This window comes from Zalophus californianus, chromosome 1 (genome assembly GCF_009762305.2).
Source record: "Zalophus californianus isolate mZalCal1 chromosome 1, mZalCal1.pri.v2, whole genome shotgun sequence".
In the NCBI taxonomy this organism is placed as follows: domain Eukaryota; kingdom Metazoa; phylum Chordata; class Mammalia; order Carnivora; family Otariidae; genus Zalophus; species Zalophus californianus.
Genome location: NC_045595.1, coordinates 3115356 through 3173121, shown reverse-complemented (window position 1 = coordinate 3173121; position 57766 = coordinate 3115356). Strand labels below are relative to the sequence as shown.

The following is a 57766-nucleotide window of genomic DNA, read 5'->3' as shown; positions in this document are numbered from 1 at the left end:
AAAACTATACCTTGCTGATGACCAAAATCAAATATTTATTTAAGATATTATTTATTTATTTGACAGAGAGAGAGACAGCTAGAAAGGGAACACAAGCAGAGAGAGTGGGAGAGGGAGAAGCAGGCTTGCCGCTGAGCGGGGAGCCCGATGTGGGGCTCGATCCCAGGACCCTGGGATCACGACCTGAGCTGAAGGCAGACGCCTAACGACTGAGCCACCCAGGTGCCCAAAATCAAAGATTTAAATAAGTGAAGATATAGACCATGGATAAGACTCAACATAATAGGGACGGGGCAGTGGAGCTCGTGACTCTTGATCTTAGGGTTTTAAGTCCAAGCCCCACATCGGGTGTAGAGATTACTTAAAAATAAAATCTAAAAAAAATAAAAGACAACATGGTAAAAATGTCAGGTGTTCCTCAATTGATATGCAGGTACAATTCCTATCAAAATCCCAGCAAGATTTTTTGGTAGGTCTAGGTAAGGCTGGCCTAAAGTGCAGGCAGCCTAAGGGGCACTCAGACCTTCATGCTATGTTCCTGCCCTGTCCTCTCTTGACACATCCCTTGCCGCCCCAACCCTTCGCTCCTCCCTATCGCACATCCAGACCTTTGCTTAGACAGGTGCCTCCTCCGTGAACCCTCTGCCCAGTCTCTGCCCTGTACTGAAAGCCTCCCAGTGGCCCCCTCCTCCATAACTCCTGCAGGCCTCCCAGACCTCCTGGGGAGACCAGAGAGGCTGGGATTTCCCTAGGACAAGCCGGGTCCAGCACCCGCCCATTGCTGGCAGGGGAGGGAGCTGGGGAGCTGACAGAAGAGGAAATTCCCCTGAAATCTGTTTCTCTGCTTCCTGGCTCAGCTGGCGCGCACCCACTGGAAGGAGAGGCCAGGCCATGGCCTCAGCCCTAAGCCCACCCCGGGTCCCCAAACACAAGGGTGCTCTACCCTCACACTACTATGAGAGCTTTCTGGAGAAGAAGGGACCCGGCGACCAGGTAAGGCGGGGCAGGGAGCTGGCACAGCTGGGCTCCTAGGTGGCTGGCGGCCCTTCTCTGAGCCTAGACCTCTGCATCTGGCCGAGGGGGCGGGGTGGGTACTGGGTACTGGATGGAGCGGGGCGTGTGCTGGGGGCTGGAAAAGGTTCTGTCCCCCGCCGGGCTGATTTATCTCTTTCTCTTTGCCTCTCCCTGCCTGTCTCCATGTGTCTCCCTCTCGGTCTCTCTGTCTCTTGGATACAGGCAGGATCAGGGACTTCCACCAGGAAATGGGAAGACTTCTGACTCCCATACCCCACCCCAGCCCCTAAGTAACCATGAACCTCAGCTGCAGGGGTCAAGGCCAGGACAGGTGGCATATGGGGACAGTGAAAGCTGAGGGGGCCACATATGGCAGGACCAAATACTCCTTCCCAGGAAGGTCCATCTCTCGCTCCCCACTGCTCGTGCTCATTTCCTGCTACAACCCCAAACACCCACCCACTGCTTTCCGGGCCCACCCCCAGAGCCACCAGAAGGAACCCCCAGTTCCCTCCTCCCTGCCTTGTGCCTTCAGGTGCCCACATCCTCCCCAGCCTAGACAGCATTGAGGCCACAGCGGCTAGGAAAGGCCTGGCCCCAGAGTGCAAGACCCAGGTTCACATCCCTGCTCCATGCCTTCCTGACTCCCAGGCCTTGGACAAGTGACTCTGTCTTTGTGCCTCAGTTTTCTCTAGTACAAAGTGGGTACACGAGGGCCTTAGTCATGGTTACAGGAGAGGGGTAGCCCTCAGTGGTCTGTGGACCCGACTCTGCAAGCGCTAGTGCTTTACTGGTATTCACACCCCCAATTCTCACAACATCCTCCGAGGTAGGTACACCTCTATGGCCATTTTATAGGTGGGGAAACTGAGGCACGGAGCGTTTAATTATCTTGTGCAATGGTGTATAGTGTGTCCATAAGGAAGCAGGTCTGACCATGCTGAGTTTAATCACTTATTACTCTGTTCCCAGTGCCTGGCACATAATAGGTCCTCAGCAAATGTTAAATGTGTGTATATATCTACGGACAGATGGTGGGTGGGTGGATATGTAGATGAATAGATGGATGGATAGATGGATAGAGAGGCAGATGGATGGATCTATAGGTGGATTGATGAATGGATGCTAGCTGTCAATATGAGAGCTATCCTCATTATCATTATGGACTAATTAAAGTACCTCCTCCTTCAGGAAGTCTTCCCAGATTCCCACTTGGAGGGCCTTTCTCATCCTCTGTATCTCAAGGTTCAGGGTCTGTCCCTCCCGGGGCCCTAATTTCTCTTCCCTGGAGGATTTTGGTATCTATGCTTTCTCTTTCTTTTTAAGGTTTTATTTATTTGAGCGATAGCATGAGTCGGGGGGGAGGGCAGAGGCAGAGGGAGAGAGAGAATCCTCAAGCAGATGCCCCACTGAGCACAGAGCCCTAAGCAGGGCCCGATCTCTGGACCCTGAGCTCATGACCTGAGCCAAAACCAAGAGTCGGATGCTTCACTCACTGAGCCACCCAGGCACCCCAGATTTTAGTACCTATGCTTTCTATATTCTTCTGGAAGATGATCTATTTCGAAACAGAAGCCAAGTCCCATTTATTTATTTTGCCTGCAACACAGCTGGGTGCAGAGTAGGTGTTCGGGGAATATTTGCTGGAAAAAACCCCAGAATCTTACAGTCTTAGCTCTATCAGCCCCTTAGACCTCCAAGAAAATTAGGACATTTGCAATTCAGAATTCCGGGGAGACATCCTGAATCTACTGTACTTCTAGAGTCCAGAGCCTTGTAAAATTAGGAGATCCCAATAAATATTTATGGGGTGGACATGGAGAAGGGGGATATATGTATGTGTGGATGAGTAAGTAGATGGGTGGGTGTGTGGGTGGATGGTTGGTTCAACTTTCTCCTAGAACTCCTACCTCTGTACACTGGGGGGCTGCTCTGGATCTCCCATCCCTTCAAAATTTCTTTGGTCCTTTCTCAAAGAATAACAGATCCCGAGGGGCTGGGCCATGGATGGGGAGGGCCTCCCAGAGAAGGAACATTTGTTCAAAGACCCAAAGCAGGTGATGAAGGAAACTGTGTGAAGATCTGGGGAAAGAGTGTCCAGGCAGAGAGAACAGCCCGTGCAAAGATCCTGAGACAGGCGTGGGTGTCATGGAGGTAACCAGATTTGCCTTCTCACCTTCTGCTCTCTATCTTTCGTCCTCAGGATTACAAGAAGTTCTGGGCAGGCCTCCAGGGTTGCACTCTTTATTTCTATAATAGCAATCGGGACTCCCAGGTAAGGATGGGAATGAGGGCTCAAGGGCTGGTCTCCCCACCCCAACCCTGACCTCGGGGACCAAGCAGAGAGTGTGGGTGGGTGTGGCCAAGCCGAAGGGCCTGAGGAGCCTGAGGAGCCACAAGCCTGGTGCTCAGACTCCTGCTTCTGGATCCCCAGCACGTGGAGAAGTTAGGCCTAGGAGCATTTGTGAGGCTCACCGATGAGGCGCCCTGGGGAAGCTCAAGAGACCCTGACATCTATTTCAGCCTGGTCCTCTGGAACCAAGAGATCAAGTTCAAGGTAGGCCCGTCCCTCCCTGTCACACGTACCACTAACACACACTAGCATGGAGTCACATGGGGTCTACCACTGGGTTGGTGACCCGGGGCAACTCACTTCACTTTTCTATGCCTTGGTTTCTACAACTGCAAAACGGGATCATACGCGTAGTCATAACAAGATGTGAGCCCCGTGGATGGTCACTGCCCGCACGCAATCTTTCAGGCAACGTTATTGAGCACCTACTGTGTGCCTGACACTCTCCTAGTCGCACAGCCGTGAACAAGACAATTAAAAATCCCCACCCTTGTGGAGTTTAGAGTCTAGTGGGAAGACACACAATAAACAATATAAGTGAGTGAAATATCTGGAGTGTCAGGTGGCGGGAGATGCTAGGGAAAGGACAGAGGGGGGTTGGGGTACAGTGTTACACAGGGTGACCAGGGAAGGCCTTACTGACGACCCGAAGGAGGAAAGGGAACCAGCAACGTGGATAGCTGTGAAATGGCTCTTTAGCAGAGGCCTGGCGTATGGGAGGAGCAGGGAGGAGGCCCATGTGGCTGGAGCAGAGTGAGGTGTGGGGGAGGGAGCGGGGCGGGGAGAGGAGGGGGGCTGTGTGGTGCGGGGGCCCTCTGTGGGCCCTGGGGAGGACTTGAGCTTTTACTCCAAAGGAGGCGGGAGTCCTGGGAGGGTTTAGGGATACATGGAGATACATCATCTGATTTATGTTGTTTTATTTTATTTACTTATTTATTTTTAAGATTTTATTTATTCATTTGAGAGAGAGGGCGTACAAGAGGGGGTGGGGGTTGGGGCAGAGGGAGAGGGAGAAGCAGGGAGCCTGATGGAGCGCTGCATCTCAGGGGATCCTGACCTGAGCCGAAGGACTTTTAAAACAACACAAACCAGGGGCGCCTGGGTGGCTCAGTCGGTTAGGCATCTGCCTTCGGCTCAGGTCATGATCCCAGGGTCCTGGGATGGAACCCTGTGTAGGGCTCCCTGCTCCGCGGGGAGTCTGCTTCTCCCCCTCCCTCTGCCCCTCCCCCTGCTCGTGCTCTCTCGCTCACTCCCTCTCTCAAAATAAGATCTTAAAAAAAAGTTGATGTAGAATAAATAAAAGAGACAAATAAATAAATGTTGATTCAGTGACATTACAGGATAGCATCCCACATTACTAAGGACTTAAGTTCAGACGTCCTAAATGAACACGTCCTTACTCATTTAACCTTGAAAACTACTAGTATTCCTCATCCCCATTTCACAGGTGAATGGGCCGAGGCTCATTGACATGGACTCCTTCTCTTTCCCTCCCCAGGTAGAGAGCCTGGAGTCTCGGGAGATGTGGAAAGGCTTCATCCTGACGGTGGTCGAGGTAAGCGCGGGCACCTGCTCAGAACCCTCTCTCCTCTTTCCACCCTACATCCCTCAAAGCAGCCTCCCCTCACGCGGGCGGCCGCCGGCCGTGAGCCAGGTGGAGCCCACAGACGTAAAATATGTAAAAGTCACCTGCCATTACTTAAAAGCCTGGAGTTTTTGTCAACATTCCTGATTTCTCTTTTAGTCATTTGTCCTCTGCCTGGCCCCTGCAGGCCGCTGGGTTTGAGACCCTACATTTATTCTAGCATCCGATCTGTCCTCCCCATCAGCGAGGTGTCTTCACGTCCCCTCCAAAGCCTCTTTGCCCCTGCCCTGGGTGGCTGCAGAACGCGGGTTCCCATCCTGGCTCGGCCCGCACCCCGGTCTCAGGGTGCCCGTCGGTGACACGGGCACAAGCCGCTCGTGCCCTAACGGCCGAGCGTCCTCGGGCGCCCCATCAACCCTCAGCTGCGTGTCCCGTCGAACCTGACCCTGCTGCCCGGACACCTGTATATGATGGCCGACGCCCTGGCCAAAGAGAAGGCGCGCCGCGCGTTCGAAGTGCCCTCGTGAGTGCCCCGCCTGGCCGAGCGGCCCCGGGACGGCGGCGGACGGAAGCGCGAGGCCGGAGACTGGGGGAAGGGCAGCCGAGCGTACGCGGCCCGGTCCAGGCGCCGGGGGGCGGGGCTTCGCGGGAGGGCGGGGCTGGGATCCAGGGGCGGGGCCTGCCCTGAGTGAGGGACGCGGCCCTCCCCAGCTGCTTCATGAAGGTGAGCCGGCTGGAGGCGCAGCTGCTCCTGGCGCGCTATCCCGATTGCGGAAACCTGCTGCTGAGACCCAGCGGGGACGGCGGGGACGACGTGTCGGTCACCACGCGCCAGACGTTCAATGGGTGCGCCTGCGCGGCGCCGGAGCCGGAGCCGGGGAGGGAGGAGGAGCGAGCGTGGGGGCGGAGTTAGAGCTGGGACGGGGGTAGTCCCTAGGGGCGGGGCCAGAGCTCCCGGGGCAAGAGGTCCCGAGGCTGGCCCCGCCCCGGGATGGGAGGGTAGAGTCACTGCCTGGGGGCGGGGCTAGGGGCCAGGCAGGGCGGTGGATCCCCTTGGGGGAGGAGTTAGATCCTGGAGCCGGGACTGGACTCTATAGGCGAGGTCAGACCTTTGGATTAGGATCGGCTCTTCGGCGCGGAGTCGGAGCTGGGTCTCGGCATCTGGAGCAGGGAAGAAATCAAATCCAGGGGTGGTAACCAGTCCCTTGGGCGGAGTCAGGACCCTGAGGGTGGAGTCATGTCCCGGCCCTCCCTGTTGTCAGGCTTTTGAGACGGAACCACTGATTGAATCAGGCTTTTGAGATGGAACCACTCTGGGAGCGGATCAGAGACTGATATTAAAGCTTCCTTTGGGATAGTCTGGTGAGGGGTCGGGCCAGTTGAAGGTGGAGTCAGAACCCCGGGGGCGGAGCCCAGTAGGGAGGCAGAGCCCAGTAGGGAGGCGGGGCCTCCTGGGTGGAGCCATCGGGGCATGGTCCTCCCTGGGGGCAGTGGCAGGACCAGTGGCATGGTCTTCCTGGAGGGTGCAGTCAGTTGAGGGCCTGGTTCTCCGCATAGAGCCACGCCAGGACTCGGCGTGGTCAGTGTGCAGGAGAGCAAGAAGAGTTCAGGCCCCCCGCGGGGTCGGAGCCAGGACAAGGGGCGGGGTTCTCCCTGGTCTGAGCCGGTCCCCCCACTCACCACGGCCTGCGCAGGAAGTCGGTGGTCCGGCATTACAAGGTGAAGCGTGAGGGCCCCAAGTATGTGATCGACGTGGAGGAGCCGGTGAGCGTTGGTCCGGGGTCCCGGGGTGCGTAGTGGTGGGGTCTGCGCCCCTTCCTCAACAGCTTTACCTGCGACCCCTATCCGTCTCCAGTTCTCTTGTGCCTCACTCGACGCAGTGATCAACTATTTCGTGTCACACACCAATAACGCGCTGGTGCCCTTCCTGCTGGACGAAAACTACGAGAAGGTTCTAGGTGGGTGCGGCCTCAGGGAACTCGGGGGACCCAGTACGTGCCTCTCCGGCTCCTGCCCCCACGGGCCACCCCTGGGTCAATGCCCAGCCGCCGCACCTCCGCTAGGACCGATCTCTGTTGTAGGCCACGTGGAGGCGGATAAAGAGAACGGCGAGAGTGTGTGGGTGGTGTGTTCGACCCCCGCGGCGCCGGGCGCAGGTGATGCCCCCGCCCTGCGGGCACCGCTGGGCCACAGTGGGGAGATACCTGGGACCCACATGGCACCGCCCGTGTCCAGTCTTGTACCCAGAGTTGCAACGACCCGGAAATTACCCAGACCCTGCCCTCCGGGTTGTGGAGCCCGGATACACTCCCAGCCCTGTGCGGTTGAACCTGGGGCTGGAAGCAGCGGTGCCTAGACTTGGGCAGAGAAAGAGGGCAGAATAGGAGAAAGGCTTCCTGGAGGAGGGGGTGTTTGCTTAAGGTCTCAAAGGATTTCAGTAGGTAGAGATGGGCTTCACCTGGAGCAAGAAACTACCCAGAGAGAGTATCCCGGGTGGCTGTTGAGGTGGGAGGCGGTCCCGTTTATGGAGCAGGAAGAAGGGGCTGGAAGGGTCTGTGGGGTAAGCAGTCTGGTCCTCCTGGGGCTGGGCAGATGTGGGGGGACCCTTGTGCACGCTGGGCATGTATGTACACACACACACACACACTGTACACTCACGAACACGGACTGCATCCGTCTGCATAATCAGAAACTCATTTGTAGACACCTACACGGCCGAGGGCTCCACACATGCGTGAGTACAAGTGTCCCAAAGTTCCAGTCCTGTGTCGCACACATACGCACACCTAAGCCACAACCAGGCATGCACACACAAATGCTCACCCACGAGCGCAAATTCAGACATTTTGAGGTACACGGGTATGCACACTGATGGAGACGAACACCTGAGCACATACTTTAGTATCCACGCAGTGTCATGCACGTACACACGTTTAGGTGTGTGTGTACAAACCCTTTACATATATTCAACTATGCAGATTCACTCAGTGTACATGTTTATACTACACAGGGACACGCACATGCACAGGGTCACATGCCTGAATCCTGGCATGAGTACATGCATCCCCATTCGGAGGCAAACAGACCCCCGCGAAGGTGTCCCTGCACCACGTGGGCCCAGACAAGAACTGCCGTTTCCCACCAGGGCCTGCACCTGCCTCAGGTGGCCCCAAGCAGCTGCCGCCCGTGCCCATCACACCTGTGTCAAGCCAGGGCAGGTCACCCCCACTCCTGAACCAGGAGAACTACGTGATCCCCATTGGAGATGCCCCAGCTGCCAACTACACGAACGGGGATGGTAGGTGGGGAGGGAGCCAAGGAGAGATGGGGACAGGGGGAGGGGGCTCAAAGCCGGAGGTAACACACCACACCTTTGTCCATACAGTGCCTTCCCCCAGTCAGCCGGTCCCAAAGCCCAGGAAGTTGGCGAAAGTCCAGGCAAAGGCACTCAAGCCACCCGTTGCCCCCAAGCCAGGTAGGAGTCCCTCCTCCCCAGCCCTTCCCTCATCCAGCCCAGAGCCAGCCTCAGCCTTCACCTCTTCATCTGCCTTCTCCAGAGCCTAAAGGCCTCAGCGGCGACCTGGCCAAGAAGCTAGCAGTCGGCTCAGTGCAGACTCTCTTCCCCACAACAGGTGAGGCGTGTGGGGATCGATGCAGGGTGGGCCTCCCAGGTGGGTGGCCTGTGCAGTCACACGGAACCCCCCACTCCAAAGCTCCCCATGCTCGGTCTAACGCTGAGCCATCTTGAAATTCCTCCAGGCTTTTGAGTACATTTTCACCTTTCACGGGGCCCCACAGATTTTGCAGCACGTTGTGGGTGGGTGTGGGGTTGGGGGCACAGGCACGGACTGCGGATCCCTGGTGCAGCGGAGGCCTCGGTCACACACCGCCCCCCCCCCCCAGGGTTGGCAGATTTGACGGCGGAGCTGGAAGAGAAACTGCAGCGGAGGCGGGCTCTGGAGCACTCCGCTGGACACGCTGGGGATCAGTGACCCGGGCTCGGGCTTCCAAAGTCAGCCGACCACTCCTCCCAGAATAAAAGTTCAAGTGACCCCAGGGCCGATGTGTCTGGCCTGGCTTGGGCCGGGGTGGGGGGCTGTGAGCGTCTGTCAGATGTCCGCCCACAGCAGGCCCCACTTGCTCAGCAAAACCTGCCACCTGACCCTAAAAGAAAGGCCCATTTTACAGCCAGGAAAGCTGAGGTCCAGAGAGGTTTGGGGCACACTCAAGTGCCAGCCAACCCCAAAGAACCATCAGCATGGCCTGGCCAGTGATTGACTTTTATTAGGAGGTGAGGTGGGGACGAGGGCCCGCCCTGGTGCCTGTTCCCCATTGGTGACCCCCCCCCAATCAGGAGTTAAGGCTCCAAGCAGCAAAGTGAGAAGAAGGTGTCGGCTGAAACAACCAAGGCCTGCGAGGGGGCCCCCAAACTCAGCCGGGCTGGGCGGGCGGTCCAGTGGCCTAGGTGAGGCTGGTGTTGGAGCTGCTGGTGGCACTGCCCCGCTTCTGCAGGCAGCGCACAGAGCTGGGGACCTGCAGGCCTGTCGTCACCTGGAAGCTGCCGCACCACACCTGGGGACCAGTGAACGGTGAGGGGGGTGGGCAGGCTCAGGAGCAGAGCCAGCCCCGGCCCCACCCCTCCCCTCCCCGCCGTGGAAGGGTTCTCACTGTGAAAGCAGGCAGCACGGGCTGTGTGAACTTGGCCTTGAAGGTGTGCAGCAGCTGTTTGGTGCGGGCGTTGTAGAAGGACAGGAGGCCTGGGGTGGAGGCAGAGCGACAGGGGCGGGGGGTGGGGAGCGATGAGAGGGGCTTGCGGCAGAGAGCGGGCGGGGAGAGGGGGCTCGCGATGCTGATCGGGGCTCGGGGTCACCTTGGTGGAAGTCGCAGTGCACACCCAGGCAGTCGGGCACGGGGGGTTCCAGCACCTTGGCCTTGTTGGCGTGCTTGGCGGTGAAGCTGACCTGCAGCCAGTTGTTGACATGCAGGCACCAGGACGCGGCCGTCTTGCCCAGCTGCTCAAAGCGGCCCAGGCTGCGGTACGCCACCCCCACGCCGAACGCCTTGCTGTCTGGCTCGTAGCGCACCTCCCAGTAATGTTCCCCACCGTCGATCAGTGTGTCCCCTGCGGGGTAGGCAGCGGGGGCCGGGTGGAATCGGGTCCCAGATGCCCTTCCACAAAGAGGTGGTCACCCCCATACTCCCCAGACCCCAGCTCTTCCCTCCAGATACTCCTCAGTTCCCAGCTATTCCTCCCAGGTAGTCCCCAGGCTGCATCCACTTCCTCTAGATACTCAGAAAGCCCAGATACTCTCCAAGCCTCAACTAATCCTTTCAGATTCTCTGCAGGTTCAAGCTACTCCTTCCAGATGCTTCCAGTCCTTAGAAACTTCCTCCAGATACTCCTCAGTCCTCAGTTCTTCCCAGAGACTACATAATCCCCAAACCCTTGCTCCTGGCCAACTCCACATATGGCACTCTGGGACTCTTTCCTATCGCTTTGTGAATCTAGATTCTACCCAGACTCCCAGCTCCTGGTGGAGGCCAACTTCTGGGCCTCAGCTCTTCCCGGATCTCAGCTAATCCCCGAGTGCACACTCTCCCAGGTCCAGATTCAGATCCTGGCCAGCTCACCTCCTCCCTGATCCAGCGACTCCTGAGCTTCAGCTTTCTCTACGCGCTCCTGCCCCCCACCCCCCAGCTCCGGTCCATCTACTATCTCAGCTCCTCCACAGATACAGGGCTCACCCCCACATACGTTTCTTCTCCAGGCCTGCTCCCCCACCCCCGACCTCAGCTACTCTCCTGACCACAACTAGGTGAGGTCTCAGCCACCCTGCAGACCAGCGCCCCCCACCCCTTCCCCTGCTTCTTCCCCTAACCCCAACTCTAGCCAAGACCGGCAACCATTCTTTCCAGCTACTTCGCAAATCCCAGGCATTCCACAAACCCCAGGAACCCCCCCCTTGGCTGATCTCTAGGCCAGAGCCTCCGTAAGCTCTGCCCCCCACCCCAGGAAGCCCACCCCCCAATCCTCCCACTCCTCCAGCACCACAGCAACACATTAGACCCATTCCCAGAAAGCTTCGTTGGTGGCTGCCTCAGTTTCCCCAGCTGAAGTTCTCTCCGCCCCCACCCCCCATCAGGGCCCCGCCCAGAGTGTCCCCTCTGCCCCCCTGTCTTCGCTCCTCCTTACCCAGCACCGTGTAGGACTCAGCCGTGAAGCGGTCCCGACCCCCACGACCCGAGGGCATCCTCTTGGGGGACGGTACACCTCTGTGAGGGGCGGGGAGGGGCAGGCTCAGTTCGGCCCTCACCGGCCCCAGAGGAGGGTTTCCCTGGCCCACCCAGCCACCATGGTCTTCTCATCAGTCCTCCATAGGACTTGGTTCTTTTTCGTGCGCTGGGCCCCGCATATCAGAACAGGCCCCTGCCCTTCCTAATGTGGAAAACTATTCACCTGTCAAAACCCAGCGAAAAACCTCTTCTCCCTTCATTTCCTCTTTGCACTCCTCCAGCCCCATGTCCCTCCTCCCACCCCAGGCTTGACCACGCAGGACCCTGGGTGTCCCTGTCCAGCTTGATCTCCTCCACCAGACACTCGGGGGGGGGGGGGACAGGCTACCTCGCTGGGGAGTTGACGGGAGACGCGGTCCGCCCCTTGCCATCTTTCTCTCGAGCCTTGATGTCCTGCACCTTCCCGCCCATGGCGTCCCACTCCACGGAGAGGTCATCCACCCGCAGGTTCTGGTGAGATGTGGACGCATCCAGGCGGAACATGAACGCTGGGGCCGGGCAGACGAGGGAGTCACAGAGATGGGGAAACCCGGAGAGACACGGAGAGACACAGAGAGACAGACAGTGACCAAGACACACCGTGACAGGGACAGAGAACAGAAAAAGACAACAGCGACTGAGACAGACAGGGAGAGAGAGACCGACGGACGGACTCAGGGGCAGACAGCTACAGAGAGAACAGGCAGCAAGACACCAAGACAGACGGACGGATGGACGGGGAAGCGCGGAAGGGGCAGAGCGTGTGGCTGGGGCAGTGAAGGCCGAGGGCTTGCTGCCTAAAGGTCCCGTAGGTTGGGAGGCATTTTCCCAAAGCGCTCGCGCTCTGCGCTTCCGCTGCAGGTTAATCGCAGGAAAGGGGCCAGGCTGAAGCACGAGAGTTAAGCTAGGCTGCAGAAGGACTTCCTACCGAGGGCACACAAAGGTGCTGCCGTAGGAGAGTAAGATCGGTCTTCACGACTGATACCCCACCCCCCACTCTAAGAGCCCTTATCTGTTTTGTTTTGTTTTTTAGAGGAGAGAATAAGTGTGTGTGTTTGTGAGAGAGAGAGAGAGAAAGAATATAAAAACCATCCAGGTAAAATGGGGTCAACTGCAAAAGCAAAAAACAATAGCAGGTTTATATTAGACACTTGGGCTGAGGAATCTACTGTGGACTAAGCTCTGAGCTTCCTGGCAGCCCGAGCAAAAAGGGTCCTAGAACCCTGATTAGAAGATTATCATTGCACACCAGTACCTGGGGCCCCAGGGTGAGGGGTTGTGGAGTCACAGGCAGGGTGGGTGGGGCAGTCACCTGGTGTCTCCAGGGTCACTGACTCGGAGAACTCGCCTGCGACCGCCTTATTACAGGCCTTCACACGAAAATTCATGTATTTCATGTCAAACTTGAGACCTAGGAGCAACAGAGGGATCTCAACATTGTGTGCACTTTGAGCAACCGGTTATAGGTCCCTGTGTCCCAGGGCAATCCCACCACTCCTCGTTCTAAGGAGCACCTTGCAAACAACATCTTATCCCTGAGAAACCACCCTGACCCTCATTCACCTGCAGGACTATGTGTAACTTGGCTCCGCCTCCAACCCAGACTAGCCAATCAGGATGCTTTAGGAAGCAATAACAGCAGGTTCAGGAATAGCACATGACCCAAACTGGCCAATAAGAATCTTCCCTGGGACACCAGGCTGGTATTCTAGGGAGCAGAGTCACTGTCTTCTCTGGGCTGGCCAACTAGGAGGAAGCTCCTAGTTTACAAATTTAAAAAAAAATTTTTTTTAAAGATTTTATTTATTTATTTGACAGAGACAGCGAGAGAGGGAACACAAGCAGGGGGAGCGGGAGAGGGAGAAGCAGGCTTCCCGCGGAGCAGGGAGCCCGACGCGGGGCTCGATCCCAGGACCCTGGGACCATGACCTGAGCCGAAGGCAGATGCTTAACGACTGAGCCACCCAGGCGCCCCTCCTCTTGGGAAAATTTATCAGTGCATTTGGCAAGCCTCCTTCTGAATGCAGCCCCCAGATCCAACAAATGCAGGGAACAACAGTGAGCGAGTCACTTGCTGGAACCCCTGGATCTAGCCGTGCCCGGTGAAAAATTTCCCCTACTTCTACGATATGCCTCACGCTCCCTTATGTCCTTTTTTATTAGTTTCTTCGAGTCTTAAAAAATAAAAAGCAACTACCGAGCTGTCTTTAGCTGTGTTTCCCCTCAAGCTAACCCTCTTCAGAGAGCTGTCTACATCCCTCTCCCTCCTCTGGCTTTGTCAGTCCCCACCTTGCAGGACCTCCTGGCTGACCACTCCTTCCCCCCTGGACCATTCTCTTTCCTTGGCAGCCAAGGCACAGTGGTCTCCTGGACACCCCCTCTGTTTGTTCTCCCTAGGTCCTCTTTGCAGGCTCCTCCCTCCTTGACACCCTTAAATGTCGGGGCAACTCAGTCTGGGGCCCTTACTCGCCTCACTCTGCTTGCTCCCTGACACCTTCTTGCCCCTCACATACCATCCATCCACCACAGCACCCACAGCCCAACCTCTAGCCCAAACCACATGTCCAGGTGCCTCCTGAGTGTTCCCCATGGAATGCCCATTCTCCGATCATCCCAAACAGCGCTCAGCACGCCCTGCTCTAAAACCTCCCATAGCTCCCCCTTGCCCTCCAGGTAAAGACCCCATTCCTCTTCTCCCTTCTCCCCACAGATGTGGGTGGCAACTAGTTCCAGACACAAAGGCCCAGCGCTCTGGCCTCCGAGCCCTCGATCAGGTTGTTCCTCCTCTTAGAAGGCTGTTCTCCACCCGCCCCTTCTCTTTCGGGCCTCAGGCTGGCTGCCAACCGCCTCCAAGGGCCCAACACTGGTTCACCCTTCTCCGAGAGTTCAGCACTTTGCTCAGCGACACCGTCTACCGCCCCCAAGCAAAGATTACCAACCAGAAGCCTCAGTTTTAGAAACCTGGAACCCATCTGATTATGGATGGTCTGAACTCACTGCGGGCCTCAGTTTCCTATTCTGCAAACCAGCAATCATATTCCCCATTCTTTTTTTTTTTTAAGAATTTATTTATTTATTTGACAGAGAGAGACACAGCGCGAGACGGAACACAAGCAGGGGGAGTGGGAGAGGGAGAAGCAGGCTTCCCGCCGAGCAGGGAGCCCGATGCGGGGCTCGATCCCAGGACCCTGGGATCACGACCTGAGCCGAAGGCAGACGCTTAACGACTGAGCCACCCAGGCGTCCCCATATTCCCCAACCTAAGCAGGGTTCACATGAGGATGAGATGAGTGGAGGCATGTAAGTTACAAACACTAAACCAAAACCCTCCTGACTGTCCAAGCAATCGAGATGGCAGGTGGGCTCCAAATAAGCACATGGGTTAGTTAGCCAGATGAGTGTCCCCATCTGCATCCTCAGTACCACACACTTTTTCATGGACTCAACTTCCTGCCCTGCGGAATTCACTCGCTAGAAATTCTGTGGAAGGCAGGAGGGCACGGCCAGGGGGTGATGCATCAGGAAGCCTGTGATACAGCAGCCCTCCACCTTGACCGTGGTGGCAGTTATGTGAATTTGCACGTGGGAGAAAACTGCACAGGGGAGAGATCACACACACACACACACACACACACACGGATGAAGTACTGAATCACCAGGGAAATGTGGATCGACACCGCAGAATATGCTCGTGTCGGTTCCTCGGTTTTGACACTGAGCTATTGTTACGTAAGCCGATATTAGTGGCGAAAACCGGGTATGTCCACACACGGGAACGCTATTCAGCCTGAAAAAGGAAGGAAATCCTGATCCGCACGACAACATGGATGACCCCTGGGGACACTGCACTCAGTGAAATAAGCCAGACATGAAAGAGCAAATCCTGTCCGATTCTGCTCACGTTAGGTACTAAAAGTAGTAAAAATCACAGGGGCAGGAAGTAGATGGTGGGAGCCAGGGGCTACAGTCAGTGTTCCATGGGGACAGAGTTTCAGTTTTGCAAGATGGAGAGTGATGAAGATGGTGTGATGATGGCTTTAGAACGTTATGAATGTACTTACTACTACCGAAGTGGACCCTTGAAGATGGTTAAGATGTAAATTTTATGTTACATAATATAATATATAATATATATGTTACATAATATATAATATAATAAAAAATATATATATCGGGGGAAAAGTGGGGTATGTTTATTTTGATTCCGATGCAAAGGACAGGCCCTCTTGGTGGCTGGTAGCTTTTCTTTCCTGCAATTAGCATGCTCATTATTAACCATGTATGCTAATTACAGATAAAGAACAGGCTGATTACAGCCCAAGAGCTGTGGTGATGGTTATCTTGTCAGCAAGACTCGCCCCGCCGCTGAGGATTTCCCTTGGCTCAGGACCGCTTCTGAAACTCATTAGGGACCCCCTGATTTTACCCTTCCTCAGACCCTCCCCTACCGGCTGGGGGATCCCCCGCACGCATTCTGCTCTCTTACACCTGCCAAGGAAATCCCCAAATACTGGGAGGACGCCAGCTCCACGAGGGGAGGGGTTTTCGTCCGTTTTGCTTACTAATGCAAGGGCACAGCCCGGTACACCATAGGCACTCCATACACTGGAATGAACGAATGCTGGATGGTAGCTGGGGAGGGAGAATGCCTTCTCCCCCTGGGCCTCAGTTCCCTCATCTGTAAAATGCTGATGATAAGCCTGTCCATTACATGGGGGTAAAACATTTAGTAAGCCCTCCATGAACAGTGCAGGGGCGATCACCAATATCGTTTTCATTATTATTACTTTCTGTTACTCCTGATCAGCCCAGCCAGGCCCCCCAGGTGAAAGGGGATCCTGGAACTGCCGAGCCACACCGGATTGGGAGGGTGGAAGGGGAGGGGTTTCGGCAGCAGGGCTGAGCTGCCCTTACCAGTCAGGGTGTACTCTGTCTGCCGGATGCCCTCGATGACCATCCAGGGCTGATCCTCCTTGAGACGGGGCGGGCCCTCGAAGTTGGTCCGACGGTACTCCAGCACGTAGTGGTCAATCTTGCTGTCCTCGTCTGGCATGCGCCACACCAAGGTCACACAGTTGTCTGCTACCAGGGACTCGGCCAGGTCAATCACAGGGGTGCTGGGCACTGTCCAGGACAGAGGGGCCACCTTACCGAAACGCCCCCACCGGCACCATAGGCCTTCTTGGGGCCGGGGCCCCTCCGGGTACTGGGGTCCATGGGTGGAGCTTCCCCAGGGTTTCACCAGGGTGGGGTGGCGGGGAAGAGCTTTCTCAGGGTTCAACCAACAAAGGGCTGGACCTTCTCTCGGGACTCCACCATTTAGAGGTAGACTACTTCCAGAATTCTCTGATAAGAGCGTCGCCTTCGTGAGACTCCACCCCTGGTGGGTGGGGCTTTTCAGGGCTCGGCTACTGGGGGCGGGCTTCCTCGTGGCTCAACCCATATGGGAAGGGGAGCCTCGGGGCTCCACCCCCAGGGCCAGCGCCTGTGGGGTTCCAAAGCCAGGCTCCCTCTGGCCTGTCTCAGGGTACCACTGGCCTGAAATCCAGGCCCCGAGAAAGTTCTCCTCTCACCAGGTAGGAACTTGAGTGCCTGTAGCATCCTCCGCTCTTGCGCGAAGTCCACCATGAGGTGACTCATGTTGTCGCTCACCTTGGCCTTCAGTGACAGCCGGAAGGCAGGGGCCATTGTCACACTGCAGGGAAGAAGGTGGAGGCAGCCTGCTGGCAGGCACCTCAAGGGGGCCCAGGCCCGGTTCTCGGAAGTGTGTGGGAGACCCACTCCCCCTTGTTCTGGTCCAGTGCTCTGGGCCCAGAGACCCTCCCCTGGGTGTCCCCACCTTCACACCAGGGGCGGGGCACTGGGGTGGGAACCAGATCCCAGTATCTTACCCATCTTTGATTTGCTTGGCAGCCTAGAAAAAGCGACAGGATAAAAGTCAAAGAGTTTTCTTGATTGAATCGGAAAGCTACCGTACAGACAGGAATACTGAGGCCCAGAGGGGCAGCCACTGGCCAAAGTCCCCGACCACTGGGGCAGAAACGCTTGGCTGTGCCCCAGAGGGATGGGGGCAAAGACAGGCTCCTACCCCCACCCCTATCCCCAGTGCCTGGTGCCCATTACATCCAGCTAGTCAACTTGGCAAATAAAAATACAGGGTGCCCAGTTAAATCTGCATTTCAGATAAACAAAGTGATTTTTTGGTATAAAAATATGTCCCATTCTATATTCAGGACATATACTAAATATTGCATGCGACATATGATACTAAAAACATTTTCGTTGTTAGAGGCGCCTGCGCGGCTCAGTTGGTTGAGCGATCCGACTCCTGGTTTCAGCTCAGGTCATGATCTCGGGATTGTGGGACCCAGCCCCATGTCGGGCTCCGTGCTCAGTGTGGAGTCTGCTGGTCCCTCTCCCCCTGCTCTCTCTCTCTCTCTCTCAAAATAAATAAATAAATAAAATCTTTTAAAAATTTTGTTAAATTTGAATTTCAGATACACAACAAACATTTTAGTATAAATATGTTCCACGCAACATCTGGAAATACTTTTTTTTTTTTTAAGATTTTATTTATTTATTCATGAGAGACAGAGAGAGAGAGAGAGAAGCAGAGGGAGAAACAGGCTCCCAAGGAGCAGGGAGCCCGATGCGGGACTCGATCCCAGGACCCTGGGATCATGACCTGAGCCGAAGGCAGACGCTTAACCATCTGAGCCACTCAGGCGCCCTCTGGAAATACTTTAATACTAAACATTTGCATGGGATCTGCTTACACTAAACAAATTACTCCTTGTTAAATTTAAATTTCAATTTCAGATCAACCACAAATAATTTTTTAACATAAGTATGCTCCTTGGGATCTTTGGGACATACTTATACTAAATGTTGTGCGGGCCACACTTATACTAAAAAAATCACTTGGGGTTGATCTGAAATGCGAATTTAACCGGGTGTCCTGTATTTTATGGCCTAGCCCTACCAGTATGGCTTCTGAGGTACCCACCTGAGGGAAGTCGTTGCTGTCTGTGGCCTGCAGGGTCTGGTTGGCTGTCTCCAGAAGCTCCTCTGAGCTCTCCAGGGCCCGAGTGCAGGCGGCCAGCTGGTTCTGGGAGTGGCACGGCACCGAGGGAAGAGACACCTCACCCCACCGCATCAAACCCTCCGGGGCTCCCCACTGCCTTTGGGATTCAGGGTGCCATGCCTTTCTCCAACTCCAGATGGGGGAGGGAGGGTGGAAGGAAATGGGGCCTCACTCCTGGCAGCACTTCAAAATCACCTGGGGATCCCTTTCTTAAAAACTCCCCTGTCCAGGCCACACCTGAGCCTCAGCGCCCCAAATTCTCCCAGGATTGGGAATCTGGGATGTTAGAAAGTTGTCCAGGAGGCTTTGATGCAGCCCCAGTACCTCCATTTAGAGTCTGAGACCCCACGGGAGCCATGGGGTTGGGGGGTGTTTGGCAAGAGGGGATGTTGCCAGATCTGGGGGACCAGTGGGAAGGGCTGAGAAATTGGAGGTGAAGACTGGAGGGAAGGAGGAGCCAGATGTGGGGGTGGGGCTGTGGTGACAGAGAAGCGGGGAGGGAGGTGGTAGGAACAGAGATCAAGGGGAGCGGGTGGGGGTGGGGGATTGATGGATCACAGCCAGTGAGGGGGCAGAGAAGAGACCAGGAAAAAGAGGAGCTGAGGCCCATGCCACTGGGGTGTCTGGTTCCGGACACTGGAGACACCTGGGGGCCTTTCCAAGAAGTGGTGCAGGAGGAGGAGCAGATTTGGAGGAAGCCACTGAGGCCAGATGGGCTCTGCTGAGTCCGAGGGGTGCCATGGGGGAATCGGGGCTGGGTGGGGGTCTGGGAGAGTTCCCCCCCACCCACCCACCCACCCAACACACACCTGCAGCTCGTAGGTGCGGCTGGCCCGGTCCTGCTTTATCTTCATGAGCATGCCCTCCTTCAGCTCCTCCAGGAGAGAAAAGAGGGACTGGAACTCGGCCTCCAGGTCCTCCTGCACCTTGGTGGAGTTTGCCTGGGAGAGATGTTGTGGGGTCAGACAGGCCAGGGTGGGCCAAAGCCTATGCTCAGATGGGGAAACTGAGGCCTGGACACCGTAGCCAGGCCACGGCAGACAGGCATCAGCAGTAACAGGCTAACTCCTATGGCTGCCCCCTCCCTCCATCCCTTCCACGTACCTGTCCAAGACTTCCCCACCTCCTTCCATCCCTACTGCAGAGGCGCCTTCCTCACCTCCACGTTCAGCAGCATCTGCTTGAGGGAGTAGATGAAGCTTTGAATCTCTTCATTCTTCACAGCCAGGGTGGTAATGATTTTCCTCAGAGCCTCCTGCCGCCACCGGAAGCACGCACACATGCAGGGCCCGTAAGCCCCTCGGGCACCCGGCTCCCCCACCTGGGGGTCCCCACTCTGCCTTCCCGGGATCCAGGAGATGTGGGAGCCACAGCGCCAGTGAGCTCAGGTACCCGCCACGAGGCAGGCCCTGGGCAAAGCTCTGGCCCTATCTTCCCTCACTTAGCAGATGGACACTGCAAGCATGCCCATTTTACAGCAGAAGAAACTGAGGCTCACAAAGAACCTCTGGGGAAGGGGCAGACCCTGGGCTTGAGCCAGGTCCGCCCCAGCACAAAGCCTTCAACCTTGTACCTATCTACTGAGGGCGGGGCATGGGGTGAGGCGTTACCTTGGGGAAAGAAAACTCCAGAGCAAAATCATGCCTGTAGAAAATGGGCTATCCTGGGGAAAGGGATACCTTGGGAACAGGGATTAGAAAAAAGAAAAGAGGAACCTGGAGAACAGAGTGCCCGAGAGCCCAGGTACCTGGGGAGTGGGGGACCGAGGTCTGGGTGAGGGGACGCCTGGAGAGAAGGAAGCCGCGTGGGAGGATCCTGCTGGGGCCTGGAACCCTGACCTAGGCCTCGTACGTGTCCCTTTCCCGGGGGAGCAGGATCGTGGGACCACCTGGGCTGAGCTAGAGGGGCGTCCTCCGGGGCGGGGCGGGGCACAGACCGGACACCTGGTCCGCAGTCCGGATGGAAGGGGTGGGGGATGGGTCAAGGATTCTGGGTGCGCGTGGGGGGCACGGAGGCGATGAGCTTGGACCCCGGCCCAGATGAGGAGAGGTCGGGGCGACGGCTGTGGGTGCTGCGTCCCGAATTAGGGGGCTTGATCCGGGCGGGGTTGGGGCGGGGGTGGGGCCTCGGCCGCAAAGCAGCTGCGGGGGTGGGGGGGCGCTGCGGCATCACCTGGTCCCCTCCCCCTTGTCCACCCCCGCCCGGGGCCCCGCCCCGCCCCGCCCCGGTCCTACCCTCTGGTCCTCCATGGCTTCAGCCCAGGTCGTCCCCGGCCCGGCCCGCGGGCCCCGCTTGCTCTTCTAGTCCTCAAGCTGCCTTTGCCGCGACCACGAGCCAATGGCCCGCCGAGCCCTCCCCGCCGCCGCCGCCGCCGCCGCCGCAGCCGCGCCCCCCGTCAGTGCTCCATCACTGGCCGCAGTGCGCACGCTCGCCCCCCCCGCGGCAAGCTGGGAAACGTAGTCCCGCGCTGGGGTCCCTGAGAGCCGGGACCCCCCAGAGCCTGGGGCCCGCCAGGCGGCATTGGTAGTGATGACTGAGCTGCGGAGAGCCCGGAGCTGGGAAGCAGGTTGCCGGGGTTCGACCCCTGGCCCTGTTGTGTGACCTCGAGCTCATCCCTAGTCCTCTTGGTGCCTAAGCCTCCCCACTCTTGCACCCATGCCATTTCGTGGCTGTTCCTCAAACTGGAATTCCATACTCTCCTCCAATGAGATCTGGCCCCTAACCGCTCACACTCCTTGCATTTACTCCTAGCATTTACATTTTGCCCGAGCTGATATTCAGCTTCGAATGCCCTTTCTCTCCCCAAGGCACAACTGAACTCCTATACATCCCACAAAGCCCTAGGCTCTCACAGCCCCTCCTCCAGAAGTCTGTCTGCCTGACCGGAAGCCACAGGTCTCTGAATGTCTGTGTCCGGTTTGGTCTTCCCTGTCAGCCTGCGGCCAGATCTATCCAGGATCTCGAGCATTGCCTCTGGGCAGACTGTGGGGGAAGGGTAGAGTTGGTGGGGGAAGGGTAGAGTTTGAGAAGAAAGTCGGAGGGAAGAGGTGGCCTGGGTAGGGGAGGTTGGGAAGCTGTGTGTGTCCGCTGGGGCGGTGTGGGCAGAGTGTCGTGGCAGGCAGGGGCCGTCCTGCGGTTGATAGGAAGGGCGCTTCCGAGCACACAGGACCTCTTCTTTTTGGGTGAGAAAAGAGGTCATCATGTGGTTAGGGTGACACATTGAGGCCTGAATTCTGCCACCTCCTCCCACCCCACCCCCCCAGGGTGACAAATGCAGGGCTGGGAGAAATCCCAGGCCCTACGAACCTGCTCCACTGGGCCCCCAAACTTCTGTGCAGGCTGTGGGGACAGGGGAGCCCCCCCATACCTGTCATGGGACCTGAAGCCATCAGCACAAATCTACTCTGAACCTCAAAGGAAGACATTTTGGGGGCCAAATAATTGAAGCTAGGATTCCGATCTTCAATCCAAGCTCAGGCCTCTGCTGCCTGCCCCCTGTTCCCACACCTGCATCACCTAACCTTCCAGCGTGACCCCCCCCCCAGCTCAGGTGTGTTTATTTTTTATTTTTATTTTTTTAAAGATTTTATTTATTTATTTATTTGACAGAAAGAGAGAGCGCACAAGCAGGGGGAGCAGCATGCAGAGGGAGGAGAAGCAGGCTTACTGCTGAGCGAGGAGCCAGATGCGGGACTCGATCCCAGCACCCTGGGAACTCACTGAGCCACCCAGGTGCCCTCAGGTGTGTTTAAATAGCATCTCCCAGGGCACCTGGGTGGCTCAGTCATTAAGCGCCTGCGTTCGGCTCAGGTCACGATCCCAGAGTCCTGGGATCGAGCCCCGCATCGGGCTCCCTGCTCAGCGGGAAGCCTGCTTCTCCCTCTCCCTCTGCCCCTGCTTGTGTTCCCTCTCTCGCTGTGTCTCTCTCTGTCAAATAGATAAATAAAATCTTTAAAATAAATAAATAGCATCTCCCAGAAAGATTTGCACTCACTGGGACGCAGTATTCCATTCACATACACATACTGCTTTTCAGATTAAAGAAAACAAAAACAAAAAATCTTTGGGGAAACCCGGGCACCAGAGGGGAGGCAGCAGAGCCCTAACCAGGATTAGTTACTAGACATCTGGCCTGGCTGTCACACCTGCCTCTGTGGTGGGGGGGCGGAGACTGTGGCAGGAAGTCTGTCACCTAGGATGGGGGGATGGGGTGTCGGGCGCCCGCCAGGAGGGGGGGCCTGGTGGGCCAGGAATGGAGTCCCTGGGCACAGCGCTGGTCCTCCTGGTGCAGTTCTGGGGTGAGTACTTGGGCCCCCTCTCCCCTCTGCCCTCCCTGCTGTTGTCCATCACCCCAGAAGCCTGCCCCCTGGCTCCCAGCCCCTGGGACCCAATCTCTGTGCTCCGCTAAATAAAGCCTGTTTCTCTCTGATACCCAGAACCTTACAAGGCTTGAAGGGTTCTGGCAGGATCCTCAGACTGGGTCCCTAGAGTAAAACTCACACCACGACCTACACACCAGGCTTGCATGAGCGGGCTCCGCTGGCCTCTGTCATCTGCACCCTCCACAGCTTTCCTTTTCTCACCCTTGTCTGGCCTGCTGCCTCTTTCTTTCTTTCTTCCTTCCTTCCTTCCTTTCTTTCCTTTTTTTCCCAATACACCAAGCTCCATCCCACCTCCGGGGCCCTTGCACCTGCTCTTCCATCCGCCTGGATCTCATCTCTCTAGCATCAGCTGCCATTGCAGATCAAAGGCCAGGAACAGGCGCCTGGGTGGCTCAGTCGTTAAGCATCTGCCTTCAGCTCAGGTCATGATCCCCGGGTCCTGGGATCGAGCCCCGCATCGAGCCCCGCATCGAGCCCCGCATCGAGCCCCGCATCGAGCCCCACATCGAGCCCCACATCTCCCTCTCCCACTCCCCCTGCTTGTGTTCCCTCTCTCGCTGTGTCTCTCTCTCTGTCAAATAAATAAATAAAATCTTAAAAAAAAAAAAAAGGCCAGGAACTTGAGCTAAAGGCACCCCTTCTGGAGGGTCTGCTAGGCACCTCAGACATCTCAGGGGCCCAAAGCAAACTTTTCTTCGACTCCAGCCTTGCTCCTCTGTCAGGATCCTCCATATTGGCCCAAAGCCACCGCCCTTCACACAGTGCCCGAGGCTAAAACCTTGGGAATCTGCTACCGTCCTTCTTTCCTTTTCTCAATCCATTTGGCTGCTGATCGCTTTTTTCCAGGGTCCAGCCCCTGTTACTGTGCTCGTGGACCCTCATCCCCCAGCCACCCCTGAACCCCTCTCCCACCCCCACAGTCTGTTCTCAACACAGCACAGGGTGATCTTTTTAAAACTTAAATTGGGGGGCGCCTGGGTGGCTCAGCTGGTTGAGCACTGACTCCTGATTTCAGCTAAGGGCATGATCTCATAGGGTCGTGACATCCTGAGGTCAGGCTCTGTGCTCAGTGTGGGGGTGGGGTTCTGCTTGAAATTCTCTCTTTCTCTCCCCCTCCCCCTGCTTGCATGCTCTCTCTCTCTCTCTCTCTCAAATAAATAAAATAAATTAAAAAAAAAAACTTAAATTGGACCATGTTTTCCTCTGCTCCCCTGGTTTCCTATCACACTTAGATTAAAAAGCAAACTGCTTCCCTCTCCCCACCTCCACCCTGTGGGCCTGCAAAGCCTTGTAGAAGCCATCTTCTCTCCAATTCCACTTCCTCCCTCTCTCCCCCTCAGTCACTCTACTGCAGCCACAAGGGCCTCCTCGCTCTTTCTCCAACATACCAGGCATCGTTGTGCCCAGGGACTTTGCATGGCCTGCTTCCTCCGCCTGGCGTGCTCTTCCTCCATTTTCCTTTCTTCCCACCACTGGCTACTTCTTACCATTTGGATCGCAATTCAAACATCACCTCCTCTGAGAAGCCTTCCCTGACCACCCTCTATAAGTAGATTCTCTCTCACTTCAGCCTTATCCTCCATCAGGATTCTCACTTCATGACATCCCGTGTCTCTCTCTCTCTCTCCCCCAAGACTGTCAGCTCCAGAGTGGGGCAAGAATTTCTGTCTGTCTTCATCACGTCTGTCTGTGTCCGTGGTGTCCAGAACAGGGCTCGGCACACACAAGGCAATATTTGTGTGCCGAGAGCTGGACTGGTCATAGAGTCCTCCCTGAAATCTCCCAAGTGCCGAAAGAAAGTTAAACCCATTTCACAAATGAAGACTTTGAGGGGCTCCTGGGTGGCTCAGATGGTTGGGCGTCTGCCTTCAGCTCGGTCATGATCTCAGAGTCCTGGGATCGAGCTCTGCTCAGCAGGGAGCCTGCTTCTCCCTTTGTCTGCTGCTCCCCCTGCTCGTGCTCTCTCACGCTCTCTGTCAAATAAATAGATAAAATCTTAAAAAAAAAAAGACTTTGAGCCTCAGTGAGACGTGATCTTGCAAAGATCACGTAGCCTCAGCCCTGTGGGCCACTGGGGGAGTAAGTCCCACACACACACACACACACACACACACACACACACACACACACACACACCAGCCTTACTCACTTCTTGTATCCCCTCGTCCTGCAAGGAGCCACAGGCCTGAGAGTGCAGCAGGAGCCCAAGTGGTTGCAGGTGACACAGGGAAGCCAGGTGACCTTGGCCTGCTGGGTGATACAGTCCCAAGCCTGGGAGCGGCTCCGGGTTGGGTGGACCAAGGACGGTGTATCCTTGTGTGAGCCACACATCACCAATGGCAGCCTCAGCCTGGGGGTCTGCGGGCCCTGGAGGCTGCTTTCCTGGAAGCCGCCTGGCAACCTCACCCTGCAGCTGGACCACGTGAGACTCAACGACAGTGGGGACTACGTGTGCTGGGTGGCCGTGGAGATTCCTAAGTTGGAGGTGGAGCAGGGCAATGGCACGCAGCTCCTGGTGGAGAAAGGTATGGGAGCAAGTGGAGGGAAGAAAGCGGGCTCTTGGAACTTATAAGATCTTAAGACTCTAGAATCTCAAATTCCTTCCTAGGAACATAAACTCTAAAGTCTTCCAATGGGCTTCTTAGAAACAGAGATCCTGCAAAGTCAAGAACATCAAAATCTAGACTTGCAGAACCAAAGACATGCTGGAACTTATAATTCTAGATGAACACTCAGCAAACATTCTGTAAAGGCCCACAGAGTAAATATTTTCTGCTTTGTGTTCTACGTTGTAACGACTCCACTCTGCCATTATAGCGTGAAATCCTCCATAGACTGGACAGGCGTGAATGGGTGGGGCTAGGTTCCAATAAAAAACAGGTAGTTTTTTTTTATTTAAAAAAACAGGTAGTGGGCCTAGTTGGATCCACAGGCTGAAGTTTGCTGAGGCTTCTTCCCGAATTCTGCAATCAGGAAGACTCTCGAATACATGTAATTCTGGAGTTTTGATTAAACACAATCCCAGAATCTTTTTTTAAAAAATGTATTATTAAAGTATCTCCAACATACAGAAAAAAAACGCATATTGTAAGTGGCCGGTTTAGTGGATGCTTTCGTCCATTTGGGCTGCTATAACAAAATACTGCAGACTGGGGTGGTTTGTAGACAGCAGAAACTTATTTCTCATAGTTCTGGAGGCTGGAAGTCCAAGATCAGGGCCCCAGCATGGTTGTGTTCTGGTGAGGACTCTCACCCTGCTTTGTAGTTGGTGCCCTTCACGTGGAGGAAGAGACAGTGATGTCTCTTTTATAAGAACACGTATCCCATTTGTGAGGGCTCAGGACCTAATCACCTTCTGAGGTCCCACCTCCTCCTTCCATCACCTCCAGGGGTGAGGACTCCACGTAGGAATTGCAGGGGGACACGTTCAGACCACAGCCCGAGCCCACCCCTTGTACCAGCACCCAGCTCAAGAAACAAGACTTCCTGCCTCCCGGATCCCTTCCCCCCACCCATGCACACACGCATCATCCTGACTTCTGGCTGCATAGACTTATTTGGCCTGGCTTTGTGTGCTACTTAAGGGAAATCATAGAGTACATTCTCTTCTGTGCCTGGCTTCTTTCATTCAACATTGAATCCCCCACTCGGCCAGAAGGTACGTCCATCTTGGTCACGCAGCAGCGGGATGTTCTTTCTCTTTCTGTAGACCACCACCATCCATCAATCCAATTTCCTGTGAATGGGCATTTTGGCAGCTCCTGGTTGTTGGCAATCACGAATAAGGGCGCTGTGAACAAATTACAACTGGTCTTTGGCCAACACATTTCTGTTGTGCCTCAGACAATTCTAGGATCTCGAACCACAAAACAGATTCTTGCAGTTCTAGAATCCTAGGGGCATAGAAGTCTAGGCTCTTAGAACTACAGCATTCTCAATGGGGAATCTTGCTCCTAAGGAGGCAAGAATTGGTTCTTGGGGAGCAACAAAGATTTTATTTTTTTACGTATAAAGCACAGATGTGTGGGCAGTACATAGAGATTCACGCTGTATCTGTGGTACTGAAACGTCATGGGGAAACAACGTAAGATTTTAAAAGTCTTTTTGGGGGGTGATAATGAGAAAAGGTTGAGAAACTGACATAAAGGAACAGATGATTCTAGAATCTTAGAATTGCAGTATCTTAAATATTTTAAATAGGCTTTTAGAATTTTTCAGTCTCAGAGTGTGTAAGGACAGATATAGAATCCACATTGAAAGCCATTGATTCTCCAGGCTAGAAGGAATTTCCCAGTTCAGCTAAGCCGGCTGCCTCCATCTAGAGATGAGAAAGCTGAGGCCCAGAGAAGGCCTAGATGTGTCCAGCCACATACACGAGCCAGGGATGCAGCCAGCTTTCTCGAAAGCCCAGCTCATACACTCCCCCTATTCTGCATGACAACCTACTTTGGGCCAAACCCTGCATGGGGCCTGGAGACTCCAGCAGACCCAGAGGGGGCTCATGCTCTCTCAGTGGTTCCTGAGGGCCTCGGGCACATGCCTGGACCCATGAGGCAGAGGATGGAGCACCTCCCCAGTTCCTGGCCCAAAGAGATGCCCGTTCCTCTCCTGTTGGCAGGACCCTCCCACCGCCTGCCTCTAGGGCCATGCCTTATGGCTGTCCTGCCTGCCCCCACCTTCTAGTAATGAGAGGGCCAATTACCAATTAGCAGAATCTGGATTGCAGAGGCACCAGGCTGTGCATTGTCGGCATCTGCAGGGATGGGGGCCGGTCTGCCTCCAGCTACACACAGCTGGCTCTCCCCTCCCCCCCCAACAGCTGCTTGGTAGTCCCCAGGGACCAAAGCCAACTTTTTTTTTTAAGATTCTATTTATTTATTCATGAGACACACACACACACACACACAGGCAAAGGCAGAGGGAGAAGCAGGCTCCCCGTGGAGCAGCGAGCCTGACCTAAGGGCTCGATCCCAGGACCCTGGGATCACGATCTGCAACTAAGGCAGACGCTTAACCGACTGAGCCCCCCAGGTCCCCCCGACGCCAACTTTAAAACATACAAGGTGAAGAGGTCAGGGGCACTGGGCCTCATCTTAGTCACACCAAGAGCCTTTGGCTGGAGTTTATATCAACTATACAGACCTGGGAACATGTCCCCACTCTGCTGTTCACTTGCTGTGTGACCTTGGGCAAGTAACTTGACACCTCTGTGCCTGTTTCCTTAGCTCTGGGTTAGGTGAATTTGAAGTAATTATATCCAAAGAGTTTATTACAGGGTCTGGAACATGATAAGTCCTCAGTAAACCTAAGTTATTATTTATGTCTGTTAGGCTCATCACTCAGCAAGACTCAAAAGGTCAGGCCAGTATAAACTTTTTCTTCCTTTCCTTTCTTTTTCTTTTTTCTTTCTTTTCTTTTTTCCTGAAACAGAAAAGGAAAGGGGAGCTGAGGTGAGCAACACCTTTGTTCAAAGCAAGGCACTGTTGCTGCCTGGGTGCATGACCCCAGGCAAGTGACTCAGGCTGAGACTCAGTTTCCTTGTACATAAAATGCGCTCGACAGCAGAGTTGAGCTCAAAAAACAGGAGCCATAAAGATGGTGGATTCCATGACCAGGATCGTGGAGCTCACGGTGGCAATGATGGAGCTCATGATGTCAGTGATGGGGCTCATGGGGATGACAGGGCTTGTGATGGGAATGGTGGAGTCTTATGGGGGTGATGGGGTTCATGAAACGGATGGTGGGAGCTCATGATGAAAAAAATCCATTCGGCGATTACTTTACAGTAACTGAGCAAGGCAGAAACGGGCCGCCTCGTTTTTCAGAAGAGGAAACAGGTCCGGAGGGACACCTGCCCGGATTCACGCAGCAAGGCAGGGGCGGAATGCTGACGTCCCGCTGGGAGGGGGGGGGCTCTGACCCTGAAGGGTGGAGGCTGGACTCGAACGTGAGCACCCCCGAGACACAGGTTTCTTCTCTGCAGATGGCCTGCCCGCGAACCAGACCTCGGTCGATTCAGGTGAGCCCCGGCCGCGAGCCCCGCCTCCAGCCCCGCCCCGGCCCCCGCGCCCCGGCCCCCGCCAGACCGCCCCGCACTCCCCCTCCCCAGGACTCCTGGTGGCGCCGCTGGTGGCAGGGGGCGTGGCCGTGGCCGCCTTCGCGCTGAGCGCCTGGGTCTGGGGCCGACGTCGCAGCAGGCGCGAGGACTCAGGTAACCGCCCAGGTGGCGGTGGGGGCGGCAGACGGGTTCCGCCGGCGCCCCTGCCCCCGCGTGGCGGAGGTGGGAACTGCAGCCGCTTGGCCCGGACGCCGAGCGCGCCCCGTCTGCCCCTTCTGGAAGGAGGGCGGGTGAGGCTGCGCCGGGTGGGCGAGAGCAGAGGTAGGCTGTCTCATGTGATTTTCCCCTCTTACTGTGTGTCATCCCTCCCTCCCACCTTCGCAGGGCATCCTCTCTACGGGAACGTCCTTTACCAGCCCCGGAGGGCCCCAAAGAAGAGTAAGGCGTGGCGTGTGGAGGGGAAGGTGCTGGACATCCTCAGCGCGGACCAGAAGAGTCAGAGCTTCTATTCCATCTCTTTCCCCCAGCCTCCCGGCCCCCAGCAGCTCCTGGCCCAGAAGCCTTGCCCCAGCCCCAGGTCGAGTCACCCCATATCTACCGTCGGCCTCTCCCCTGACCCACACCCCTCTGGGCGGCAGTGGCCAAGAGGGCTCCTTGAAGTGGGGAGAGGACTCGAAACCCCAGAAAAGGTCCCCTCCCACCAATGGCCATGTGAAGATGTGACCGATTTCCCAAAAAGTCAGGGAGTCCAACGGCCCAGCCCAAGACCCGGTCCTCATTACTATACCGCCGGATTCCTCCCTCACCCCCAGAGCGCTCAATAAAGGCTTATAGAGGAGAGCCAGATTTTGTGAGTTGGGGGGTGTTAAAGATATCTGAGGGGTTGTCTGGGGATTCCTGAGCCCCAGGATGGCTGGGGGGGTGCGGTCCACCGTGGTGAGGGGGCTCTGTAATGACTGGCTACTTGGAGAGTAGCCTTCTCTTCTCTTATCCTTGGAGAGTCATGTCCAATTAGCAGAGAAGTGATGCCCCCGACCTCCACACAGCACCTTGAGCCGCAAGCACCCCCCTCTCTGGGTCGTTGTGCAGCTGAAGGGTGACGGGGGACATCGGGGCTGCCTGGAATTCATCAGCTCCCTGGGTCTCCTGCCCGACTGTCACCTTGAAGTGTCACCAGCTGGGATCGGCTCCCCTCCCCCACTTCTGCTGTTTCCATGGGGACAGATGTCCTTTCCGCAGCAGCATCAGGCCTAGGCAGGCAGCCCTGCCGGGGTGCAAGGGAGGGGCCGCGTGGGGGCAGGGCTGGCCTGAGAGCCTCCCCCGACGGTTTCTCCATCTTTGTATCTGTCTGTATCAGCTGTGTCCGGGTTTTCCTCTGACCTCATACGATCTCTCCCTGCCTACCCCTAGCTCTCTTACTTGTGTTCCCCGCCCCCACCCCCCGCTGACCCCGTGAGCAATTCAGGCTTCACCCCCAGCTGGGGATGCTGTTCCCCCCTAAGGGTGTAAGGGTCACTCATCCTCTCCTTTCCCTGGAGCTGGGATCCCTGCCTCCCAGAAAGGACACTTGAAACACACAATAACTTATTTATTTTCCAGGCCAGGGGAGTGCTTGGAGACACAATTCTGGTCCCTAGCATCCAAGAGAGGGCCAAGAAGGCAGCTCTGATGAAGACCAAGGGCCTGGAGGGGTGGTGAGTCTCTGGAAAGACTTGGAGCGTTTGCAGCCAGTGATTCTGGGCCGGCCCAGTGCAGGGCAGGGGCTGAAGGTGCTGGGGTCAGGGGGTCTGCATGACCACCGGGTACAGCAGGGCCAGATGCTCAGCGCCCTGCACAGGCAGCGGCCGGGAGCTGTAATGGAGGACCAGCTCCGGCACGCTGGTGAAGGGGCCGCTGTGCTGACCCAGCACGAACTGGTTCTCTCGGGTCCGTGCGAACTTCAGGTGTAGGAAGCTCTGGCTGCTCCTGGGGGACAGGCGTCAGAGTGCCTTGAGCACCCCAGACCTGCTCATGCTCTCCAACCCTAAAGCACCCCCCCGTGGCCCCCAGAAGCTGGTGGCTGGCATTCCCAAATATTTCTGCTAAATGGCCACTTGGGTGCCAAGCTCTGGGCTTGTTCCCCATTGGCAGGGATGCCTTGCCCGCCTGTCCGCTCTAAAGGCTGGGGTCCCTTTCCTTGCTTCCATCTCTGGTAAGTTGAATGACATTGAACCTGGGAATGATCTTATCATCACTAATATGAATGAAACACTTCCTGTTGCCGGGACACTGGGCTCAACAATTCCTGTGTGTGTGTGTGAGTGTGTGAGTGTGTGTGTGTGTGAGAGAGAGAGTGTGTGTGTGAGTGTGTGTGTGAGAGTGTGTGTGTGTGTGTGATTTAATCATGGCAACATTACCATGACGTAGGTGCTGTTTGTATCTTCATTTCATAGATGAGAAAAGCAAGGCCCAGAGAGGTTGAGGAATTTAGCTAAGGTAACACAGCTATAAAGTGGCAGAGGCAGGCTTTAAAGGCAATTCTCCAAGCCCTCTTCAATGTTGCCCTTTCAGGAATCTCACAGTCAGATGCCCAGTCGAATTTTGGAGCTTGTTATAATCAGACACATTTAGAATCTTAGGCAGAGAAGCACGTAGAATCAGGATCTCAAACTCAAATGCCTACAGGGCCACTCAGAGATTCTGGCCCCGAGAGACACTTCAACTTTAGGACTGGAGGAGTTTAAAGGAAATAATCTAGGTCCCCACCTCACCCACATCCTAGGTCTACTGGATGGCTTCCACTCCGCCTTCTTGCATACCTCCGGTGACAGGGGGCTCACTCTTCGTTGGAACCCTGCCTACGGCCTCCCTGGAAGCCACACCCTCTGGCCCACTGGTCCCAGAAGTCCCCTCCACGGTTCCGAAAGCTTTGCTGGGCAGCCCTGGAAGCCCCGCCCGCTGGTGCCACCTTCTGCTCCCACGGAATTAACCCGAAAGCGAAAGCCCAAGGCAGGTAGTCCTGTGAGCCTCGGTCCCTTCAGGGGGCTGGGGCCTCACCTGAGGGATAGGGAGCAGTCTTGGGGACTGGTCTCGCTGAGCCGCACGAGGTAGCTGCCTGCCTTGCAGAGAGACAGGAGGTTCTCGGCATCTGCCCGGCTCAGTGGGCCGTGAAACCACCTAGGGGGTGGGGGCAGATGTCTCATAAAGGGCAATCCCCCTGCCAACACCCCCTGGGGGCTGGTGCAGGCACAGCCCTTTCCAGGACTTGTGAGCTCCAGGCAAACAAGTGAGAACAAGTCCCCTGGGTTTCTCAAGGGGAGCCTGGTTTTCAGGCAGACACGGTTTTTCCCTGCAAGGCAGCTGAACCCAGGTCCACGTGGAACTGCTCCCTCCAGTTCAATAGATACACCTGACCTTGATCCTTACAGCCTCCCTAGGTTAGGTGCCCAAGGTCCTATTTCCCCTTCCCTAATCCCTCAAGTTGAGTCACTTGCGTCTGGCTTTCTAGAGATTGGCCGCAACCCGTGTCCCCACCCACCTGTTCCATCATTTACTTAATATTTGTACTGAATGTACTCCGAGAGAGGTTAGCATTTGCGAGCAAGGTCTCACACACACAGGAGCGCCAAACAGACTTCGCGGGTTTTGTATTGAAAGAAAACTGAATAGAGAGGAAACATCTCCCCCCCGTGCCTCAGTGTTCGTCAGTAAGTTCTGTACGGCCCCCCTAAGGGGTTTGGGAGTAACTGTGATAAACACACCATGGTATCTTTTGGACTGGAGGGGTTGAAAGGAAATATCTAGCTCCCCACCTCATTGGGCTGGGCTCAGTGGGCTTTTAGGGAGTTCCTGGAGGAACTGCTAGGCTGGAGAGACACAGAGAAGGCCCAGAACCTCCCAGCTGGTGCACCTCACTCCAGCCCAAAGTTGGGACCCCCTCAAAACTCTGCTCCTCTTAGCTCCATCCCCAGATCCGCTGGGATGCGGATGATTGCTCTGTACCCTCAGGCTCATGAGCGTCATCCAAGTGAACGGAGGACATCCCCTTTTACTCTGAGCTGGGCACCATCTTGGGGGTTTTGAGCCCTAGGTTCAGAGAGGTTAAGTGACTTGCCCAAAGCTACACAGCCAAGAGATGTAGAGCAGAGATTAGAACCCAGAATCTGATGCCAGAGGAATGAGACACCATGTGATTCTGCTTTGTACCTGGGCCAGGTGTCTGACACAGGCAGGCTCTGGCACCCAGTGAAGATTAGTTGAAGAAAGGAATGAAGTGAATAAATGAGTCATACTTCCCCCAGCCCCCCAGTCCGAGGAGTGGAGTCTGCAGCTGGTACGGGACGGAGAGGGATTCAACCCGGCTCCTCCAACGTCAGCTTCCCCACTCACGGCTGTTTCTCCAGGGGCAGGGCCGGGTCCACGCGCTCTGCGGGCTGGGGGCTTCTGGATGGGGGTCTCCGGAGCTCTTTGGCTGAGCCTGGGGTCCTTTCCCACTCCGGACTGTCAAACTGCACTGGAGGGGGAGGGTTAGAGAGGAAAGGGTTAAGTCCAACCCACCTGGGAGGGGCGGGACCGGGGTAAGCCAATGCACTCTCAGCAGGAAGGCGGTGCCAGTTTGGGAAACCTATCAGAATCCAAGACAGGAGGGGCTGGGTTTAAGGGCTGGGTAGGATTGGTCCAGGAGCAACCGGTCAGCCTTCAGAAGAAAGGGGTGTGGTCACTCCTAAGTGTGGTGGCTGGCGAGGGCGGGCCGGATCCACGAGGGACGAGGGATGCCTTAGAGGGATGGGTGGGTCGTTCTGCAGATTCTGGCCAAGTCCTAGAGCTAGGCCACCCCCCCACCCCAGGTACGGACAGATAGAGCGAGGCACTGAGCCCCAGTGATCCTCCGAGTCGTACAACTTCTGGGGCCAAGCTGGGTTCGCACAACTCTTCCTGGTCCAAGGTATTTTATTCTTAAAGCGGACCATAGTGTTGTTACCCTTTTACAGAAGAGGAAACAGAGGCCACAGACTTATCCATGCTTCCCCAACTCAGGACTTGGCCCCAAGCCCACCTAATGATCGTTGCTAAGAAAGGCTACCCTGTCCCCAACAGCTCCGTGTGAGCACTTTCTAGCACCCAGTTTACACGCTCCCTGTTCTGTAGCTGCTATAAGGAGCCCCATTTGATGGGTAAGGGAACCGAGACTAAAAGATAAAGCGCGTTTTCCAAGTAAGTGACACAAATCCAGGTCTACCTGATGCCAAAGCCTATCCCTATATTACAGCGAGCACTACAGGTGCCCTAAAGAAGTTTCTCTCCTCGAGGAAGATACAAGTTCTCCTAGGAAGAGAAATTTACGATTATCAGCCATTCACACTTTAGTGAGAATGAATAAACTACCAGAGTGGCAGGTGATAAGGGTCTATTTTATAAGTTGAATCAGAGGATATGACCAGAGCAGGAAACCGAAGGACATGGACATTCAGGGCCGGGGGACGGTCAAGGCCTGGGTCGGAGGGGCACCTGCAAACGCCTTGGAGATGTGGTCTTTCTTCCACTCCCAGGGCTGGTCATACTCATCCGCAGGCCGCTCGTCTTCCTGAGGCAGCCGGCTCTGGCGAGGTCTCCTCCCAGAAGGGGCCCCATCTCCTGGCTCTTGGTCCTGCTCCTCATAGGGAGTGTCATACAGCTGCACCCCCTTGCATGGCAGTTCTGGGGGGCCAAGAACACTGGTCAGCTCCCACACCCACCGGGCACCCGGTCCCCTTCCCACAAGCTCCGCTCACTCACCGCTCACGGCCCGCTGGGCATCATAGGGCTCCATGTAACCATCATCTGAAGGTGGTGGGTGAGGCTGGGCATCAAAGGGGTCTGAATACTCTGTGTCGAGTTCCAGCTGGAGAAAGAAGTAGAGAAGTAAAGGAGTGGCAAGGGCTGGGGTGGGGGGGACCAAGCCCAGCCAGAGACCCCCCCTCCTGGGTGATGGTGCACCTCTCTGGGTCACGTAACTCTTCCCCTCCACGAAGCTCATTGTCCCCCGGGGTAGGGGGTCCTCTCTCCCACCCACCAGGGTTTGCGTACAGATGTCAGCTTCCCTGGCTCTCTGCCTCCCTGACGCACAGCCCCACCTCCCTCCTTCAGTAATTTTAATGTCAGGGCGCCTGGGTGGCTCAGTAGGTTAAGCATCTGCTTTTGGCTCAGGCCATGATCCCAGGGTCCTGGGATCGAGCCCCGTGTTGGGCTCCCTGCTCGGTGGGGAGCCTGCTTCTCCCTCTCCCTCTGCCTCTCTCCTGCACCCCGCTTGTCCTCACGTTCTCTATTTCAAACAAACAAATAAAATCTTTAAAAAAATAAAAAATAGGGGCGCCTGGGTGGCTCAGTTGGTTAAGCGACTGCCTTCGGCTCAGGTCATGATCCTGGGGTCCAGGGATCGAGTCCCACATCGGGCTCCCCGCTCAGCGGGGAGTCTGCTTCTCCCTCTGACCCTCCCCCCTCTCATGTGCTCTCCCTTTCTCTCTCTCTCTCTCTCATTCTCTCTCTTTCAAATAAATAAATCTTTAAAAAAAATAAAATAAAGGGGCGCCTGGGTAGCTCAGTCATTAAGCAACTGCCTTCGGCTCAGGTCATGATCCCAGGGTCCTGAGATGGAGCCCTGCACTGGGCTCCCTGCTACGTGGGAGGTCTGCTTCTCCCTCTTGTGTTCCCTCTCTCGCCATTTCTCCCTGTCAAATAAATAAAATCTTTAAAAAATTAATTGTAATGTTTATCAGCGGCAGGCGCTGTTCTAAATACTTCACATGTTTCCTTGTCATCCCAACACCCAGTAAGTACATTAGCCCCATTTTACAGATCAGGAAACCAAGGCACAGAGAGGATTAAGTGCCTTGCTAAGGGTCACACACTTCGTTTGTGCTCTTAATCACTGCCCAACACAGCCTCCTCAAATCCTTCTCTGTCTCCACGGAGGGTTTGGGGTCGACTTCCTGATCATCTGGGAAAAATACTGGAAAAGGCATGGGCATTGGGGGCAGCTCTGGGTCAAGTTCTAACAAGCCAGGGCCATTGTGACCTTTGGCCAGTTGCTTCTCTTCCGTGAGCCTTGGCTTCCACTTCTGTGAAATGGGAATCGTGACAGAGGAGGGGCACAGTGGTGGGGGTTCCAAGGCTTGCTAGGGGAGTGACTCACTCTGATCTGTTTGGGGAAGCTGAGGGGAGGGGATCAGAGGTGGGGAGCAGGGAGCAGGGGACCGGGGGACAAAGCAGGGCCAGAGAGATAGTGGGGCAACCAGTGCTGAGCCCTGGAAAGGGACAGAAATCAGACTCCACTAAGCAGGTGGGGGATTGGGGAGTGTCTGCATGGTGCTCCCGCCTGCCCCATTCAACGAGGTTCCCCGATGTCCAGGGAGCCCAGCCTGGCCCTCCCCACCCAGTCTCCTGGGGCCACCCAAAGTCTGGGACTTAGCCACGCACCTCTTCCCCGGGGCTGCCCAGCAAGCCCTTGGCTCTGGCCATGGCTGCTGCCTCCACCTTGATGAGCCGGTGCTTGGGAGAGTCGTACTTGGCGTCTCCGAGGCCCTTGGAGTCCCCGGGGCCGGCGGGGTCGGCCTCCAGGCGGCCGTCTGAGTCCTCATAGGGGTCCTCGAAGTCCAGACTCTTCTGCTCGCGGTAGGCCCTCAGGATGTCGCTCTCCGTGTAGTCGGGGGTGGGCGGCTGCGGAGGGGGCCTCCGACCGCCAAAGCTCAGGTAGTCCCGCAGCCACTTGGCCATCTGTGCGTGTGTCGCGCCAAACCTGGCCACTGTCAGAGGGGGACCCACATGCCCCCTTCCCGGCCCCCTTTCTCCGCAGAGTCCCCAGGGAGAAGGGGGGGCAGGAGGGAGGGGGAGGAGGAGAAAGAGGAGGAAGGGGGGGAGGGGAAAAAGATCAGGTGTGTCCCTTGGCTGGGCTCAGAAGGCGGTGAAAAGAGAAAAGAAGGAGACGGAGGGAGGAAGAGGAGGAAGGAGAGCAAAAGTCCACCTTAGCCCGGCTCCTCAAGGACGGCGGGGGACGGGGGCGCCCCGCAGGGCCCTGAACGCCGAGCGCCGGGTGGCCGGGCCAGGGCGAGGGGCACCCGCGGAAGCGCGCGGAGTTTCCGCGGGAAGCGCGGTCCCCGTGAGCGGCTCTGCCGCCCGCCGCCTCCGGGAAGCTCGGGGATTCCCTTCTGCTGGGCCGGGAGTCGGGGAAAGCGCCGCCCGCGGGCGCCCCCAACCCCGGCTCAGCCCGGACGCCTGGGTCCTCAGCGCAGCGGGCGGGCTCCCCCGGGGCGCGGGCGCGGGCGCCGCGCGCAAAGTTGGGCCGCGGGGACGGTGACCTCCGCGCGGCACCTCCTTTGTTGCGCTCCCCTCCGCTCCGGGGGGAACCCGGGTCCCGCAGCCCCCCGGCCCGGCCGCCTCGATCCGGCCCCAGCCACCGGCACAAAGGGAAATAAAACCTCCTCCAATCCCCCTTCACGCTTTGGGAGACTTTCCCCGCCGCGGCCGGGAGGTGGGACTTTGGGGAGGGGGCGCGCAGGCGGACGCCCCAGCCCCTACCGGCCCCCGGCCGCGTCCCGGGCTGCGACGTCAAGGCTTCCCCGCCTCCCCCTCCGCGGCTTCCCCCGCCCCCTCCGCTCCCCCTGCAACCCCCTCGGAGGTGACTGAGACCTTCAGCTGCTCTGGGAAGGGAGGGGAGGCGCTGCACGCCGAGGGAGGGGGCTGCGGGGCGGGAGGCGCGGGGCCGAGGCCGCGGCAGCTGGACACTGACCCGGAGGACCACGGCTGGCAGGAGCGCGCGAGGCGCGCGGGAGGTGGGAGCGGACAGGGCTGACCTTGCTCAGGAGAGCGAGAGGTGCAGAGGCGGGGAGCAGCGGGGAGAGAGGGAGGCGAGGTGGAAATTGGCCGGGAAATGGGGGTCTGGATGTGACCGCGAGAGGGGTGAAACTGACCAGCAGATGGGGTGAGAGCGACCACTGTTGAGGGTTGAAATTGAACCAGTATCTGGCGGCGCAACTGACCAGCAGATTGTTCCAGAGGTCACTGGCTAAAATTGATGTTGATGCAGCTGAAGGAAGCGGGGAGGCAACGGGAGGGAGGGAGGTCTGGCGTCCCCTTCCCAAGAGGACTCTTCTCTGCAATACCCCCCCCCCCCAACCAGGGGACTAATTGCAGCATGGGGGAAGGGGGCTGGGGCAGCTGGCCTTGGGAAGGGAGATGGTATCAGTGCCTGGAGCGTCCTCAGCATCTGTCCCTTTGTGGCTTCTGGGGATGGAGGCAGGGAGGGGGGACAGAAATGAGAGGGGTTTCGCCTGGCCTGGTTGCCTGTTGGCGCTGCAGCTGTCTGGGGGCGAGGACACTAAGAGGTTTGGGGTAAGGGAAGCAAAGAGGTGTGCTTGCCAATTCCAGAGCAAACACGGTTTTTCTTTCATCCTAAGGGGGCTTGTTCAGCTCCCCCTAATACTGAAGTAAGAGAGGGGTGATCGGGAAGAATGGGGCTGCAGATTCCCCTCTCCCAGTGCCCCACCCCCACCCCCACCCCCTGACCCCCAGGGTGGGCTTGTGCCTGTGGCTTGGAGGGGAGGGAAACCTAGACAGAAGTCAGAGCTGACACTGGTGCGAAAATGCACCTGGGGAAGAACAGTGCGTCGGGGCCATGTCTATGCTGTCTGTGATTTGCTTTCCTGGTTTCTAACAGGGGTTCTAACAGGAAACCCCCAGAGAGCTCAAGGCGGGATCGCCGGAAGGCTGTTATTTTTTCCCATGGGGAAACTGAGGCACAGAGATGGGGAGGACTTGCTCAGAGCCACCCCACAGCTCATGTCTGCTTGCATGTCCTGATGTGGCCTGGCTGGGGTGGCACTGGAGACCCACTAGAGTGTCTTCATGGGGTCAGCGTTTCTCTGCCTCTGCCCCACTGTTAGCCCCATTTTCCAGGCGACGACACTGAGGTGCGGAGCTGAGCGGGCAAAGCCCCTCACCGCAGCAGGGGCTTCCATGTGTCCTCTCCCCAGCTTTGGCCGTGTCGCCCACATGAACCTGTTGAACTCGGTCCTCCTCCTGCACTGCCTCCACGCCCCCCCACCCCACCCCCTCTGATCAGCGACAAGACAGCGTCCCTGGGGACTGCCAGGGAGCACGGCGGGTAATTGTCCTGTTTTCTGTCAGCCGCAAGGCAATTCCCGGCTCGGGGATGAGCTGTTGACAGATCTCATCAAATCTGAGCCCTCTCCCTGTCAGATAAATACGGGACGTCTGAGGTATAAATATTTGAAAGGGGCCTTCTAATTACAGCGTGTGTCAGGAATAGCAATTAGAGGCCCTGGAGGCAGAATCAAACGGCGTTTGACTTTCCTGGGCTTTTGAGCTGGCTTCTCCTGGGGCTGCCCGCCCTCCCCCACCCCCCCCACCCCCACCCCACCCCCACCCCGCCCTAAGGAGAGGAGCCGTCAAAGGGTTCCGGGAGGAGCGAGGAGCGGGAGATGGTGGATGAGGAGAGTCAGGCTAGGGGGCTGGCGACCTTGCTGTGTGCCCTTGAAGAACCTCAGGAACTCGGGTTTCTGCATGTTGATGGGCAGCGGAGGGTGGGCACTGCACGGACGAAGGCGAGCAGGTGGGGTGGTCTAGGGGTCCTAGGCTGAGGCTTCCGCCCTCCCTCCAACCCCCGTAGTCCGGGAGGCAGTGTATGAGGGCCGTCTCCTGAGTGCGGCTCAGTTTCCAGAAACCCAGCTCTCCTGATCTTGGGTGGTGACCTGGGCTGTTTTCCCGTCTCTGAGATGGGAGAAGAACAGCTGACCTCTACTGAGTGCTTCTGGGCGCTGTTTGGAGCATCTTTTGTTGTTGTTGGTTTTTTTGTTTTTTGTTTTTTGTTTTTGAGATACAATTCACATGCCCAACAATTTACCCACTTGAAGTGTGCATTTCAGTTTGAGAATGTTCACAAGATCATGCAACCATCACCACTCATTTCAGAACATTTTCATCACCCCAACAAGAAACCCCACTCCTATGGGCACTCTCTATTCTTCCCACTTCTCCCACACCTGGTACCTCTAATCCACTTTCTGTCTCTCTGGGTGGGCCTGTTCTGGACCTTTCACATAAATGGAATCACACTCTATGTGGCTTTTTGTGTCTGGTTCTCTCACTGAGCATTGTGTTTCCAAGGTCCATCCGTGTGTGTGTGTGTGTGTGTGTGTGTGTGTGTGCGTGCGTGCGTGCACTCCCTTTATGGCCCAATAATATTCTGTTGCATGGCACATAGTAGGTGCTCAATATATGCTTTAGGTAAGTGGGACCTTAAGAGGAGCCAGTTGGGGTCCCTGGGGGGGTGCTGTGCCTGCCTTCTCTGTCCCCTCATCCTTGTCTCATGGAACAGCCAGTCTGGAGGGGGGATGGGAGCCAAGGCACCAGGATAAGAAGGGACGGCTCATGGTGGGGCCTAAATACTCTAATCTGATGGAGGAGACATAGCCCTGTGCTAGGAGCTCCTACTCTGATAGGAGAGACAGTCTCTGCTCTAAAAAGCTCCTAGACACACCCGTGCCTTTTAAAACTCGCAGTTTGATGGGAGAGGCATGGTCTTGACCTCAGAAGCCTCAGTCTGATGGAGGAGATAAGTATATGCCTCAATAGGCTCCCAGTCTGATAGGGGAGGCATGATTCTACCCACTGAAGCATTCAATCTGATGGAGGAGGCATGGCTCTGATTTCAGGGGTTTCCAGTCTGATTCGAGACATGGCCCTCCTTTTAGGTGCCCCTAGTCTAATGGAGGAGACAAGAGCCTATCCTTAGGAGTCCCTGTCTGATAGGGCAGGCATGGTCCAGCCTTCAAGGACACCTAGTCTGATGGAGGAGAGATAGCTCTGTTGTCATGAGTGCCCAATCTGATGGGAGAGGCCCAGCCCAGCCCTTGGAGGCTCTGTCGGCAAGAGTTGCAGTGGAGTTTGGTCATTAAAGCCTTGCGGTGGCAAACCAGGTCCTGTCCCTCACTCACTCTGAGACCTTGGCCAAGGAGCTTCCCGCCTCTGTAAAATCGGGCAGTAACACGACATGTACCCGAGGGAGTGAGCGGCAGGTTTTGGTGTAGAGGGAGCTTGGTGCAGAGCCTGTCACGCAGTTAGAGCCTGGGAAATGGGGCAGTGGCCCCTGTCTCTGTGAAGCCCAGGCTCAGGCCAAGTGGGCTCTAGCAGGAGGGCAGGCCACCCCCACAAGTCCCTCTGCTGTGTGGCGGCCCCCAGGGGGACTGATGGAGGAGATTCTGGATGAGGCCTGACAGCTCCCCAGGATGACAGACATGGAGCGTGCCGGGGGTGGTGGGAAATGGGGGCTGCCAGCAGTGATTGGGGGAAGGCAGGCTCCAGAGAGTGGGAGGGGGCCCGGGGATGAGGGGAAGAGTAGGGGGGTGGAGGCCCTGGAGGATCAGCATGCACGCGCGCGCACGCGTGCGCACACACACACACAACACACACGAGAGACCCTGATGTGTCTCTACCCCTCTGCTCACTCGCTAGACCCCTGGAACCCCCACCGGGAACTGGGGCCAAGAGCAGAATGGCTCCCAGGTCATAGGATGGGAGAATGAAGCATAAAAGCCTGCAGGGAGATAAGATTAAGCGTTCCAGTGAGTTCCACTTAGTTCCCACTAAGTGCCTGGATGGTCTCAGATGCTGGGGCTACACTCATCACACAACTACCCTCGCAGAGCTCACGGTTGACCAGGAGGCGGGGGTCTGGCAGGTAGACCCTCTGCTGCCCTCCAGTGACCCTGACCTGCTGGTGGTCACAGCCACGTGTAACCCCTTTCCTTTGAATGTGGCCAGACCTGTGGCTTGCTTCCAACCAGGGGGACATGGCAAAGGTGACAGAATGCCACTTCTCGAAGACTCCCGTCGTGCTGGCTTTAGGAAGCCAGCCTTCAGAGGGCCACGTAGGCCAGCAGCTGAGGGCGGCCTCTGGCTCAGAGCCCATGAGGAACTGCCAACAGACAAGTGAGCAAGCTTGGAAGTGGATCCGGCCCCAGACAGGCCTTCAGATGAGACCACAGCCCTGGCCCATGTCTCAAGGTAAGCTTCAAGACCCTGAGGCAGAGAACCCAGCAAGGCTGCACCCAGACTCCTGTTTGCCGCTGGGAACTTCTGAGAGATCTCGTTATGCAGGGGTAGCTAATACTGGGGGTGGTGGGCAAGACACACACCTCACGATGGCGCCCCTCCCAACCACCTCACCCTGCTGTTTTCATCCAGAGCAATCACTGCCTCCAGTGTATGTTTGCTTCACTTCATAGCTTATTATTGCTTTTAGATACATTCACGATCTTCTGCCCCATCTTCCGAACAGAACGCCACCACTATGAGGGGGAACCATGTGTTTTTTTTCTTTTCTTTAGGGTATTATGGTCGTATGTTTTCCTTCAGTGTTGTAGCCCCAGTGCCTAAAACAGATCTGGGCACAAAGTAGGTGCTCGATAAAATAAAATAATGTATAATAAATATGTATTATATATGTGTAACTCATACATCTTATATATAACCTATATCAACTATATTATATACATTATAAATTTTATAATATGTATTACACATATAAATTTTATACATATTTTATTTTAACATGTATCTCGCATATAAATTATATACTTTTTTTTTTTTTAGCAAGCAACTTGCTTCAGGAAACTCAAACGAGTGAATCCGCACAAGCTCAGCACAGGTCAGGCAAGCGGCAAGGACTTCTCGAACGTCTGCTGTTACCTCACGAAGTGGATCCCGTGTACTTCATCCCCTGTGCCACACTGAGGAGAGCGCAGGTTGGGGTGAGGGGGTGTCGGCACCTTCCCCTGGAGGCCGTGAGGACCAGGAAGAGCAGAGCTGGGCGACCCAGACGGGGGCTGGCAACCTTTCTCTACCAGGGACCCGACGGTGAACCCGTTGGCTCTGCCACTGCAGAGCGCAGCGGCCACACGTTACCCGCACGCAAACGGGCCTGTCGCTGTGCCGACAAAACTTTGCTCACAAACTAGGCTGTGGGCCGGCTCTGGTCCACCAACCGTAGCTTGCTAATCTGTGTTTTGGAATGGAGTTCATAATCTTTAGTAAAGAACAGTGACAGGTGGCACGCACACACGGCGACAAGCGACAGGAGCTCAGGAAACGGTCTGCGAGAATGAATCAGAGTGAACCGGGGGCCCCACGCCCCATCTCTTCCACAAGCGCTTCTTCGGCTGGATGCTTTCCTCTGGCCAACCGTCTGAGCAGGCTCATCGCAGGCACCGTGCGCGACACTGACCCTGACCTTGGGGAAAAGAGGCCGCGGCACGCTACCCGCCGCCCCCCCCCCCCAGCATGGGGCACCGATTTGCAGCCCCTCCACTGTCAGTGTTTCAGAACCAGGACCCCGGGGCCTGTCTTCACGGCCGGGAGCTGCGAGGTGAGGACCTGGGGGCCTGGCTGGATCCCAGCTCGCTTCTTCCAGTCATACTTAAGCACAGAAATCATGGCAGGAAAGTGGATCCCCAAAGTGGGGGCTTCTCATCTCCCAAACTCTGATAGCAAGAAGCACAAGGCCTCATTACCAAATGCCAAACAAATGTGAATGTGCCTGAGAGAGAGACAGAGAGAGAGAGAGAGAGAGAGAGAGAGAGAGAGAGAGAGAGAGGGGAGGGCTGAGGCTGGCGACCCCGGGGTGGGGCGCACGGGAGCAGAGCTGCAGGTCAGGTGCTGAAGGAGTCTGGCGGGAACACAAGACCTTCAACTGGAAAACTCTGAAGTGGGAGGGAATTATACCGGAGTTGAAATCCGGCAACCTTGAAAGAACGTGAGCTTCGGAATCGATTTCCTGGGCACGTGACCAGTGACGTACTGGTGATCTACTGCCACATAACAAATTCTCCCCAAACACCCACTAATCAACGAGCCTTTCCCATCTCACAGCTTGTGAGAACCAGAGGCCAGATTGGCCACACTGTGTGGTTCTGTGGCCTCCCCCTCCCCCCCCCCCCGCCCCCAGAAGCCGGCGGAACAGGGGCCCAGCCCAGACAGCGGTTCCTTTCATTGGCTTGCGGGTTTTGTGGCCAGAAGGGGCAGCGCTAGTAAGGGGTGGGTGCGTTCTCCCGCGTGCCCCCCCAAACACAGCCGAGCCCTCGCGGCTGTCAAAGGGAGGACCACGAGGCCTGCCGGGAGCCGAGCGCCGTTCCGGGGATGCCGCAGCCCCAAACAGAGGGCCGGGAGGGCGGCAGCGTGAGCTGGGGACCCCGCGGTCCCCGAGGGCCGGCAGGTGGGGGGACAGGAGGAACCGAGTCCCTCGGCCGAACCCCTCGCTGGCCCTGCCGCCGCAGAGGACGTCGGGGTTTGTCCGGTCATGCGCGGCTCCGGGTGGTGCCGAGGCATCCTGCCCCCACCACCAGCTGACGCCGGACACGGGACCTTGACCCGGGGAAGGGCCTGGGGTCTCAGTTGCTGCCGCTGCTGTCCTCGCTGTCTGAATAGGCCCCCAGCTGGCTCAGGGAGGAGGCACCGGGCGTCCAGGGCGCAGGCTCAGCCGGCTTCCGGCTCTGCATGGGGCCTGGGTGGGAGGCGAGAGCTAGGCTCCGCGGCCTCAACCCCACAGCCCTGGTTCAGGGCGCACCGCCCCCTCTCCCCACCACTCAAGATGGCTCCCCCAAGCTGCAAGGCCACACTGGGGGCGCTGCTGCCACCTGGTGGCGGCCGCTTGAGGCGCTGCACCCCGGTCCCAGGACCCCAGGGCACCTACCCTGGGTGGTGGGTGGCGGCGGTGCCAGGCCCTGCTGGGTGCTGCAACCCAGGTCTGTTCTCTTCACCACGACTAGGCCTGACAGCTGGGGCCTGCTGCCAAGGGTGCCAACACTCCGTTCCCAGCTCTCCGCCTTCCTCTTGGCTTTTGGGGCCTGGGAGTGAGGGGGGGACATGAGTGGGTGAACTGGCCCAAACGCCACCTTCTCCAGCCTCCCTGCACTTAACACTTCCTGCAGTCACACCACGCCTTCTCCCCTCCGTGCATTTACCCGTGCCATTCCCAACACCTGCAATGCCCCCTTTCCTCTAAAGCATTTGGTGAACTCCTCCCCACCCTTCAATACCCAACCCAAGTATCAGCTCCTCTGGGAAACCTTTCCTTCCAATTCAGCCTCAAGTGATCGAGTGAGTGCCGCATGTCCATGCCCCCAGTGCCCTCCACTGCCTTCGTACGTACCCCCTCATCTATGCTGGGGGTTCCTGTCATGTTCATGACTGGGTCCATAGTGCCACGAACACCTCTTGGCACGAAGGTGCTCTCCCAATGCGTTTGAGGGAATGAAGAGAAACGGAGGCCCCCACTTTGGGGACTAGTGAGGGGAAGGCAGAGAGGGACTCAGCCCCACCTCCAGCCCTTCAACCGGACAGGAGAGGACCCCTTTTATGTTTTATGTTCAAACAGAGGAACGAGAACCCCCCGGATTCAGGAGGTCCTGTCTGAGCTAGGAGCTGGAGCCACGGGGGCATGATGGACAGGGTGCGGCCTTCCTGGGGCCCACCGTCCGAGGGAGGAGGGAGGATGGACAAGCAAACAGATCAACAGGACAAAGTCTGTCCCGACAAATGGTGTGACACGAAGACAGACACCAGTGTGGTGTGACAGCACGAGGGAAGCGCGGCCAGTCGACAGGGCAGTCAGGACAGGTCTCCTCAGAGAGGGGGCTGTGGGCTGACTTCAGCAGGAGGAGGACTTAACAAGCGGAGACGTGAAGGACAATGCTCCAGGAGGCGGACTGGGCTTGGCACATGCAAGGGGCTGGTTCGGCTGGAGCCGGGACCCCGCGAGTGCTGCCCCGGGGCAGATGTGGTCCAGTGGGGTGCGGAGAGGGGCCAGCGATCCTAGCCACAGCTTTCTGAGCCCACTCACGCGGCCCCCAGCGTTAGCCCTAGTGAGCCCCCTCCCCAAGCCCGTGTCCACCAGATGCACACGCTGCCACTAAATGAAACCACGGACACGGACACAGGCACCACAGGCACGGAAGGGGACGGGCTCCCGTAAACGTCACAGTGAGGGTTTGGGAAGTCTCGGCAGAGCCGTATTGTGCAAAACTAAACAAAAAGTCTGTCATCAAACTAGGTGCAAGGAAGACACCTGGAACAGATTGGGCGGGGGGGGGGGGGCAGCAAAGAAACAGATTGCTTTCACAGTGGATCCAATCTCTTGTTCCACGTGAAAGCAAAAAAAGGAAATTTTAGACAATTCTGGGGGCGGTTTATGCAAGAAAGACAGTGTGAGACCTGTCACCAGGGGACAGAAACTCAAAGAAAACATTCTGATTCTGTGTGGGAGAGTAAGGGATGGGCGTGCACGTCCCCCAGGGCCATTCTCTCTGCTGACAGTCCTGGGAGCCTCACGGGAACATGGCTGCGCCCCAGAAAGACTACATTTCCCATCCTCCCTTGCAGCAGGATGTGCTCAGGTGACTCGGCTCTGACCAGTGGAATGTGTGCAGCAGGATGTGTGGGACCGAGGGTACAGCGGCCCTGAGCGTCCTTCTCCCCTGCCCGGCCCTCGCCCCGGGCTAGGATGTGAAGGTGGTACTGAGACACCCTGCAGGGAGGGCAGCCCCCCAGGCCAGCAGAGGCCCGAGCAGGATGCTGCCTGGGGCCCATCGCCGTTCGGGGTGGCTGTGCACAACTTTTCAACAGAAAAGTAACCTCCGTGCAGTCGAGACCGCGGGACTCTGGGTCTTACCCAGTGGCTGAACCTGCATCTAGCTAGCACAGACCACGAAGACGTCTGAGTTAAAATAAAATGCGTATGGGGTGACTACTCCTTAGCATTTCCCGCCTTAGCCCCTGACGTCGATCAACACACCAGCGTGGCCCTGACCACGGGGGATGGACGAGACGCCGTGCTGTGAAGTCCACCCGCCAAGTCCTCCTCCCTCCCTCTGCCGCAGCCCCCAGGTCCCCTGCGGCTCACTAGTCGGGCTGCCTCTGATGCTGAGCTGCGGGGCCCTGGTGGGTACCCCTCTCACCCCCACCCCGGCTGGAAGCTGTGACCCTAGAGCTGGGACCGACGCTCCAGGAGAGAGCAGACGGAGAAGCTGGAAAGAGCCTGGGTCCCTGAGCGCTGGGAGCAGCACTGCCTGCCAAGTCCTGGCGGTCACCCCAGGGCTGTTACGGGGACCGGGAGATACACATCTGTGTTCCGAAGTCTCCAAGTTTGGGGGTCTGCTCGTCTCAGCGGCTGAGCAGAGGTCGGTAAACCGCAGCCCTGCACGCCTGCCACCGCCTTCGGAGACAAGGTTGTCCCGGCATGCGGCCGGGCCCGCTGACTCACAGGTGGTCTCCGGCAGGGCCAGGCTCCCCGTCTCTGCTGCCCTGAGAGCACTGGGTGTGGGGGGGGGGGGGCGCACTCACCTCATCCAGGATGGCGGTGGGCTTGGGCCGGAGGGCCAGCCGCGGTGCAGCGGGAGCAGGCACGTCCTCCTCTGAATCGGAGTCCTCCAGCAGCCGGCGTTTGCGCGCCTCCTCCACCAAGGCCCTGTGGGATGGCACGTGCACCTGCGATGCCCTGCTCAGCTCACCACCCCTCCTGACAGCAGTGAGCGGGGCAGGGAGGAGTATCCAAACTCCTTGCAATCCTCTCTGCCCACAGAGGGCTGTGGGGCTAAGGGCTGGCTGATGGCACCAGCCCGCCTCAGCTGGGACCCCGGCTGGGTGACCCGGGCGGGGCCACGCCTGGAGCTCCCCACATGCAGACTCCTCTCCCGGCTGGGCGCCATTCGCCACCCCGCCCACCTGCCGCGCACCTACTATGCGCCTGGCCCTGTTCCAGGCCCCGGGAACGCAGAAGCCAAACAAGCCCCTGTCCAGATTCTGGAGGAGGGAGGGAAGGAGAGAGGCAATGAACCAGGAGATGGGTGAAGCAGGGTGGTCAGTGCCGTGCAGAAAGTGTGAACGCAGCAGGCCTGGGTGAATCATCAAACCTAGGGAGTGACGTCGGTGACCACGACACAGGTGCCATGGGAGAAAGTGAGATGGGGGGGGGGGCGTGGGGAAGGCCTCCTGCAGGAGGGACACTTGAAGGAGCCACAGAAGATCTGGAAGGAGGGTGTTCCAGGCGGAGGCCTGAGCAAAGGCTGTGAGGTGGCTCGAACGCCTGGGACCCCCGCCCGGCCCCACGCGGCCCACTCACGCCGTCTCCCGCTCCTCCTCCTCCTGCTCCTGCTTCTGCCGCTGCTCCTCCGACAGCCGGTGCTGCCGCAGCATGGCCTCGAAGTCCACGTGGGCCTGCCGCTGGTTCAGGTCCTTGAGCTCCTGCAGGTTCTCCAGAACCTCCATCTCCAGCTTCGAGTCCTTGGTCCGGTTCTCCAGCACCTGGCGGGCAGGACCCAGGCTGAGCGTGCGGGGCCGCCGCCCCTCCGTGCAGCTGCTGGGGTTACGGAGGGCAGCAGCTGCCAGGGGAGGAGCCCCCACGCCTGCCTGCACCCACAGCACCTGCTCAGGGGCCTCCTGCCCGGTCCCCCTGCTGCACCCATTTCCCAGCTCAGAGCACCCAGGCCTGGGGACGGGGAGTGGCCTCCTGAGGCCCCGTGGTTGGATGTGCAGCCGGGTACCTTCATGAATTAAAGGTAAAAACACAGATGAGGGGCCTGGCTGGCTGTTAAGGGAACGTGCGACTCTTGACCTCCCGGTCGTGAGTTCGAGCCCCACGTCGGGTGTGCAGCTACTTAAAAAAAATAATAGTAACAAAGATTAAAAACGACAATTGTTACATGCCAGGCCCCAGGCTGACACGTTGCCTAGCGTAAGCCTGTTTCATCTCTGCAACAGTGCAGAGGAACCAGGCCAGCCCGGGTGTCTGAGGCGTGGGTGGGAAGCCTGCGTCAGCCGCTTCTGGGCTGAGACCCCGTACAGAGGGAAGCAGCAGTCCCGACGTTTTGAATATGAGTCCCCCAATTCTTTGATGCTCCTCCCCTGAAAAAGCAGAGCTTCATGCTCCTTCCCGTGAGTGCAGGCTGGACTCTGTGACCAAGTCCAGCGAGCGGAGTGTGATGGGATGACAGTGTGTCACTCTGAGAGCGGGTCCTAAAAGGCTTCCTCCCTGCTCCTCTGGATCACTGGCTCTGGGGAGGTCGGCGCCATGTCGTGCGGGGTGCAGAGGGCCCCGTGGCAGGGACATGGCCAGCTGAGCCTTCACAAGATGCGGCCTGGCCTGCAGCTTGACTTAGGCCCTCCTGAGAGACCCCAGGCCTGAACACCCAGCTCAGCTCCCTGGGCCTCCTGACCCCCAGAAACTGGAGGATGAGAGGTGTTTGGTAAGTTGCGGTTTTGGGGTAACTAATTAGGCCGTAAGCCCCTGTGGCCATGTGGGCGGTCCACGATGGACATGACCGCTCAGGCGGCTCTGGGCACACGCCGCCTCCGCGGAGCCTTCTTCCCTGCCTGCCGCTCCGCTCACTGCGGAACGTCCCGCATCAGGTCCAATGGAAGAGGCCAGCGGAAGATGATGATTTGTTTGAAGAAGACCAATCAGAGTTTCAACACTCAGGGATTCCTGCCTATGTGCCGGGCCCCATCCCCAGAGTTTCACATGTACAAACTCACTTAAGCCCCACCACAACCTCTGCGGCCGGTCTTCAATCCCATTTGACACACAGGGATGCTGAGGCACAGAGAGGCCAAGTGCCCTGCCCAAGGTCACACAGCCAGGAAACATTAAAGAGACTGTTTCCTTCCATACTTCTAGTCTTCACAGCCATTGGTCACGGGCATCTTCTTTGCAAACTGAGGGGCAGCCAGCCGCAGGAAACACCTTGCATTCTCAAGTCCAACTTCCTGCCTCCTGATACTCATTTCCTCTGGCTGCATGACAATCTGCCACCAGCTCAATGGCTTAACACCACAGGGACCTCGCTGTCCGCTGGCTGGTGTGGGTCAGGAGCCCGGCGCAGTGCGGCTGGGTTCTCCGATAAGGCTTCCACAGGCTGAAATCAGGAGCCGGTGGTCTCATCCAAGGCCCAGCCTCGCTCGGACTGCTGGCGGAATTCTGTTCCTTGTGGCTGTGGGACTGAGGTCCCCGCTTTCTTGCTGGCTGTTGACGGGGACGCCCACTGCTCCCTGCCATGCGGGCCCCCCCTGCAGGCCCGCCCCTTCACATGGCTAATGTCCTCCAGACCCAGATGAAGGGCTCCGCTGAGAGATCTGGCCCGTCGGACAACCTCCCTTTCCTGAGTCCGACCGTGACCCAACGTAACGACCTGACTGCAGGAGTGAGGTCCTTGCGTGCGCACTCCCAGGGCTACGCAGGGTGCATGACCAGGAGGCAGGGCTCCCGGGGCCACCTTGGAGCTCTGCCCACCCCACCGCCCCGCCCGGGGGCCGAGGCAGGAAGAGGCGCACACGGGCAGCGCCCGGCTCACCTTCATGGGGTTGTTCAGCTCCTCGTCCTCCCGCTCCTTCTGCATCCGCTTCTCCTCCTCCTCCAGGAGCTTCTCCGCCTGGAAGTTCCGTGTGGCTCCGTGCTCCATGGTGTAGTCTGTGTTCTCGGGGTCTGTCTGGAGAACGGGCAGACGTCAATCCCGTGTCCCTGGGCATCCAGAGCTCCTGCTAGCCGGCAGCCAGCAGCCTGGGAGAGCGCCTCCCCGGGCCTCACTCCTGCTCATGCCTTTCCTTGTCTTTTTTTTTTTTTTCTTGTTTAAGATTTATTTATTTTAGAGAGAGAGCGAGCCTGAGCTGGAGGGCCAGAGGAGGAGAGAGAGAGAATCTCAGACTCCCTGCTGAGTGCCGAGCCCGACACGGAGCCTGACACGGGGCTCGATCTCACAACCCTGAGATCAGGACCTGAGCTGAAACCAAGAGTCGGACACTCCACCACTGCGCCCCCCAGGCGCCCCCCCTTTTCTTAATGCCTGGGTCGAATACTACTTTCTAGTGTTCCCGTCCTTTCACAAAATGCCAAATTCCACAGCATGGATCTTCAGGCCCCTCTGCACCTGCCTGCTGCCACCCTCCGCGAATATGAGTCTCTGGGCCTTTGCACGTGCCCTGCCTTCCTGTCTGCTCTGAGCGTGTGTGCACGTGTGCGCGCTCATGTGCGCATCTGTTCACGACTTTCCATACTTATAAATCACATATCAAGTACATACACGGCATGCTCCTACATGCATTTCTAGAATGGAGAGGGGAAATATAAGCTGGCATCCTGGATGAGACCCTGGAACAGAAAGACGGCATCAGGGAAAACACGGAAACCCACGTTGTATGTGGAACGTGGCTGACGGTGACATTCGGGTCGGTTTCTTACTGCAAGAGAGACAGAGGCACTGCGGGCGTGGAGGATGCGGGCAGGAGGGGAAGCGGGCGAGGGGCCGGCGCGACCCTCTGTGCCGGCTCTGCGGCTTTGCCGTGTGTCCAGAAGGACTGTTTCCAGGCACGGGGCTGGCTGGGCAGGGGGAGCGGCAGGTGGATTTCCGGCGCCGGCCCCGCAGCTCCGTTTGAGCTCTGTTTCTACCACGCGCGCATGCGCGTGGGGATCCGTGACCCAAGCGTGTAACCCCAGCTACTTAATCACCCGAAGTTCTTCACCAGAAAGGCCAACTTATACCACTTTCCTCTAGTCTTGAAAAAATTCGTATGTATTCGTAAACATCTAAACATATCATTACAATTCAGGTAGAAAGATCATTTTCTGGAAATGACCCAAGTGTCCATCAGGAGGCAGATGGCTGCGCACAACGTGGTATGTTCCTGCGCTGGAGCGTGATTGAGCGTGAAGTGGAAGGGGCCCCGTCACACACCACGGTGTGGGGGACCCCGGAACCACACCAGGACACAAACGCAAGGACAGAGCGCGTGGCGCCACTCACAGAAACCATCTGCAACGGGCAGGCCCCCAGACGGAGAGCAGACGGGTGGCTCCCAGGGCGGGGGCAGGTACAATGGCAACCGACTGCTAACGGTTATGGGGCTCATTTTGGGGGTGATGAAAATTTCCTGGAATTGGGCACGGGGTCAGTTTAGTCCCCCGTGAATACACTAACCACCACCGGATCATACACTGTAAAAGGTGAATTGCATGATATCTGAATCATATCTCACTACAGCTGTTGTTTAAAAAGTACTCCAAATAGGGGCACCCGGGTGGTGCAGTCGGTTGAGCATCCGACTCTTGACTTCAGCTCAGGTCATGATCTCCAGGTGGTGAGATCGAGCCCCATGTTGGGCTCGCGGTCAGTGGGGAGTCTGCTTGAGAGTCTCTCTCCCTCTGCCCCTCCCCCGCAGCCTGTGTGCACACGTGCTCGCTCTCTCTCAAATAAATAATCTTAAAAAAAAAAAGTAATCAAAATACGTAATTCTTTCAATGTACTTTTTTTATACCCATAGTATAAATTTTATACCCATAGTATACCCAAAAGTACCAATGTACTTTTTTTTATTAAAGGGAAGAGCATTTGGTAAGAAGAAACTCCAACAGAACATAAGGTCCTCGGCCGTTCCCCCAAATTCTCAACACAGTTGTGACCGTGACCGGTTACACGCCACGTCATGGTGCCGTCTGTTCCCTGAATCCCGTGTCACGGAACATCTGGGCCTTTGTACATAATGCTGCCGGGAACAAGTCTGTCTCCTGGGGACAGAGTGAAACAGGAGCTCCGTGGAGGGAGAGGCTAGGCACGGGGAGCCCCCGGGGGGAAGGACCAGCCCTGCTGGGCTGGTGTCTACCTTGAAGGTGATCTCTGCCAGGCACCGTGTGCACTTGATGTAGAAGCGGAAGATGGGCAGGCCCAGGTAGGCCTCGTTCTGCACCGTCTCCTTGCGCGCATTGAACTTCTTGCCCTTGTAGATGTATTCTCCGCACGTCTTGCACCTGTGGGGCAGGACAGAGGGACTCAGGGCAGCACGGCACCCTGGTGCCCATTGGTGGGACACTGGCATTCTGGCAGATGGCTGCTGGCATACCTCACGGGACAGGGAGCTCCCCCATTCCCGAGGCAGCCTGCCTCAGACTCCCCCCACCTGGCACGCTCTTCTTACTACGTGCCTGGGCCTTGACCCCGGGGCCCCCTTCCGGGGAAGCGTCCAGGTGGCCCAGACCTGCTGAGACTCGCCTGTCACACGCTTGCAGCAGCCTGGCTGGAGCTTGTGGGGCACCTTGGTCCCCAGAGCGCCCTCCCTGCCCCGCCTAGGCCCTGACACACAGCAGGTGCCTGAAAGGATTGCTGCGTTTTAAAAATAAATGGATGAAGGAGAGAAACAGACCAATGAGATGCAAAAACACAATGAGTTTCAGAGAACAAGGTGTCTGATGATCGGGTGAATCCGACTTCAATTTGCTAAAATGTGAAAAAGCATGAGGCTCAAAATCGGTTAAGACACAGTAATTGTGAAGCAGTACAAAGGGCAAGATCTGGGGATGGTGAGGGAGAGGGAATCATGGAAGGGGTCAGGCAGTGGGTCATGAGGGCCTCTCTGAGGCAGTGAGGTTTTTTTAAGATTTTATGGAAAAAAGTTTTTTGAAATATATATTTTTAAAGCTTTTTATTTTCTAAAAAATTAATCTCTACACCTAACGTGGCGCTTGAACTCACGACCCTGAGATCAAGAGGGTCTACCAACTGAGCCAGCCAGGTGCCCCTGAGAGGGTGAGATTTAAGCCAAGACCTGAGGGGTGAAGAAGAGCTGGCCAAGTGAGAGCAGAAGGAAGAATGTTCCAGGCAGAAGGAACAGCCTGTGCAAAGGTCCTGGGGTATGAAGAAGTGTGGCTGCTGGAGGCGGTGAATTAGTACACAAGGTCCCATCTCTGCACTCATACTTATTACCTACGATCAAGATCTCAAGGCAGGGGCACCTGGGTGGCTCAGTCGTTAAGTGTCTGCCTTCGGCTCGGGTCGTGATCCCAGGGTCCTGGGATCGAGCCCTGCATCGGGCTCCCCGCTCCGCGGGAAGCCTGCTTCTCCCTCTCCCACTCCCCCTGCTTGTGTTCCCTCTCTCGCTGTGTCTCTCTCTGTCAAATAAATAAAATCTTAAAAAAAAAAAAAAAGATCTCAAGGCAGATACTGGCCGGGAGCTCTTGAGTCAGGGGGTTAATCCCGATCTGTGAGGAAAGTGAGGGTTGGCATAGTCCCGTGCTCACTGAGTCGATGTCTGAGCCGGCACTGGGGACCTGGTCTGAGTACCAGGGATGAGCCACTCTATGGGGGTGTCAGGCACCGGGTCTGTCTGCCAGGACTTATGTGGGGGGCCACGTGAGGGGCCACGTGGGGAGTTACACGGGGGGGGCACTCACCTCATGTTGAAGGGAGCCATCAACCGCACCACATACTGCCGATCTTTGGGAAGCTTGAGTTTGGGGATCTTTGATGGGTCAAAGTCAGGCGGGTAGTATTTCTGTGGGAAGTGAAAGTGTCAGGGGAGCTGTTTCGGGCACAGGAGCAGGCCAGGAGAAGAGGGAGGAGCTCTGAGGAGCTGTACGCAGGTCCCCAGGACCACCCTGTGGTCTGATGACTTGGTGGGAGGGCTCCTAGGACTCAGCATACACTCGTACTTACGGCTACCACTTACTACGGCAAAAGGACACAGGGACACATCAGCAAAGGGAAAAGGTGTGTGGGAAGGGGTCCGGGGAGACCAGGCACAAGCTTCCAGAGTCTTCTCCCCGTGGAATCACACCAGACGTGTTAATTACCCCAGTGAGGAAATAGGACCACACATGTGAGATAGTGTCTCCCAGAGAAGCACACAGGGAGCCCAGCGCTTTCACTGAGGGATGGTCACCCGGCCCCTCTGCCTCGCAGCTTCCAACATTCTAGACCCCGGAAGGACGGCCGGTGCTCAGCATAACCCATGTTGTTTGTACAAAGAGTGTAAGCAAGGGAACCATCCCGAGATTCCAGTTCCCGGATGCCAGCCAAGGTCCAACCCGCGAAGCCAGCCGGGACGGCAGCCTCGGGCCTGCTGTATGCACTGCTCCTGCACAGGAGTCTGAGCTGGGAGATATGCGCAAGGCAGGTGTGGATCATGGAAAACAGCTTCACTGGATAATCAGAAAATATTCTGAGCACCTACTAGGTGCCGGGCGCTGCTACACGGAACACTTTATAGCCCTTGCCTCACAGAATGCTTGCAGAGCCTCTACGAGGCAGAACGTGATGTGCCCACGTCACAGAGGAGGAAACTGAGTCCCGACGGGGACACGGCTCTGGGGGAAGCTGCGTGGTCCGGTGGCCAGGGCCCTGGGTCCAAGCCCTGCTCTCCCTGGCTATCTCCCTGGGCCTCGCTGTCCTCATCTGAACGGAGGGAACCCGTCCGCCTCCACAATCTGATGAGCAGGGCGCTGGCGCAGTATGCACCAGGAAATGAAGAGGACAGAGGGCTCCCGCTGGATCGTCAGGACAGAAGGCCTTTCGTGGACACAGAGTCCGGCACCTGCCCTGGACTGTGAAGACGCCGGGGGTGGATACCTAACTGCTAAAAAGATCAGAGCGCGAGGCCGCAGGGAGTGGCATCGGCCCGCCCGTGGAAACCTGGGCTCTTGGCCTTACATCCTGGGCTTACACACTCCCAGGCCGGGGAGCTCACTCCCCGACACGGAGCACACACCCCTCCCGGGGGGGTGCGGACGCGGACTCGGAACTCAGGGGCCTCATCCTGCCTTTTGAGCCCCCCCCACCGGTTTTCCACCAGAGTCGGGAGAAGCCGAGGCGGCTGTCCCCTGCCAGCGGAGCGGAAGAGCAGAGCAAAGCCGAAGCCCCCCCAGGGACGCGAACCCCCGGACCCCCGGGGGGGCCGGGGGCCTCACGGAGCCACGCGCCTGGAGGAGGAGCGAACGGCAATACTGCCAAGGCGGACCCGCCCCCAAGGGACGTGACTGGCTAACTCCCTTCGGCACAACCAATAAGGCGAAGAAATGGAGCAACCATGTTAAGCCCCGCCCCGAAGGCTACGGAAGTTGATTGGGAGGTTTCTGAAAGCCCCGCCCCGCGGAAGGCCGTTGGAGAAAAGAAAAAGGTTCCAATAGGAGAGCATAGGAAACCCACCGAGGCCGGAGCTCCGAGGTGTCCCGCCCCGGCTAGAAAGCCCTAGTCACCAAATACTTACGTTTAAAACTTTTCGCTCCGACATCTTTGCCTCCTACTTCTCTCACAAGCACGAGAAGAATGCTTAGGCTCGGTGTTTGCCGAACTCCGCTGACCGTCCCTTGTATTTCCGCTAGCGTCACTTCCTCCATTCTGTTATTGGTTGGAGGATACGCAGGTCCCCTTTTCATTGGCTTTGGTCCCCGTCTGTCAAGGGCCGAATCCGTCTACCTTCCCTTCCGAGTTATACCCTCGCTAGTTGATGGCAAAGGTTCCGGAGGTCGGCTGATTTGAAGTTCCGGGGAGGTTCTGCGCCCCCTAGAGGTGAGCAGGAGCTCACGAAAATTCCATCGTGACGCGCAGTGGCCGCTGCTCGCTACGTTCCCTGCTCTTCACTCCTTTCTGGAGCGAACACGGAGGTCGGCGTTGAGCGCTTACTCTGTGTGCTGGGCTGCGGGAAGCCACACGTGTTCCTGTGTCCCTAGCGCGCACCAGGGGACCGGGGACAGCTCCCACGGGCTCATGTCCACAGAGCAGCCTGGACGCCCTTCCCCAAGTTTACCTGGAGTCCCGGGCAGAGACTCATAGACCAGCTCCCGCACCCACCTGCCCTTCACATATGCACGCATCCCCTCCCGCACCCACCTGCCCTGCACATGCATGCACCAGCTCCCGCACGCACCTGCCCTGCACATGCACACCAGCTCCCAAACCCACCTGGTGCAACAGAGCAGTGTTGGGACAGTGGAGAGAAGGGGCACCTGAGAGGGTGTGTGAGCTTCCTGTGGCTGCTGCGTGGTTACCGCAGGCTCGCTGTCCTAAAACCACACACGTTTATTATCCTATGGTTTGGAGATCAGGAGTCTAAAGTTGGGGCACCCGGGTGGCTCAGTTGGTTAGGCATCGGACTCGATCTCAGCTCAGATCATGATCTCAGGGCGGTGATATCGAGCCCTGCGTCAGTGTGGAGCCTCTTGGAATTCTCCCTCTCCCTCTGTCCTTCCCCTCCTGTGTGTTCTATCTCTCTTTCTCTCTCTCTCTCTCTCTCAGGGTGGAGGGGAGAGAAGTCTAAAGTGGATGGGAGGGGGCTCCAGGGCAGAATTGTTTCCTCGGCCTTCCCAGCTTCCGGAGTCCGCCTGCACGCCCCAGCTCGTGGCCTGGTATCCACTCCGGCCTCTGCTTCTGTCCGCGCATCACCTTCCCTACCTCCCTCTGACCCTTGTCATTAGGCCACCTGAACCATCCAGGATAACCCGCCGGGACATCCGTTCACTTAATACAGGATCCTGAATCTTTGAATTAAGGATCTTCATGATCCTTAATTTAATCACATCCGCAAAGTCCCTTTTGCCATGTAAAGGACTGTATTCCCACATTCTGGGGATTACGGGGCGGCTATGTTTTGGGGGGCCATGACTGCTGGCCATACGTGAGGTGGTGAGGAAAGGCTTCTCGGAGAAGGTGACCTTTGACTTTAGACCCGAGTGAAATTCACAGAGAAGCCCATGGATTTTTCTCCCACCTTCAGTCCTGGTGGCTTTGCACCCCCCACCCCCCGCCCTCTCGCCAGAGAAATCTTCCCAAACTCATACCCTATTTGCATCTACCCATAGTGGGGCTCACCCCCAGGCAGCTTTTCAGGAGGTAGGTGAACTGAACTGCTGAGCTGAATGGATTTCACCCCTCACCCCGTCCCAGGCAGAGCCCTCTCCCCAGCCCCAGGCTCCTCCTCTGGTCCAGCCCTGACCCCAGGGATCCATGGGAGTGGGGATTCGCTGTGGGTGTCCCGCTTCACCCTCTCCTCTCTGGGTCTCATCTGGGTCTACTGAAAGGAGGAGGAGGGGCGCCTGCGTGGCTCAGTCTTCAAGCGTCTACCTTCTGCTCAGGTCATGGTCCCAGGGTCCTGGGATCGAGCCCCGCATCGGGCTCCCCGCTCAGCGGGGAGCCTGCTTCTCCCTCTGCAACCCCCCAGCTTGTTCTCACTCTCT

General features: G+C 57.1%; 5 protein-coding genes across 14 annotated transcripts; 2 read left to right on the top strand and 3 right to left on the bottom strand.

The window, feature by feature from the left end:
- The first annotated feature begins 841 nt into the window (after nucleotides 1–841).
- On the top strand, nucleotides 842–9010 carry STAP2 (signal transducing adaptor family member 2). Of its 4 annotated transcripts, XM_027584392.1 has the most exons (13): nucleotides 842–993; nucleotides 3218–3289; nucleotides 3449–3571; nucleotides 4866–4922; nucleotides 5375–5475; nucleotides 5664–5798; nucleotides 6647–6716; nucleotides 6808–6910; nucleotides 7034–7108; nucleotides 8098–8250; nucleotides 8338–8427; nucleotides 8510–8584; nucleotides 8856–9010. In XM_027584392.1, exons 1-13 carry the CDS (start codon nucleotides 892–894, stop codon nucleotides 8942–8944), a joined length of 1245 nt encoding a protein of 414 aa, XP_027440193.1. In that variant the 5' UTR covers nucleotides 842–891; the 3' UTR covers nucleotides 8945–9010. The 4 variants fall into 4 exon arrangements, with proteins under 4 accessions (XP_027440193.1, XP_027440194.1, XP_027440195.1 ...); XM_027584393.1 differs by lacking the exon at nucleotides 7034–7108; XM_027584394.1 differs by lacking the exon at nucleotides 8098–8250.
- A 116-nt stretch (nucleotides 9011–9126) lies between these two features.
- Nucleotides 9127–20676, bottom strand: FSD1 (fibronectin type III and SPRY domain containing 1). Of its 4 annotated transcripts, none has more exons than XM_027584385.1 (13): nucleotides 20544–20676; nucleotides 19469–19564; nucleotides 19119–19250; nucleotides 18232–18333; nucleotides 17117–17139; nucleotides 16799–16920; nucleotides 16140–16349; nucleotides 12538–12636; nucleotides 11575–11734; nucleotides 11146–11225; nucleotides 9823–10074; nucleotides 9621–9709; nucleotides 9127–9524 (listed from the first exon to the last, which is right to left on the bottom strand). In XM_027584385.1, the coding sequence occupies exons 1-13, from the start codon at nucleotides 20556–20558 to the stop codon at nucleotides 9414–9416; spliced, it is 1491 nt and encodes a 496-aa protein (XP_027440186.1). In that variant the 5' UTR covers nucleotides 20559–20676; the 3' UTR covers nucleotides 9127–9413. The 4 variants fall into 4 exon arrangements, with proteins under 4 accessions (XP_027440186.1, XP_027440187.1, XP_027440188.1 ...); XM_027584386.1 differs by having other exon boundaries at nucleotides 19469–19486; nucleotides 20544–20659; XM_027584387.2 differs by having other exon boundaries at nucleotides 19414–19486; nucleotides 20544–20600.
- A 1853-nt stretch (nucleotides 20677–22529) lies between these two features.
- On the top strand, nucleotides 22530–29582 carry TMIGD2 (transmembrane and immunoglobulin domain containing 2). Of its 2 annotated transcripts, XM_027584408.2 has the most exons (5): nucleotides 22530–22607; nucleotides 24866–25216; nucleotides 28675–28710; nucleotides 28801–28902; nucleotides 29134–29582. In XM_027584408.2, exons 1-5 carry the CDS (start codon nucleotides 22562–22564, stop codon nucleotides 29571–29573), a joined length of 975 nt encoding a protein of 324 aa, XP_027440209.2. In that variant the 5' UTR covers nucleotides 22530–22561; the 3' UTR covers nucleotides 29574–29582. The 2 variants fall into 2 exon arrangements, with proteins under 2 accessions (XP_027440209.2, XP_027440210.2); XM_027584409.2 differs by lacking the exon at nucleotides 28801–28902.
- An 866-nt stretch (nucleotides 29583–30448) lies between these two features.
- Nucleotides 30449–36820, bottom strand: SHD (Src homology 2 domain containing transforming protein D). Its single transcript, XM_027584404.2, has 6 exons — nucleotides 36184–36820; nucleotides 34504–34609; nucleotides 34237–34425; nucleotides 33118–33241; nucleotides 31786–31905; nucleotides 30449–30714 (listed from the first exon to the last, which is right to left on the bottom strand). Exons 1-6 carry the CDS (start codon nucleotides 36478–36480, stop codon nucleotides 30528–30530), a joined length of 1023 nt encoding a protein of 340 aa, XP_027440205.1. The 5' UTR covers nucleotides 36481–36820; the 3' UTR covers nucleotides 30449–30527.
- A 5487-nt stretch (nucleotides 36821–42307) lies between these two features.
- Nucleotides 42308–55910, bottom strand: YJU2 (YJU2 splicing factor homolog). Of its 3 annotated transcripts, none has more exons than XM_027584405.2 (8): nucleotides 55801–55910; nucleotides 53990–54090; nucleotides 52426–52570; nucleotides 50124–50258; nucleotides 47897–48078; nucleotides 47119–47242; nucleotides 44471–44624; nucleotides 42308–44281 (listed from the first exon to the last, which is right to left on the bottom strand). In XM_027584405.2, the coding sequence occupies exons 1-8, from the start codon at nucleotides 55822–55824 to the stop codon at nucleotides 44169–44171; spliced, it is 978 nt and encodes a 325-aa protein (XP_027440206.1). In that variant the 5' UTR covers nucleotides 55825–55910; the 3' UTR covers nucleotides 42308–44168. The 3 variants fall into 3 exon arrangements, with proteins under 3 accessions (XP_027440206.1, XP_027440207.1, XP_027440208.1); XM_027584406.2 differs by lacking the exon at nucleotides 55801–55910 and adding an exon at nucleotides 55169–55510; XM_027584407.2 differs by lacking the exon at nucleotides 55801–55910 and adding an exon at nucleotides 54812–55146.
- Nucleotides 55911–57766: the final 1856 nt, after the last annotated feature.

What these genes read in the sequence shown, in the direction of transcription:
- STAP2 (XM_027584392.1), top strand. Translation starts at nt 892, where the DNA reads ATGGCCTCAGCCCTAAGCCCACCCCGGGTCCCCAAACACAAGGGTGCT. An exon ending in ACCAAGAGATCAAGTTCAAG is followed by an intron (nt 3,572 to 4,865) that starts GTAGGCCCGTCC and finishes TTCCCTCCCCAG; the next exon opens with GTAGAGAGCCTGGAGTCTCG. An exon ending in CCCCGCGGCGCCGGGCGCAG is followed by an intron (nt 7,109 to 8,097) that starts GTGATGCCCCCG and finishes GTTTCCCACCAG; the next exon opens with GGCCTGCACCTGCCTCAGGT.
- FSD1 (XM_027584384.1), bottom strand. Translation starts at nt 19,591, where the DNA reads ATGTGTGCGTGCTTCCGGTGGCGGCAGGAGGCTCTGAGGAAAATCATT. An exon ending in GCCGCACCTACGAGCTGCAG is followed by an intron (nt 18,334 to 19,118) that starts GTGTGTGTTGGG and finishes TGCCACTCCCAG; the next exon opens with AACCAGCTGGCCGCCTGCAC. An exon ending in TGAGTCCTACACGGTGCTGG is followed by an intron (nt 10,075 to 11,145) that starts GTAAGGAGGAGC and finishes CCTACCCCGCAG; the next exon opens with GGGACACACTGATCGACGGT.
- TMIGD2 (XM_027584408.2), top strand. Translation starts at nt 22,562, where the DNA reads ATGGAGTCCCTGGGCACAGCGCTGGTCCTCCTGGTGCAGTTCTGGG. An exon ending in GCAGCTCCTGGTGGAGAAAG is followed by an intron (nt 25,217 to 28,674) that starts GTATGGGAGCAA and finishes TCTTCTCTGCAG; the next exon opens with ATGGCCTGCCCGCGAACCAG. An exon ending in CCAGACCTCGGTCGATTCAG is followed by an intron (nt 28,711 to 28,800) that starts GTGAGCCCCGGC and finishes CCCCCTCCCCAG; the next exon opens with GACTCCTGGTGGCGCCGCTG.
- SHD (XM_027584404.2), bottom strand. Translation starts at nt 36,480, where the DNA reads ATGGCCAAGTGGCTGCGGGACTACCTGAGCTTTGGCGGTCGGAGGCCC. An exon ending in TGCCCAGCGGGCCGTGAGCG is followed by an intron (nt 34,426 to 34,503) that starts GTGAGTGAGCGG and finishes TTGGCCCCCCAG; the next exon opens with AACTGCCATGCAAGGGGGTG. An exon ending in CTGCCCCTGGAGAAACAGCC is followed by an intron (nt 31,906 to 33,117) that starts GTGAGTGGGGAA and finishes CCCACCCCCTAG; the next exon opens with GTGGTTTCACGGCCCACTGA.
- YJU2 (XM_027584405.2), bottom strand. Translation starts at nt 55,824, where the DNA reads ATGTCGGAGCGAAAAGTTTTAAAC. An exon ending in CGGAGCGAAAAGTTTTAAAC is followed by an intron (nt 54,091 to 55,800) that starts GTAAGTATTTGG and finishes CACTTCCCACAG; the next exon opens with AAATACTACCCGCCTGACTT. An exon ending in ATGGCTCCCTTCAACATGAG is followed by an intron (nt 52,571 to 53,989) that starts GTGAGTGCCCCC and finishes CCTGCCCCACAG; the next exon opens with GTGCAAGACGTGCGGAGAAT.